At 51.3% G+C, this 59,430-nt stretch overlaps 1 protein-coding gene and 1 pseudogene across 1 annotated transcript; one reads left to right on the top strand and one right to left on the bottom strand.

Moving 5' to 3' along the window:
- Window positions 1–255: 255 nt before the first annotated feature.
- Window positions 256–21,106, bottom strand: LOC142456737 (nuclear distribution protein nudE homolog 1 pseudogene; annotated as a pseudogene).
- On the top strand, window positions 21,105–30,727 carry GABRD (gamma-aminobutyric acid type A receptor subunit delta). The gene is made up of 9 exons (XM_075538092.1): window positions 21,105–21,172; window positions 26,679–26,791; window positions 27,096–27,163; window positions 27,267–27,487; window positions 28,187–28,269; window positions 28,618–28,755; window positions 29,499–29,654; window positions 29,913–30,124; window positions 30,437–30,727. The coding sequence occupies exons 1-9, from the start codon at window positions 21,105–21,107 to the stop codon at window positions 30,725–30,727; spliced, it is 1,350 nt and encodes a 449-aa protein (XP_075394207.1).
- The last annotated feature ends 28,703 nt before the right edge of the window (window positions 30,728–59,430 follow it).

The raw sequence follows: 59,430 nt of genomic DNA on the forward strand, positions 1-59,430 counted from the left end.
ATTCTAGATTAGGGTACACCCTGGTCTCATCACCCACAGTTTAGAGCTTTTCCCAGAGGGGCCTCACCCTGTCTCTACCGTACGGCAACCCTGGGCAAGGTTGGGGCCCGCAGACAGCCTTGCATAGGGGGCCCTGGCAACAGCACAAAACTAGCTGTGGTGAGCATGGCCCTTGCCCCCTCATACTTTAAAATACAGTAACACTTTTAAAAAGCGAGTTTAGAAAAATGGAAGAGTGGTAACAACGAGAGAGCATCAGCCCCCGTGGTTCCTCTCCAGTGACATTGTGACTGCAACCTGAGCCGACGGCAGTGATGGCGAGCAAGTTTCTGCAGGCGACGTCCCAAATTCCAGGCGTTTCCCCAGCCCTTTGTCCCCCCAAAGGCACACTGGTGCTGCTGGCCTGCTGGTCGCTGCCATCCCTGTTCTTGCTCCCCCGTGCTGAGGCTGGGCCACCTGCTCGGTTTGGCGACTGATCATAGAAGGTGTTCCGGCAGGATACCAGTTTGAATTCCAGTGCCCCGACTTTCCGCAGGAGGTCTCCCATGATGCTGAGGGCCGATATTCGGGCTGCAGGTGTGAGCGTGTCCTGGCAGCTGAGTCTTCCAGACACACCCCCCCGTCTGAAGGTCCCCAGTGTGTTCAGGCTGGAACTGGGTCCCCAGTGGACAGCGCATGTGGAGGGCTGGGAGCTGGTGGCCTGGACCGCCGTGTCCGTCCTCTCAGCTCCGAGTGCACTGGGCAGGGGTGCCCAGGGCTTCTCCTGCTCCTGCTGCATGGCCAGTTTCCGCCGCAAAGCTCTGGCTTCTTCCTTCAGCCGCTGGACAAATTCCAGGAGATTCTCTTTCCCGTCAAGCTCATGCTCCCAAAAGTCATTTCTTTCCTTGGCTTGATTCAAGCGCTGCTCAAAGCCTTCCAGAGACATGCTTGTGGCTCACTTTGCTCTAAGTTCCAGCTCTCTGATGTATTTCTGCAATGGGTCTTGAATGGCTTTTGTCTGTGTGAGGCCAGCCTCCGTGGCTGAGATCCGCCACGTAGCCTTCAGAAGGCCGCAGCCAGGTCTTTCTGGTAGTTAACTGCTTCTTCCTCTTTCCGGAGACTCCATTGCAAGAAAGGAAGCAGCCCACTGCTCTTGATGCATGGTGTTGGGCTGGGTAGCAAGGACGCGTGGCAGCTGTGGTGCAGTGAGGTTCGAGGACGGGCCCATGCTTCCTTTTAAAACCTGTTTCTCAGCCCTGTCCACTGGAAAAGCTGTAGGGCGATGCTGTCCGACATGGTCGCCAGTGGTTTCATACGGCTTTCTTGTTGTTAGGCGCTGAGAGTCGGTTCTGACTCCTAGCGACCTTCTGTCCAACCGAGGGTAACGTGCGGTCCTCGCAACCATTTTGATGTCTGAGCGCCTGTGCGGTGGCCTCCGGAAAGAACTTACCTCCGAGGAGTCCAGCGTGGGGCCGTTTCAGTTGATTCAAATGAAGCAAAATGATAAATTCTAGTCCTCAGTTTCAGTCACCACATTTCAAGTGTCCCATAGCTCCGGGGGCTAGTGGCTACCGTGTGGGACAGCACAGATATGAAACATGTCCACCATTCCCTTATTGTACTGCACTGCTTTAGAGCAGCGGTTCTCAACCTGGGGGGGGGGTGTCTCAACCCCTTTTGGGGGTCGAACGACCCTTTCACAGGGGTCGCCTGATTTATCACAGGAGCAACATGACAGTGAAGAAGTAGCAACGGAAATAATGTTATGGCTGTGGGGTCCCCACCACCTGAGGACCGAAGAAGGTTGAGAACCGCTGGTCTAGAAGGAAACACCAGTCAGTAGAATGAGCACCCTCAGTCCCACGATGATTGTCCTTATGTGCCCCTCCCACTATAAGAAACTAGTTTATTGGAAAAGCCATTGCTCCCAGGTACAAGGCAGGAAACAGATACGATGGTCCTAGAACCTCTTACCGCACCAAGAGAGCAAGCAAATGATTAACAGCTCCGGGGATGTCCGCAATCACTGCGAATCGAAACCTGCTCCGTGGCACCCAACAGCAGCAGCAGCAACAACAACAACAACAGAGACTTGTATCAAAAGGGTCGTTAGCCAAGCTGAAGAGGTGCCCATTGGTCAAAGTTAGGACTTAAAAAAATCATTTATTGGAGGCTCTTACAGCTCTTATCACAATCTACGCATACATCCATCATGTCAAGCACATTTGTACCCAGAGTGGTCTGAGGAAGCAGATGGTAAGAGGGGCGTTTGAACTGGGTCACTGTCCGTCCCACTGGACTGAAGAGCCCGTCCAGGATAACGGGAGATGTGATGCGCAATGATAGCTCATTTAAAACTTGCACTAAGTAATAAATTGAGAAGATGGTGATTAGTACGATGATTCAAGTTTTCCAGAATTTGTCTATTTTAGGAGGGTGGGGTGATGTATGTAAGAGCAGTACTATTATCTAGTTCATAGGGTACCAACCTTATTTGGTCTACTATTCCTTAACAAGATTACTTCGCACCTCTTGGCAAGGAAAGACGTTTGTACTGTAGTCCATAATCCAGGATGGAGAGGTATCTGCTGTTCTAGCCTCTCTGGATCATTCTCGCACCCTAATCTTCCCTGGGGCTGGGGAGTGGGGGGGCTAGTATTGCCCTTTGGAAATACTTTGGAGAACATTCCTATGAGTGAAGCAGACTGCCTCATTTTTTTCCCTGAAGAGTGACTGGTGGATTTGAACTGCCAACCTATCAGTTAGCAACCAATACTTAACCCACTGTGCCACACCAGGGTTCCTTACTATGCAAATAGGGTATGTGGAATCAGCCAATAGTGGCCTTATGGGAATTAGTTGTTTCGTGGCCTGGCTGGGAGGACCATGCCTTGAAATTGGTAAGAACTAGTTTATGCATGTACAAGCAGCCAACCCAACAGAGTTAGGGAGAGAGGTGATGGGAGAAAGGGAGAATTGCTCAGAATAGGTATCAGAAGGGTCTAGAGCTATATTACTAAAGATGATTATGGCCCCGGTCCAAACAGTGGGAACCACAACTTGCTGCAGCTGCAGGGGTGCTTGCTGGCCCACACAGAGAGCTGAGCACCTTTAGATAAGGCTTGGTGGCAGAACAGGATGCCTCGGGCACTTGCTGGCAGAGCCAAGAGAGTTATATCAGGTGCCTAAAAAGGGCTTTATTACCGGAAACAGGGTGGAAGGCCTTGTTACCAGACGAGTATATTCCAGCATGGATTACTGCAAATGTATCTATGTAAAAATGTGGAAACCTTGTCATGGATCTCCCTCTTGACCCCATGTATAGCTGCTCCAGTTTTTACTATGTTCTGCTATTTTGTTTGTTTCATTGGGTCGTTGTTGTGGAGCCATTTGTTTGTCTTCTGCCTCTTTGTATGATTTTCTGTATGTGAAATCCAGCTCAGGCAAACCTACAGAGACAACAACAGGATCAATAGATCCAAAGGGACATAACCAGGGAGGCTGGCAGGAGATGAGGAGATAGCAGCAATGATCACAAGGAAGAAGAAATGTTCCGGAATTGATTGTAATGATGGTTGTGAAACTCCTATGAATGTATGAGATGTGAGTTGTGTGCTGGTAAACTTGTTAAAAAATAAATACGCTAATTAAAAAAAATCTAACCAACAGAATTCAAGAAAACTTAAAAAATAATACGTCATTTATCTGGGATTCGTACTAGGTATGCAAAGATGGTTTATTTTTTTCCCATCATCCATTTCAAAACATTTTCTTTCTTCTTAAACTCTTTGATATCAGCTCTCCCCTCCCTCTCACCTCTCCCCCTGGAACCCTTGTTTATTTATTTATGTAGCCATATCTTACACCATCCAATGTATCTGTTCACCTGCAATCCTGCTAACATTGCTAGCAGCTCCTCCCCCCCCCTTCTCTTCTCATACACCCAAGGAATCATTACTCCCACTACTGTTTCTGAAGGGTTTGCTATCTAGGCTTTCATGCATCAAACGCTCTTAATTATGCAAATGAATATACGCAGGTCTAACAAGCTGCATGAGGTAAAGCAAGGACCATGATAGTAAGGGGAGGAAATATTAAAGAACTAGAGGAAAGTTGTGTGCTTCATCAGTCGCACAGAATTTTTAGAGACCCAAACCAAAAGCCAGCAAAAAAGAGGAAGACTTTCCAAGAGCTAGCTTGCCACGGTAGTGTGACAGTGGGCTCAAACATAGCAACAAGTGTGAGGATGGCGCAGGACGAGTTGGAACAAACGGGGTTGTCTCTTTGACTTCAGATAGGCTGATTTGGTCGATCTGGGAAATCAGTCTATAGTTATACACTTATCACTGATAACTGTAAAATATGACTCTAGAACCATTTTAGGGATTGGTTATAGCATTTGCGTAACTGGAATCCTGTATTCAAGTTTAAAATGCTGAGCCCTAACTTTGCAGAGGGTTGCTGTAACAGTGAAAGTCCCAAATCCATTTTGAGGATTCACACAGATTCTGCCTCTGCCCTTGGATTCTTTCTGACCATTAGCCAACCATGGGAATAGCTCAGCCCGCCGACAGAAGGTGCATGAGAGTGAATGACTGCCTCTTACTTAGCCAGCCCAGGGAGAGAGAGTCTCTTTCTGAGGGACTTGCCCGAGTGTGTCCCAAATGGAAATGTGAGGGAGTGAGGTGGCACGGCCATGTGGCATACCCTGATTATCTTGGAAAGGAGCCTGAACCAATCTTGTAAGCTCTTCTGCCTAGCATAATACACATGTCACCGCACAGATGGTTTAGTATCAGAAAAACAGTCAATGTAATCCATCACAAAAACGAAACAAAGGACAAAGAATTATGATTATATCAATTGATGCAGAAAAGGCATTGGCTAAAATTTAACATTCATTCTTGATTAAGAAAAAATACACAATAATATAAGAATAGAAGGGAAATTCCCCAACCTAATAAAGGCCATACATGCAAAAACCAACAGCTAGCACCTCATTTAATGGAGAGAAATTAAAAGCATTCCACTCCTAACCAGAACTAGTCAGACATCCTACTTTTATTTTTTTAAGTAATGTTTTATTTATCCTGGGTTTCTTTCCTTTCTATGTAAGTTGGTAATTAGGCTTTCTATTTCTTTGAAGAACTGTACTGGGATTTGGATCAAATTTATAAAGGACTTTGGTAACATTGACATTTTCACCATATTTGGTCTTTCTATCCAGGAGCATGGGATATTATTCCACTTGGATCTCTTTTGCTTTCTGTACAAGAGCTTTACAGTTTTCTTTTTATAAGTCTTTTGTTTCTCTGATAAAATTTATTCCTAGATATTTTATCTTTGAGGTGTGTTTTGGTAAATGGTGATGTCCTTTTAATTTCCCTTTTGATGCCATCTTCTTTAATATATGCAAGAATCCAACTAATTTCTGTGTGTCAATCTTCCAGCTTGCTATGTAGCCAAGTTTTTCAATTAGTTCTAGTAATTTTTTAATTGCATCGTTGGGGTTTTCTATATATAGGATCTGCAAGTCGAGTGTTGTTTCCTCTGTGCTGCCGGGGATGCCTTTAATATCCTTTTGCGATCTTATAACTCTGGCTAGGATTTCCAGGATTATATTAAATAAGTGCTGATAAAGGGCAGTACTTTCTGGATCCTCCCAAGGGCTAAGACTTTCAGGACTGCATTACCGTATATACTCAAGTATAAGCTGACCTGAATATCAGCAGAGGCACCTAATTTTACCACAAAAAACTGCATAAGAAATGTGCCAAAAAACTCAGCTTATACACGAGTATATACAGTAAGTAAGAGTGCTGATAAAGGGCACGTCTGTGTGGTTCCCTCTCAAGGGGGAAATTTTCAATTTCTCTCCATTAAGTGAGATGCTAGCTATTGGTTTTGAATATACTTATTATGATGAGAAATTTCCTTTTTATTCCTATTCTGAATGTTGTTTTTTAAATCAAGAATGGGTGTTGAATTTTTAAAATGCCTTTTCTGCTACAATTGTTATAATCACATGGTTCTTATCCTTTGTTTTGTTTATATGGTGGAGAACACTGCTCGGGTTTCTAATATTAAACCATCCTTGCATAACTGATATGAATACCATTTGATCACAATGTATTTTTTTTGTACCTGTGTTGAATTCTGTTGCCTAGAATTTTGTTGAAAATTTCTGTGTCTATATTCATCAGGGATATTGGTATATAATTTTCAATTCTGGGGATATCTTTGCCTGGCTTAGATGTCATAGTTATATTGATTCATAAAATGAGTTTGGTAGTATATTGTTCTTTTCTATATTGTGAAGCGGTTCATGTAGGATGATGTCGACGCTTCTCTAAATGCTTGGTAGAATCCCACGGTAAAACGATCTGGTTCCTAGACCTTTGGATGATGGAAGGTTTTGTTTTGTTTCTACTAGATATGTTTTTCGTGTTCTAGGTCTGTCAGGATATTCTACATCACTCTGTATTAATGTAGGTAGATATGTGTTTCTAGATAATTATCCATTTTTCCTAGATTTCCAAATTGTTTGTATACAATTTTTCATAATGCTGCATGGTCTTCTTTTTAATCTCAGTTGTTTCTGTTGCAATGTCACCTGTCTCGTTTCTTATTCAGAGTATTTGCTTTTTCTCCTCTCTTTTTCTGCCAGTTGTTGACCAATTCTGTTAATCCTTTTGAAAAACCAACTTCTTGTCTTATTGATTTTTCGATAGTTTAAAATGTTTCTGATTCTTTATTTCTGCTCTTATCTTTATTATTTCTTTTCTTTTCGTTTTGCTGGTCTTCTTCCAGCTGTTGCAGTCGATGTGTTACTGCGCTAATTTTAATTCTTTCTTCCTTTTTGATGTTTGCATTTATTGCTATAAACTGTCCTCTGAGTACTTCCTTTGTACATGGCCTTTGCCATGTTCCAGGGATTTTGGTATGTTGTATTTTTGTTCTCAATTGCTTCAAGGAATTGTTTTTATTGTGTCCTTTATTTCTTCAACTGCCCAGTGGCTTTTAAGTAAAGTGTATTCTACATTTTTATTGTGATTACTTCATCTAGAATTTTAACACTTGCCAATTATATCTTCAAAATGGTGAATTTCTCTATATGTAAATACCTCAATAAATATTCATTTAAAATATATTTAAGGGGAAATTTTTTTAAAGAAGAGGTAGTCTGGGAAGTATTATGAGGGTGTATTAATGAATGCTGAAACCGGAAGGATAAAAGTAGTTTATTCATGTGAGACATTTGGGATGTGTGGTATTAGGATTGGGAGGACCAGCCCCCCACCACTACCCATGGGTTCCGCAAGCACAATTTTACGGTTGAGATGTATATATATTATATTAAGGTCATTGAGGGCATGAGTGATAGAAGAGACATTACAATAATTCAGTCAGACACATTTCATGGTAGCATGCTCACCTCAGCGCCGCATGGTGGTCCATGTGGAGAGAGGGGGAAGGGAAGGACAAGGGGAGGTGCGGGGAGGGGAAACAGGGGAGGTGCGGGAGGGGGAGAGACCAATGAGAGGGAGAGAGATCTCCATCATTAACCCAGGCCTATATACCTTTAGGGGCGTGCAAGCCCACTAATTACAGGTAAAGACTCCCATCACAGGGAGGGGTCGCACTATATGTTATACAGCAATGAGAGGGGGTGGTCTAGGGACATACACGCAATAGGAAGAGGAGGGACTGGGGGTATGCATGTGACAAGATGGGCGGATCCTAGAGTCAGGATGGCAGCCTAACTTTGGATGTCACAGAGCTGGTTTGACTTGTTCCCTGCCTCAAATGACAGAGACCATTATCGGTAGGGTGTGAACGCTGTAGTCTGGTGACTAATTGCCCTCAGCGAGGATGTCTGTAAGCATCTGACCTCCCCCCATAGGGGTGGAAAGCGCTTTCATTTATTTATTTTTAAAACTGCTTATTGCCAACTAGGTGAAGGCTTTCAGAGCAGGTGTTTTGCAGTCAGCCATTCAATGCTCTGAACTTTGTCCTCCAGTCAGTGCTGCCCACTGTGATCTTAAATGGTTGCTTATTCTGATATGGAAGTGAGTTAGTTTCAGAGAGAGGCCCTACCCACCTCTTTCTGATGGGTAAGCCTGGTCTTCTTTAGGATTCTGAGTCACATTTCCATGTTTGTCTCCCACTCTGTCCAGGATCTTCTAATGTGAACCTTTCCTGAGCGATTGATAATGGTCGTCAGGCACAGGGAACGAGGGTTCGAAAGGCCAGGTAAGGCTAGATTCTTGCTTGCTGCGAATTTTCCAGGAGGAACCTTTTTGGGGTGATGAGGACGCGTAACGTTCCGACTGCAGTGGTGGCGAGGTGAGACTGCACATGCCTTGAAACTCAAATTCTGTGCGGCTTATTGTTGGATAAATTGCATTGCCATACGATGAATTCAAAATTTAAAAAACAAACTAACATGTTTAGATTGCAGGTCATAACCCAATGGGATGGGGGTGACTTGACCTTGACCTGCCTCTCATGTTCCCCCCCTTCCCCGCTCTCCCCACAGTCATGCTGGCCTGCTCTTGCTTCTGTTAGCAGAAGCCACTTGTTCCTGTCCGGGGGTTTGGGGGTGGGGGGCTGGTGTCTCTTGGCTTTCCCTTCTCTGCCTGGAGCACAGATGTGGCTGGAATTTGGGTGATGGTTGTTGGTTGGTCCCCCCCCCCCCCACAAGACCCAAATAGTATTCAAGCCACTTCAAATGGTGCCTCACAGAAACGCCTTCCCTGACTCCCCGTGTCAAAAGTAGCCCCTGCTTTCAACACCCGCCTTGCTGAAGGGTTCATCTAGACTCTTAGTGACCGTGCAGGACAGCGTAAAACCACCCCATACGGGTCCCAAGGCTGTCCTTTTTTGTGAGTAGACGCCGCACCCTTCTCCCACCAAGCAACGGTATGTTTAAACCCCCGGCCTTTTCCCTGGCAGCCAAGAGCCGTCACCGTCCTGGCTCCTCGGCATGGTGCTGTGAGGTGCATCAAGTTGGTTCCGACCCAAACCTCAACGCAGCAGCTCTGAATTATCCGATCTTATTTATATTCCTTCATAGCATGTATAGCGTGGCCTCATATTTTGACCCTTCGCTCAATGGTCCCTCTCCTCCCTTCTGAAGGTTAAGTTCCATCGAGCCAGAGGCCTTCAATGTTCCCCTCGCACTCCACTGGGGCCCCACCATCCGGACCACTTGGCACAGACTGGGCACTCCGGACGTCTTTGGCAAATGAAAACTGATCTTTTCAGGAGTCTTTTATGAGGATGTGTAATAAATGGATTCAAATGGCAAGCAGAGACGATTCTAGCCAACTTGCTCCTATTTCTTGAACGACACTGCGTGGAGAAGCCACATGTAAGACCAGCCAGGAAACAGCCCAGGGCACCGTGGATGGATTCCTCATATGGAGAGCGACACCTGTCAAAGCCAGAGACCACCCCCGGAGCGGACTCACTCTGGGCCAGGGGCAAGAGCCATTTTTAAAAAAAAAATCATTTTATTGGGGGCTCTCACAGCTCTTGTAACATTCCATACATCCATTGTGGAAAGAGTCTCCCCACAGCAACCCTTCAGAGGAATATTCCTGTGAAGCCAGTCCCGTTTGCTCTAAAGTAGAATGTTTTTCTCACTTGATTGACAGCCCTTTTGTCAGGAAGGCTAATTTATGTTTAACATTTCCTATCATTGAAAGAACTCAGATTACTGCTTAAAAGAACCAAAGAACCTGGAAATGACAAGAATAGACTTCAGACATCTCCACGTTAAACAGGAGTAATTGTACTTGGCTGCCTATTTGCTTTAAGTGTGGAAAAATCATATACATATAATTTTTCTAAGTGGCCAAGTTTGTTGATTGGTTTTCAGGCCCTCGGTGACTAAAAACAGCAGCACAATTAAGCCCATTTCCAAGCGAACTGCGTTTGTCCGTTAGGAAGACAGCGGATCCCTGGCTGCTACCAGGATTTTGCATGTGATCCTTCCTGCCAAGTTTCTCGTGCGTGTCCAAACGAATGGACTCATCTGAGCAACACAGGATCCACAATCACATTTCTGAGCCCCGTCGAGTTCCCCCTACGTCCCCGCTAGTTTCTCTTTTGATGCTTGTTCCCAGGAAAAGTCTGGAAGCAGCCTCTCAAATCTTTTGAGCAGGGGTTTTCTAAATTTAGCGAGAGCAGGCTCCCCTCAGTTCCCCATGACTCACCTCTACCTCCCGAGGGCCACCCTGCTGCCACAGGGCTGTTGTGATGAATTCAGGCCAACTGGCTGCCCAACACTGGACTGGATGCCACCCCCTCTCCTCAGCTGCAAGCCCCCAGCAAAGTGACTGTCTAGAAGAAATAGTGCAAAAAAAGGCCGCAGGCGAATGGTCTGAATAGCAGAGCAGCCTTTTGTTGTTGTCCCCATGCTGTTAGGGCCTGGCCATCCAGGGGAGTCCAGAGCCAGCGACTCCCAGGGGTTAACGAAGGCACTGTGCTTCCACACTTTCCTGGGCCAAATGCCTGTGTGGCCTCGGCAGTACCATATGGGGAGAGTTTAACACCTTCCTGAACGACACCGAGAGGAAGGAGACAGCAGCCATTGTGTAACACCTAGCCCAGGGCAGCGAGTGGGTCTCACCGGACACAGCTTTGCGTGTCCGATGAGCATCAAGGGGAGGACTGGGAAGCTCCCACTACACCAGTGGTTCTCAATCTTCCTAAAGTCACAACCCTTTCATACAGTTCCTCGTGTTGTGGTAACCTTCCCAACCATAAAATTATTTTCGTTGCTACTTCATCACTGTCATTTTGCTACTGTTATGAATCAGGAGACCCCTGTGAAAGGGTTGTTCGACCCCCATAGGGGTCGTGACCCACAGGTTGAGAACCGATGCACGAGCCTGACAGGGAACTCACTTGCTAAAAGGGCCTGGAACCTGGACACTTACTGATTAAGGTCAAAGATTACATAAAGCTGTCAGTATGGAATTACACTTCAACACAAAAATAAGAACAAAAACAAAGCCATACAAAAACCCTTCCCTTGTGCACAAGCAAATGTGGTGAAGAAAGCTGATGGTGCCCGGCTATTACAAGATATAGCATCTGTGGTCATAAAGGCTTGAAGTTAAACAAGCGGCCATCTAGCAGAGAAGCAACAAGTCCACATGAAAGAAGCACACCAGCCTGTGCAATCACGAGGTGTCAACGAGATCAGGTATCAGCATTGGAAGACCCAAACCAAATGAATGCATTGATGCAAATGATGGGGGTCGGAGAGGAGACCCAAAGCCTATCTGTAGACAATTGGACATTCCCTCACAGAAGGGTCACAAGGAAGGAATGAGTCAGCCAGGCTGCAGCATAGCACCAACAGAACACACAACATTCCTCTAGTTCTTTAATGCTTTTGCTCCCACTATCATGACCCCCATTCTGCCTTACAAATCCGGCTAGACTGGAACATGTACACTGGTACAGATAAGAGCTCTCGGCACATGGAATCCAGGACAGAGAAGCAACTCAGGAACAGTAATGGGAGTAGCGATACCATGAGGGTAGGCGGAAGGTGGAGGGAGAAGGGAGAGAAATGAGGAACCAACTACAATGATTGACCTATAACCCCTGACTCCCACCCTAAGGGGGCCAACAATAGAAACATGGGTAAAGGGAGACAACGGACAGTGTAAGATATAAAACAATAATGATTTATAATTTATCAGGGGTCCATGAGGGAGGGAGGGCAAAGGAGGGAGGGGAAGAAGAGGAGCTAATGCCAAGGGGTCAGGCAGAAAGAAAATGCTTTGAAAATGATGATGGCAACAAATGTTCGAATATGTTTGATACAATTGATGTCTGGATTGTTATAAGGGCTGTCAGAGGCCCCAAGAAAATGATCTATTAATTAAAAAAATAAATCCTCCCCCCATAGCAACGTCACGATAAACAGAAGAGATGGAGATCATCAAGGATTCCCCTTCAGCTGGCTCCAAAATCAGTAACAAGAAGGGTAAAATCAATGCCATGGGAGCTACGGTCAATAGAATGACCGATCACATCAGGCATACGTGCTGCCAATGACCTCACTACAGTGTTAGAAAGCAGAGTGAGCCAGAGAAAGCCCTCGGGGCAGGGCGGGACCCCGCCTGGCACTGTGCTGGGCGGTGAGTCCTGGGCTGGAAGGTGGCAGGGAATGCAGCAATGCCATCACTAGAACGTTGGCGGGGCACCCCGCGGTGCGTTACGCCGCTGTGGGCGGTCATCCTGAGTTGGAGCCGATTTGAGGCAAGGCGAGAGGCCAGGTGACGAGGGAAACAAATCCAAAAACACTCAGGTAGGTGTCAGAATTTCAAGATGTGATTACATATCAAGAAACCAGCCCAGTCCAGTCCAACTCAAGCCCGTCAGTCGGTACTAGTCCACAAACCCCTCTTCAGACTCACGAAACCACCTGGCATGATGCCACATGCAGGAACGTCATAGGCCGGTGGGTGCAGAGTCAGGTGATCCCAGGTGGGAGGGAGCATGCCAGGGCCCCAGCAGCGCTCAGGGTCTCTCACAAGCAGGAAGCTGAAGTGGGAAGACGGAGGTTCTCCAGGCTCTCCTTGTGAGAAGGCCACACCCCTAAGGAGGCATCATCAGGTTATGATCTGATTGACAGGTTGGGTACCACCCCCACACTTTCCTACATCTTCACATTGACCTAAAATTATCCGACTACCACAGGCAACAAGCAACCCTAATGACCCATAGCATTCTCCAGAGAAGGAAGGTGGTCTTCGGATCTGCATGTTGGAGACTTGTTTTTTAATGACAACAAACATGTTATCGGCACGAAGGAGGCTGGGCCTCCCCAAATGAGATTTAAGTTGTGGCCTTCTGATCCCAAGGAAGCTCCTCTTCTGCGTTTTCCTCCTGGTTTTAGAAATGTGGAAAAACCAAATCAAACTCACTGCCCTTGAGTACATCCTGCAGCTAACTGAGCTCCACGGGGCTTCCTGGCTGTAGTCTTTATGGGGCACCACCGCCGAGAAGTGTTTGAAGCACTTTCAAGAACCAGCCTTCAAGAACCACCCACCTTTCAGTGAGAAGTCAAGTGCAAACTGCTTATATAACCAGGGACCTGAACCAAGCCAGATCTAGGGGGATCTGACTGCAATGAGCGTACCCAGTGGGAGTGGTACGGCTCAACTATCATCCAGACCCTCTCTGTATTCTCAAGGGGAGGAGGGAAGGTGTGTGGTTTCCATTTATAGGTGAGGAAACGGGCAGAGGTGGGGCTTGTCAGACCTGTCAGACCACAAGGTATTGGGGTAGAAGTCCCTGGGATGGGGCTGCTCCCTAATTGACTTTGTCTATTCTGGGATGTCCTGAGCTTCTTTGGGGTGGGTGGGGGGCACAATTGTAGGTGAAGAAGGGGATATAAGATTGAATAGGCACACACGCACATTTGTGGGGAGCCTGGTGCTAAACCATTGGTAGACAACCGGCTTCTGGGTCAGGTTTCGTGCATAGCAGGGCAGCTCCCTCGCTGCGATCTATTGAAAGTCAGCCTTCAACACATGTGTGGTTTTTTTGGTTTTGTATATTTAAAAAAATTAACAAAATAACAAGGAAACAACAAGTGACCGAAAATCGATAGCGAGGAGGGTGTAAGAGGCCTGGTAGGGCTTGATCAAGGTCAATGTAACTGAGAGGAATTACTGAAACCCAAATGAAAGCTGAACATGATAGTGGGACAAGAGGAAAGTAAAAGGAAATAGAGGAAAGAATTAGGAGGCAAAGGGCATTTATAGAGGTCTAAATACAGGCATGTACATATTAAATATATTTATATATGACAATGGGGAAATAAATCTATGTATATATATTTATACATTTAGTATTAAGGAAGCAGATGGACATTGGGCCTCTACTCAAGTATTCTCCAACACAAGAACACTTTGTTTTAATAATCCAGCACTCTGAGATGCTTACTTTCCTGACATGATCGCTGAAGACAAAATGGGTACATAAGCAAATGTGGTGAAGAAAGCTGATGGTGCCCGGCTATCAAAAGATGTAGCATCTGTGGTCTTAAAGGCTTGAAGGTAAGCAAGCAGCTATCTAGGGGAGAAGCAACAAAGCCCATATGGAAGAAGCACACCAACCTGTGTGATCATGAGGTGTCGATAGGATCAGGTATCAGGCATCAAAGACCCAGAACTAAAAGTCATGTCAATGTGAATGGGGCGGGAAGTGAGGAGTGGAAACCCAAAGCCCATCTGTAGGCAGTTGGATATCCCCTTACAGAAGGGTTGCAGGGAGGAGATGAGCCAGTCAGGGTGCAGTATAGCAATGATGAAACATACAGCTTTCCTCTAGTTTGTTAATGCTTCCTTCCCCCCACTACCATGACCCTAATTCTATCTTACAAATCTGGCTAGACCAGAGCATGTACATGGGTACAGATAAGAGCTAGAAACACAGGGAATCCAGGACAGATAAACCCCTCAGGACCAATATTGAGAGTAGCCATACCAGAAGGGTATGTAACCCTCTCCCAGGGGGATGGACAACAGAAAAGTGGATGAATGGAGACATCTGTCAGTGCAAGACATGAAAAAAATAATAATTTATAAATTATCAAGGGTTCATGAGGGAGAGAGGGGAAGAATGAGGAGCTGATACCCAGGGCTCAAGTAGAAAGCAAATGTTTTGAGAATGATGATGGCAACAAATGTACAAATGTGCTTGACACAATGGATGGATGTATGGATTGTGATAAGAGTTGTACGAGCTCCCAATAAAATGATTTATGAAATAAAAACAATAAAAGTAAAAGATAAAAACCAAACAAGACTGATTAGGTATCAACAGAAGGAGACTGACATTCAGAAATGGTGATAAGCCAATCTCCAAGAAGCCTGAAGATTCCCATTCTTCAGCTCCCAAACAGAGACCCCAGGTCAGGAGAGTACGGAACAGCATGGCACTTGCAGAGTCGGGGGGTGATGGACGTTTAGTGAATCCTCCGAGTCCTTTGGGAGAGGGGCTGCGGCTGGGAGCCCCCAGAATGATTGAAGCGGACTGAGTCTAACCCTGCTGCCTTAAGGAAGGACTCAAGGAGGAAGGACCATTGGGTATCATCAGACACTGGCTCCGTGGCCGGGAGGCCTGTCCTCTTAGCCCCGTTCTGCTCAACAGGGCCCCTCTCCAGCAGAAGCTCAGCCTTGACAACAGAGGGGAGCGTGCAGAAAAGACCAGGAGGGCCCGGTTCATTCTGGAGCAATGGAATCAAGGGCTCCAGGTGCCACGAGATGCATTTCATGGAGCCCACCAGCACCCATGTCTCCTTAGCTCTGGTTGGAGGGCAGGGGAGGACCAGGGTGGTTACGTGGTAGAACACTCACCTTCCATGCGGGAGACCCAGTTTGATTGCTGGCCAATGAGCGTCATGTGCAGGCACCCTCCTCTGTCACGGGCGACTTGTCCATTGCTAGAATGCCAAACAAGTTTCAGCAGAGCTCCCTGGCTAAATGGACTAAGAAGGAAGGCCTGGGAATCTCCTAAGAACATGCCAGCGAAAGCCCCATGGATCAGTGGTTCCGTTGGCAACAGGTCACAGGGACGGCGGCAGGCTGACCAGCAAGTGTTTCGTGGTGGTGTGTGTGGCTTCACCACGAGCCCAGCCGAGTTCCTAACAAGTGAATCCAGCTGCAGCCCTGCGATGGGTGCCTGGACCCCAAGCGGAGGGCTGAAACTGTTCTCTAAGATAGTACAGGAGACTGGCATTGTGTGGTTCCTCCATGCGGTGGTTACTTAATGTGGTGTCAATTTGAGGGTTAAGGGTGAAGGGGAGGAGTCTAGCCTGTCGATCATTGTATAGCCAATGAGGCCTCTGTGTGGGTATGGCCTTCTCCTGAGGATTCTGGGAACTCTGGTATTTCCTCCTTGGAGGCAGGAGACACTCTCTTGCTCTTTACTGATAAGGCTCACTCCCTGCGAGACATTTCTGAGGAGAAGCCACATGAAGCTACCCTGAGGCAGTCAGAGTTTCAGAGCTGAAGGACCCACGAGGAGACCCCTGCCAGTGCTGAGATGCATACAATGCCACTGGATCCACAAGACTTCCAACACGCTGATCTGTGATCTTCCTACATTTGGCATCATTGCATGTGTTTTGTGAATCTGAAGAGGACTTTATAGATTGGTATCAGACATATGGGCTCATATTGGACTTATGGACTTGATCTGGCCTGGACTGGGATGTTTTCTCAATATTCCATTGCTCTTGTATATAAACCTCTTTCTTATACACATATGAGTGTCTATGAATTTGTTTCTCTTGTCTACCTGGACTAACACACTCCATCACTCAGCATCTGCTATACAGTAATGTGCCCTGCTGGCACAATGCTTAAAAACTTGGGCTGAGAAAACCAAGAACTCAGCAGTTCAAACCCACCAGCCCCTTGGTGGGATCAAAATGTGTCAGTCTGCTTCTGTCGCGGGGACAGCCTTGGCAGCCCTGGGAGGCAGCTGGATGCTGGGGAAGAATTGACCTGGTAGCAGTTGGGTTTGGACTTATGGGGCACTATGAAGAGCCAGGCAGACCAGGTCCCTGTAACGTGCACTGATGTTTAAAGATCTTACCCTGCCTCCAATAGTGGGCCTTTTTCCAGCACAGCCTTCATGCACCCAGCGAGCCTGTGTTAGCAGCCGAGAAGGACCCCACCCAGGAAGAGCAAATGGCTTGTCCGGAAGCAGGTTCATACCCCAAGCAGACATGATGGCAGTTTTTTAGAACCCAGTCTGATGTGAAGGCAAACAATGTAACCAGCCCCCTCTTCTCATCCGCCTGCGGTGTTGAGCTGGAAGCTCCCAGAACCCTTTCCCCACCCTTCCCTGCTCCTGCCTACTGCCTCAGTGCCCCAGCTGCCCAAGGGCTTTGAGCCTCCGTCGGCACCATTGCACTTTCTTATGTTTTCAGAAGTTCACCTGCTATCAGGAGTCCAAGAGTAAGTAACTAGAAGCCCTAGGGTGGCTACACATTGGGCCGCTAAATGCAAGGTCAGTTGTTCAAAACTACCAACTGCTCCGTGGGAGAAAGATGAGGCTTTCTACTCCTGAAAAGAGTTATAGAACTTACAGTCTCAGAAACCCACGGGCTCTGTTCCACCCTGTCCTCCATGGTCATTATGAGTCAGCATCAACATGCCAGGACTGAGTCCATGGATGAGGCTAGCCCATGAGTGACGCTGCTCTGCACTGGCTACACCTGCTGCACAAGCAAGAAGGGTACTTTGAGGATGAATGTGCGCCTGACCCCAGCCTTGACGTGTTGTTTTTATGACCTCACATGCATGTAAAGTTGGGCATGGAATACGGACGACTGAAGAAGTGATGTATTTGAATGGTGGTGCTGGTGAGACTGTTGAAAGTACCACAGACCCACCAAGTACCAAGAATATTGAAAGTACTGAAAGGACAAGCCAATCTGTCTGGGAAGAAGTACAACCAGAATGTTTCTTAGAGGCAAGGGCGGCGAGACTTCCTCTCTTGTACTTGGCCATGCCATCAGGAAAGATCAGTCCCTGGAGAAGGACATCGTGCCTGGTCAAGCAGAGGGGCAGCACGGATGAGGAAGGCCCTAGGTGAGAGGGATGGATACGGTGGCCGCAACAATAGCCTTGAACATGAGCTTAACTGTGAGGAGGGTGTAGGCCGGACAGGGGTTTACTCTGTGGTAACCAGGGCCAACTCGGGGTCACCTAATAACAACAGCAGGAAGCAATGAGTAAACTCCGTGGTCAGTAATTGAGGGAAATGGCTGCAGAACTGTTTTCGCAGGAATTTACATAAAAAGAGTATTTGGAAAAGCTTGACTCTCTCGGCTACTCTGCTCTGTGGAGGATCGAGATGCCTTGCTGGTAAGCCAGGGTCAGTAGTGCCTGGGGTAAGCACGGTGCCCCAGGCCTGGCACCACGGGAGGCCCCGTGTTTGCCATGGACAATGGGTGGGGTACGATGCACACTCTCCTCTTCTCTTCAGGCCAACTGAGGCTTTCCAGGTGAGCAAAACTATCCTGGCTTTGCAGAAAGCTCTAGAATTTTGGAAGACCCTCTTGTTGGATCTCATTCCAGTAGACTTGGAAAGCAGAAAGGGTCTCACTCCTCCCCCTAGCCCGTCACACTGGGACTGTGACCTCATCCTCACACCTGTTGACAAGACTTTCTCTGGGAGGAAGCCCTGCTTATTGGTTGCTGAAACCTCAGCCACGGGCATCCCTGGGAGAGTATGGTGTGTGTGTGTGTGTGTGATGGTTAAGGGGTGACACCAAAATAACTGTCTATGGTTTTATGTATATCTAGCTTCCAATGAAATTTATTATTTTTAAATAAAAATGCCCTTGTAGTCCATTAGTTTTAGCAACAGACAAATCTTGTAAACCCATTTTACTTGTATCAATGGAGCTACAAGACTCTTTGCTAATTTACTTTTCGAACCTTGAAATGCACTCGCAGTGAGTTGAAAGAAATGAAGAAAAAACTCAAGCCTCTGAGTTGTCATATTGAAGGATTTCATGGGCAAAATATTGAACGAAGCAGGAAGCATCAAACGTGGAATACACAGAGTTACTGTATGGAGAAGAATTGGTTGGCTTTCTGTCATTTCACGAGGTGGCATCTGACCAAGAACTAACGGTATTGAAGGAAGAAGTCCCAGCTGCATGGAAGACATGACTGAAACAAAGTTCTAGGAAGTGATGGAATACCTATTGAAATATTTCAACAAATCATGCCGCATTGGCATTACAAGTAAGTCATCTCTCATGGATGCCAAGAAATTCAGAGAACCATTATCTCACCAATAGACTGAAAGAGAGCCATATTTGTGCCATTTCCAGAGAAAGGTAGTCCAATAGAATGCAGAAACCATTGAACAATAACATTAACATTATAGGCAAGCAAATGTTGCTGAATATTATTCAACAATGGTTGCAGGAGTACATTGACAGGGGCCTGCCAGAAATTCAAGCTGGCTTAAGAAGACGATGTGATGGTATGAGAGAAAGGAATTGGATCGTAGCTGACATCAGAGAATACCAGAAAGATGTTTCCTTGTGTTTTATTGACTATGAAAAAGTATTCGATTGTGCGGATCCTAACACACGATGGATACTGTTAAGAAGAATGGGAATTCATTGCTCTCATTCAGTACATAGCCCAAGAGGCAGTCAGTGAACAGAGCAAGGAACTAGAGGGAGGTTTAAGATCGAGAGACCTCTGCCTCATCTTTGCACCCTTTCATCATACGTATTCAATCTGCGTCCCCAGCCAAGGAGCCAAGAGGCTGGACTAGAAAACGAGGCGTCAGAATTGGAGGAAGGCTTAGGGACAGCCTGGGAGGTGCAGACAACAACGCTTGCTTGCTGAAAGTAAAAAGGAGTTGAAGCAGGTGCCAGTGAAAATGAAAGACGGTAGCCTTCAGTAGGACTTAGAACTCATTATAAAGAAAATCCAAATCCTCACAACTGGGGCAAAATGATTAACATAAAAAGGATGGAAGTTGTGAAGGATTTTTGTCTCGCTTGGAGCCTCAATCAGTGCTCACGGAAACAGCGGTCACGAGATCAAAGGACGCGCTGCGTGGGGGCAAATCCACGGCAGAAAACCTCTTTTGAGGGTTGGAGAGCAGGTACACCACTTGGAAGACTAAGGCGTGCCGGATCCCAGCCGTGATGTTGTCAATCACTTGGTCTGCACGTGAAAGTTGGCCCACGAGGGAGGAAGACGGGAAGAGGGGGTGCATTTGAATCGTGGGCTAGGCGAAAGCTATTGAAAGTACTACGGACTGCCAGACAGAGGAGTCTATCTTGAAGTACAGCCAGAGTGCTCCTTAGACTTGAGGACGGCGAGACTGTGTCTCACGTTTTCTGGACATGTTATCAGGAAAGGAGAGTCCTTTGAAAAGGACATCGTGCTTGGTGAGGGAGGGGCAGGGGAAACGAGGAGCCCCTTGGCCAGGTGGATTGACACCGTAGCGGCAATGGGCTTAAACATAACAGGTTGAGGGCGGCCCTGGGACTGGGCGGTGTTTCTTCTCTTGTAGGTGGGTGGCTATGTATTGGTGCCACCTCCAGGGCACCTAAGCCCAGCAGCAACAGGGCACACAGGTCAGAGCTGTCGTTGGCACTACTTCGTTACAAAGAGGCTGCTCGTATTGCTCCCTCCGGATCTCTGTATGCACCGCAAGCTTGGATGGTGTTTTACAAATGCCTGTGTTTTCATCGTTGCTGATTTTATCCAATTTTCTGGTGTTTTAGCTACCATATTGCGCTAAGTAATATTTGTGAACCTTTACTTGTAACTTTGCGAATGAAATAGTAACTCAAGACAAAAGAGAAAAATTAAAAAGGCTTCTGTTACTAATAATGTAACTAATAAGGTAATTTAATGTAGAAATGATTTTATGAACCAATTTTCTTATTACTCATAGAATCGGAGACAGTACATTTAACAATTTAATCATCATATTTACCACGTATCATTCTAGGATTAAAATTGATCATCATTCCTGCATATACTATATGATCTGGTATAGAAGAAGTAAGTGTGTGTGTTGGGGGTGAGTGACCCCACTGGGTGAGGTCACTCAGGCCTCCAGAGCACCTGGACCAAGGATCACATTTGTGGCCTGGGCGAGGGACCCATGTGAGGCGGGGTGGGCATGGGGAGGATGGAGGGAGGGTCTGGACGGTCGTTAAGCAGAGGAGTGGCGGGCAGAGCTGTCTAGTTCTGCGGAGAGGGTGGCAACTGGGGGCCGGCGGTCAGGACCAAGGGTAGGGGGTGCGGCCTGGCCGGCTTAGAGGATGTGTTGTTCCGGAGGAGCGACAGCTTGGGCGACTGCTCCGAATGTGGGAAGGTCGGTGGGCTGCGGGTGGCGGGGGTGAGGCCTGGCCCAGGGGCGGAGCTTGCGCCCGGGGGCGGGGCTTCCCCCTCGTGGGGGCGGGATCCGCGCTCCGCCGTCCCCCAGGCGCCAGAGCGTGTTCTCGCCTGCACCGCCCGCCAGTGCCGCCGCCGCCGCCGCCAAGCAACTTTGCCTGCGCGCGGTGGGCACGGACCCCGACGCCGCCGGCCGAGGCCATGGCCGCGCTGGCCTGGCTGCTGCCTCCGCTCCTGCTGCTGTGCGCCCAGCAGCACCGCGGCACCAGGTGAGCTAGCGCCCAGGGCGCGGGGTCCGCGCGGGAGGCAAGGCGGGGCGGGGAGTGTCTCCAGTCCGGGAGGCGACCTCGGGGTCCCTGCCCGCTCGAGACCGAGCAGTCGGGCGCCTCCAGGGTCCGGGCGCCAACATCGGGTACCCAGATCCCTACCTCGGACCTTCACCAAGGACCTTCACCTCTGTCACCCGCCGGGACTCTGGGCGCGCGGGACCCGGCGACCTAGGCGCTCGCCGCCTCTGCCTCCCCGAGTCGCTGTCCGCCGCCCCGGTCCTGAAGGCGGCCCCAGCCGCAGGCCAAGTACGTCGGAGCGGCTGGGCTACCGCTGCCCCTGCTCTCCCGGCCGCGGGGTGGGGGAACCGGGCGGTGTTTCTGCCCGGGGCCCTGGCCCCTGGCCCCGGCCCTTCCCCGACTGGTGCCCAGCTAGGCGCGGAGCCGAGCGCTCAGCGTGGCACGAGCTGGAGGCAGGAATGAGAACACGGGGGAGGCTGCTCCTTCTCGGATGGGAGCCGAGCTACACAAATGAGCTTCCAAGGCAGTCAGCGGGCTGGGATTAGACCCAGGAAAGCTTATCCGAACTGCCTGGCATGCCAAACCCATGGCCTTCGGCCTCCTTCGGGACATTTCAGGTGATGTAGACTGAGCCCCCAAGGAAGCAGACAGGCAGCTAGCCATGGAGAGAAGGGGACAGCCTGCCTCCCTGAGCTTCCCTGTCCCAGGCTAAACTTCCCCTTTCCCATTCCAGTGGCCAGCATGAACCTCGACTCCCCCTCCTCTCTGAGGATCTGGGATAGGTTCACAGGTGGACGCTGGTGCCCAGTTTCCAGTAAGGAGTCTGGCCTCCCACGAGAGCTGCCGAGACGAGGCAGGAGCCTGTTGGAAACTCTGTTCAGGAGCAACCCAAACCCAGAACAGTCAGCCGCCAGCTCCCCTGCGGTGTGGTGACCAAGTGGACAGCTAAGATGGCTAGGAATTGTAGTCACTGCACACCAGCCAGTGTTTCCACTGTAGAGATTCAGCCAGCACAGTGTGTGTGTGTGTGTGTGTGTGTGTTGTGGGGGAGGGGGGTGGTGGCTGGGTGCAACATTCTCCCTCTTGCCAGAGCCTGGCTGCAGACATGGCCCTTGGCCCTCTGGGCCCTTGGCTCATACAGTCTCTGAGTTTATGAGTGGCAACCCTGTCCTAAGAAGAGCTTGTCCCTTTTACCAACTCCCCTGGTCCCTTTCTCCTTGTCCTACTTCAAGGTCCCAGAAAGGACAAGGAGACTGAGGCAGGGGCTAGGTGTCAGTGCTCAGGGTGCTGGGGTTCACTGCTGGCTCAGATTCGGAAGGCTTATCGGAGACCCTGCAACCCCAGCCCTTGTGCAACCCCAAAGATGCAGCCTGAGGTTGGCACTAAAGCTCACCCGCTGTCAAGGACCTGCCCCAAACTCACAAGAGGTTGCTGATCCTACTACTGGTACCTATGCCTAAATTTCCTGCTCGCCCCGCACCAGGCACCCCCACCAACTCCACATGCGCACCACATCGCCTTTGGGCAATCTGAAAAATTCCAAATTCTGAACTCGGAATGTCTGGCTCCAGGGATGCTGAGCAGAGGGGTTGGGGGTAGTTGGAGGCCATAGTTAGTCACTGTGAGGGACATGCCACAGGGGAGGGGTTTCAGATGGCCATGGCACCCTCACAATCCCACCTCCTGCTCTGATTAGAACAGCTCCCAGCTTGTGACTTTTAAAGGCTATCATTTCCGATGATTCCTGCTGATGCATGTGTAATGCGCCCTGACCTGGGGCGGGGGCGGGACTAACCTTCAGTTCTTGACTTCAGCTGCCAGCTCCTTGGACGGCCTGTCTGGGGAACAATCCGGTGTGGTCAGTCAGCATACTGCTGCCCATTCTGGCCGTTGTCTCCCGTCAGCACGTGTCCCTCTACCGCAGGACCCAGGAAGAAGCTGCCCCTCTTCCCTCAGTCTCAGGGTCCTCCTCCCTGAAGTGGTCTTGCCTTGTGGTGGGGAAGACCATGAAACAGTTGAAAGCCCCCTTAGGAGCGAACTCTGGCCCCATCTCTGCCCTTACACCTCCGTCCAGATCCCCAGGAGCCCCGGTGGGACGGGCTTGATTGGGACTAAGATGGGATTGTGCTGTAAAATGAGGACACGCCGCCAGGACCACCTTCCTGCATGCACAATGGGCCTGGGCAATCTGCTTGTCTCCTCCAAGAAACTGCGCCTGAGGCCCCTGCCTCGAGCTGGCTGCACCCTGCTGCAGGCCCCACTTTGCCTTGGCAACCGAGATGCCAGAGTAGCTCCTGTAGCTCTTCTTGTACCTGTCAGGAATCCGTGGGCTATGTGTGGACTGAGGTAGGCTCCTGGTGGAGAGCGCTGACTCTTTGAGCTGCCTCCACCTTCCCTGCCTGCTCCCAGGGCTGGGCTTGTTCCTTGGCGGGGCCAGGAGAGGCAGGGAGGCCAGATGCCCACAGGGGCAGCCCACAGAAGAGGCCACGGTGTTTGATGTCTGCGGCCCAATCTGCCCCGTACGTTTGAATACCCGAAACCAAGTTTTTCTTTGCATCTATCGGAGGACGCTCCAATCCTAAATCAGTCCGTTCTCAACCCATCAGCTGAGACTCTGCCTGCTGCCAGACTCCCTGAATGAGGGGCCTGTCCCCCTGCCCTGTCGTAGATGCCCACCTTGCTCATTCTGAGCATCAGGAAGACAGGAGACCCTCCCAAATCCAGAGATGTGTACGCAGCACACCCCAACTCCAGCTAGGAACAGCGCCCCACTGTGCTACATAAGAGAAGCCCTCCTGGGAGGGAGAAACGTCCCTTCTCAGTGGACTCCCGTGGGCTGGAGGCAGTCAACTGCATTCAGATAGATGTTCAAGTGCCACCTCATGGTGGGGGTAGGGCCCAACACAGGTTTACCTTCACGCCCTCAGGCAGGCCAGAGACTGGGCAAAGGGGAAGGGGTATCAGCATTCACCCCCTCCTCCCTCGAGATGGCAAGAACCCAGCTGAGGAAAGACAGCATCCTGGCCACAGTGCCACCACAAGACGGCAGCTTGGCGACTCAAAAGGAAAGCCAACTCCGATCCCTTTGCACTTGACCTTGGGGGGTGACCTCATTTGCCTGTTTTAATTGTGCTACAATTGGAGCCAGTGCTCAATTAATTCCAGTTTATTCTTTGTTACCAAAGTGCCTGCCCAGTCCCCAGCCCTGTACCAGGCTCTCAGGGAGAGGGACCAGAGGAAGAAAGCATGTCTGTCCCCCTGGAAGGAAACATGGACCTGGCGGCCTTGTCCAGAGTCACTCCCCCCCTGGAGACCTGCCAAGGTGGCCCAACAGGGTTGACAAGCGGTTTCGAGATTTCATGAACTAGGGCGCCTTTGCCGGGTGACACATTAGTGCTTGACTGCTAACTGTAAAGGGTGTCCCACCCAGTAGTTTCAGAGAGACCCTGGTGGCCTTGTGGTTACTCTGTGGGCTGCTTACTGCAAGGTCAGTAGTTCCAAATCACCAGCTGCCCTGTGAGAGAAGGATGAGGCTTTCTACTCCCATAAAGAGATACCGTCTCAGAAACTCGCCGGGGCAGTTCTGCTCTGTCCTATGGGGCGGCTATGAGTTGGCAGTGACTCAATGGCAGTAAGTCTGGTGTCTTGGAGTGAATCCAAGGGAGAAAGGCCTGGCGATGGGCTTCTGGAAAGATGACAGCCCGGCAAACCCTGAGGGGCAGCTCCACTCTGCCACATGCCAGCAGGACAGGGGATGGGTGGGGTGGGAATCACACACAGGGCACTGTTAGCTCAAATTAAATCAAATCCTCTGCAGGGGCCAGCGTATCAAGTAGATGCAAGCGAGGCATCTCAGATCAAAAGATCAATGACCCCGGGAGCCCCTGCTCTGACTCTCTGACAGGGCTTTCAGAACCCCCAGAAAAGGCAAGTGTAAAGGGTGCATGACCAGGCGGTCTGAGCTAGGGGGGGGGCAAGAAGCTCATGTGTTCACTTGGGGCGCCATGACCTCTCCGACTGAGCAGCTGAACTCACTACCACCCCCGTTCAGCCTGCTTCTACCCCAGCACCCCTGCAAGGAGAAATGTCACCCAGCTGCCAGCTGCTTCCTGAACCCAGCAGACCTCTTGCCCCCATTCCCCACCCCCCTACCCATTCCTGCACCCTGAGTCTAGCTTCAGACCTTTCCTCCCCAAGTTGTGTCTGCCTCTCTCCACCCACAGCTCTCCCCAAGTATCAATCATCTTCCTGTCTCCACAGGGGCTCATGCTCTGATGCCCATCGCATCTTTTAGCCAGTGTCAAAGCTCCCTAGGGTGGAACTCATCCCACCACCCCATGTCCAGAGTTCTCAGGGTCTCCTCACTGCCCTTGGGCCCCGTTCACTGACTGGCTGCACGGCTCTTTGTGGATGAACGAATGAATGGATGGGTAGATGGATGAATGAGTGGAGAATTAGGAGCAAGTTTTGGGAGGATGTGGGCTGGGAGCTGAATCTCAAGGCCAGGCTTTGGTCACTCGGAGAAGTGATCAGAAGGGAAGAAGTGGGTAGGGAGGTGGGCCTGAGCAAAGGGGATGGAGGAGCAGGGCAGGGGGTGGGGGCGGGCTGAGCTGGTTCAGGAGCCCAGTGCCCCTTCCACGCAGCAGGGAGCCCCTCTGGGTTGCTGTGGACACTCCCAGCGACCCTGCCATGCAGCCCCGTGGCCTGAGCAGCCAAAACACACAGCCCCAGCTGCTCTGGAGTTGACCTAATCTCCCAGAAGCTCACAGCAGTGGAGGTCCTCCGAGGCCCGGGTCTTCCTGGTTGTTGCTGTTAGGAATCATTGGGTCCTTTCCGACCCATAGCGACCTTGTGCACCACCAGAAGGAAACACTGCCCGGGCATGCGCTGCCCTCACACTCGTCCCTCTGCCTGAGCCTATGGTTGCAGCCGTGGCATTACTCGATCTCCTTGAGGACCACCCTCTTTTATTCCTGCCCCTCCACTTTACTGCGCACGAAGTCCTTCTCCGGGGACTAGTCTCCTGACAACGTGTCCAAAGTATTATATAAGACAAAGTCTCCCCATCCTTGCCTCTAAGGAGCACTCTGGCCCTGCTTCTTGGTCCTCTTGGCAGTCTGTGGTCCTTTCACTCTTCTCCAGCTCCACGACTCAAACGCAGCAATTCTTCTCTGGGGACAGGACAAAGACAGGAGCCTGTACCCCATCCCAACCCTTGGCTGGCCTTCGTCCTGGCATGGAACTTGCCACACCCTCCCCTCCTCCTCTCCCTGCACTGCCTGGTTCTTCCCTGCAGAAGGAACCTTCCAAGGGAGCCACCCGGAGGCTGCCTGTCCGGTGGCCTCTGTTCCACTTTGGGTAGAGGCCCTGGGAGCTGAGCAGAAACAGTGGATGGAGCACGTGGACCCAATCTTGGGCTGCACCTTGGCTCGCCCATCCTTACTGTCCCCAGGAAGACTCCCAGCACCCTGTTTACCTGTGTCCCCAGAGCCATGAATGACATTGGTGACTATGTCGGTTCCAACTTGGAGATCTCCTGGCTTCCCAACCTGGATGGGCTGATGGAGGGCTACGCCCGGAACTTCCGGCCAGGCATCGGGGGTGAGTCAAGTGGGTGGCATTTGGCTGCAGGCCTGCGCCCTGTGGGCTCTGGACTGGGAGCAGAAGTGACTGCTGCAGGATGTCAGGCTGCCTGGCGGGTGGTCTCAGCCCTCAGCCTGGGGAGGCAGCATGGATATTGTATCCTCCCCCCGCCCCTGTCCCCAGGATGGTGCGTGGCTCACCCTGTGCGAGCTCCCCGTCTCCCTGGGCTCTGGGAGCACAGCCTGGCCTGGTTCCTAAGGTGGGTGTCCAGTTCCGTCCGATCCAGCCACTCAGGCCCTGCTGCATCTCCTCCTCCCCTTAGGGCCCCCTGTGAATGTGGCACTCGCCCTCGAGGTGGCCAGCATCGACCACATCTCAGAGGTGAACATGGTATGTGCCCCCGCTACTGCTCCCCACTCCCCGCTGTGGGCTCTGTGGGTGAGCCGAGAGCTGACCGCCCCTCTCCTGCCCCTTGGTCACCCTGTCCCCACAGGAGTACACCATGACCGTGTTCCTGCACCAGAGCTGGCGGGATGGTAGACTTTCCTACAGCCACACCAACGAGACGCTGGGCCTCGACAGCCGCTTCGTGGACCGGCTCTGGCTCCCGGACACCTTCATCGTCAACGCCAAGTCTGCATGGTTTCATGACGTCACTGTGGAGAACAAGCTCATCCGGCTGCAGCCTGACGGGGTGATCCTGTACAGCACGCGGTGAGCCGGCCCAGCCCCAGGGACACTCCTGTGCCCCACCCCGGGGGCAACCCTGTACCCCATCTCCAGAGACAAGCCTGTACCTCACTCCCAGGGACACTCTCATACCTCACCCCCAGGGAAAACCCTGTACCACACCCCAGTGAGCCCCAGTACCCCCACTGCCCACTGGGGTGGTCTTGTACCGGGAACCCCTCCCCCCCCACACACACCTGTGGTCCTGACTGAAGAAAGCCCAGGTGCAGCTGCAGGGAGCAGGGCGGGGTTGGGGGCACAGCATACTTTTATGCCCTCTGAATGTTGGTACCTGAGGCTGCCAACTGCAGGGTGACAGACGTGGCCACTTGGCCTTCAGGGCTTTTTCACGCGGAATCCACGGCCGGCATGAACACAGCAGCTGCTTTCCCACAGACCCAGATGTCCATCTCCTTGGGAAAGAGGGCGGGGGGGGGCATGGTGGACCTGCCCCTCGGCTGTCATTCGGTGGAAGAGCCTGCAGGGACATGTCTGGGGGCAGGGCAAGTGCTCCTGATACCCAGGCCCCAAAGACAGGCTCCTGGATGCTCATCGGGGTTCCCCCCGGGGGCCACAGCAGGCAGCTCAAAATGCTGGCGGTCCCTTAGGGTTAGAGCAGGGTGTCAGGCCTCTTGGGGGCAGTGAAGGGGTTGCTGCAGCTAGCCATCTCCCTTGTCTGGACAGGATCACCTCCACAGTGGCCTGTGACATGGACCTGGCCAAGTACCCCATGGATGAGCAGGAGTGCATGCTAGACCTGGAGAGCTGTGAGTCCAGCCCGGCCCACCAGCTGGGGCTCCATCTGAGGGGGCCAAGCTGGGAGCCTGTGACTGGCACCGGGGATGGGGCACACGTGGTGGCCAGGCTGTGTGGGCAGCTAGCTGTCTGGTTAAGCATCTCTGGAAGGCCTGCCCGGCTCGGGAGCTGTGGGCACAGGGTATGGATCCCAGATCTGGGTTGGGGTCAGTGTTGGTGTTGTGGCAGGACCAGGTATGGTGGCAGTCCCTGGGGAGATCACCGGGCTGTGGGACCCTCTCCACTCTCGCCAGCACTGCTGTTCAGGGCCCGGGGGTGTGGGTCCTCTGCCTGCTGCCCACCTGTGGGTTGTCCCACAGACGGCTACTCCTCTGAGGATATTGTCTACTACTGGTCGGAGAACCAGGAGCAGATCCACGGGCTGGACAAGCTCCAACTGGCCCAGTTTACCATCACCAGCTTCCGCTTCACCACGGAGTTGATGAACTTCAAGTCTGGTGAGGTCCCAAGGGTGCGACTGCCAGGCACAGAGGAAGAGCTTGGGAGAGGCCTCAGAGTGGGGGGGATCCAGTTGTCACTGTCATACTCCTGGGTCCCTGCTGTTCCCCCAGAGTTACTTGTACCCTGGGTTGTGGGGGGGGGCACCCAGAGGGCTCAGGAGTTAAGCCTCCCTGGTTTCCTGGCTGATTCCTCCTTCCTGTTGGCCATGTTTCAGAGTGGCCGAGTCCAGTCCCAGCTCCATCCTCAGGGCTTGGCTCTGTGGCACTGGTGTGGTTGTGGGGGTGGGGGCAGATAAAGAAGTAGCAGGCCTTCCTCTGCTGGGGCCCTCAGGCCAGGCCTGCACCCTGGACACTGAAACCCTGCAATCATCTTGTATCCCCCTCACTGCGGGACCTAGGGCAAGGCCAAGGCAAGGGTCACCTGACCCATCAAGCTGAGTAGGGGAGGGGGAAGGTAGACGCAAAGTGGGTCCCAGTGCCCCCCATTCCTGTGGCATGTGGTGCAGAGGGAAGAAGAGGTGCTGAGTGAGGGGCAGGACGGGTGCCAGGTCCTGACAGGGGTGGCGGGGAGAGGGCAGGTGTCAGATCCCAATAGTGGGGAAAACATCAGACCTCCCTCTGACAGGGGCCGGGGACTGGTCAGATCCCTGGTCCTGATTGGGGAAGGCAGCAAGACCAATTGGGGGTGGGGAGCAGATACATGCCATCCTGACTAGCCCCTGCCCGACCCCGACCCCCAGCTGGGCAGTTCCCGAGGCTCAGCCTACGCTTCCACCTGCGAAGGAACCGGGGCGTCTACATCATTCAGTCGTACATGCCCTCTGTCCTGCTGGTCGCCATGTCCTGGGTCTCCTTCTGGATCAGCCAGGCTGCAGTGCCCGCCAGGGTGTCTCTAGGTACGGGGCCTTGGCACAGCTCACCTTTCAGGAAGGTGGGGGGACAGAGCTCTGGGTCAGGGAGAACAGGGTGCTGAGGGAGAGGGACAGGGTGCTGAGGGAGTGGGAGAACAGGTGGGTGGGGGGTGGGAACCAGGAGCAAAGCTTGCCACTGGAGGCTGGGAGCTCCCTCTCCTGCCATCCCTTGGCGGGTCGTGGCCCACCCTGCAGGGGAGAGAGGAAGGCAGGGGTGTCCACTGAAGGGCCAGCCCTGTGCAGGCATCACCACAGTGCTGACGATGACCACGCTGATGGTCAGCGCCCGCTCCTCCCTGCCGCGGGCCTCCGCCATCAAAGCCCTGGACGTGTACTTCTGGATCTGCTACGTGTTTGTGTTCGCTGCGCTGGTGGAGTACGCCTTTGCGCACTTCAACGCCGACTACCGGAAGAAGCAGAAGGCCAAGGTCAAGGTCAAGGAGCAGAGGGCAGAGGTGAGGCCAGGCCGGGCTGCCCTCGCTTGTGGTCATCATGGCTGAAGACGGACCCTTGTCTGGTCCACCTGGTGGGTGGCGGGTGGTAGCATTACTGGGGGGGGGCCACATACTTTTTCCTGGGTTCAACCCAGGATGCTTTTGCCAATGGAGGTCCTCAGGGAGTGCTTCTCAGTGTGTGTGTGTGTGTGTGTGTGTGTGTGTGTGTGTGTGTGTGTGTGTTCTCCATGGATGCAGGTCTTGAGTGGGAGACCTGCCCCCAAGGCCAGGGCTTGTGACAGGCTCAGCCCGGCCTCCCCCTGCCCCTCACAGATCGACGTCAAGAATGCCATCGTGTTGTTCTCCCTGTCTGCGGCCGGCGTCAACCAGGAGCTCGCCCTCTCCAACAGGCTGGGCCGCGCCCCGGGGAACCTGATGGGTTCCTACCGCTCTGCAGAGGTGGAGGCGGGGGAGACCCGGAGGCAGGAGGGGTCCCGCTCAGGTGGCGTACGGGCGCTCTTCAAGCCCATTGACGCAGACACCATCGACATCTACGCCCGAGCCGTGTTCCCAGCAGCCTTTGCAGCGGTCAACATCATCTACTGGGCCGCCTACACCATGTGAGGGGGCTTGTCTGGGAAAAGGATGTGCGACCTCCTTTGAACCCGCATTTCAAAGTGGGGTGACAGCAGACCACAGGCAGGTGGTGAGCCGTGGTCCCCCCGGGTCCCCAGGCTTGGTCCCTGGCTCCCACCCCACCATGAAGACCAGCTTCCCCCATAGAGGACCCTTGTGCAGATGGAGCCGGCGGGATGGGACTACGCGCTTCCTGACTTGGCCGCGTGGGGTGGGCCCCCAGCCGCCAGGGCTAGCGAGGACTGTGGACTCAGACCACGACTGCTCCTTGCTGCCGCCGTGGACAGAATGGTGGAGAGGGGCAGCCTGTGCCCAGGGCTCTTGGGTCCCTGCCTGAAATAAATCACTCTCCATCCCACAAGGGCATGGGGGTCTCTCCCCTATGCCTGGCGCCCCTGCCCAGCCCCTCGGAGGGCTCTAGTCCCCAGCCTGGCAGACTGGCAATGTGTAAGCAGAGGCAACCCATGGATGTCCCGAGGTGGGACGCAGCCAGTGCCCCTGGTGCAGCAGGGAGCTGAGGGTCCTAAGCGAAGGAGGCCGGAGCTGGGACCGACAGGACTCCACATAGAGTGTCTCCGTCTCCCGGGGCTGCCAGACCTGAATTCCACACACTGGAATCAGAGCCTGAATTTGTTCTTTCGTGGATCTGGAGGAAGGGCCCTTCCGTGTCTCCCCAGCTTCCTTGGCTTACAGATGCACCATCACATGGCTGGCTTCCCTCTGTCTGTTTCTGTCTCCTCTCTTCACAAGCACACCCCTCCCGTGGGACAAGGGCCCGCCTTGGTCAGTCTGACTGCCTGTTCATCTCACCTGTGACATCCTGGTTCCAAGCAGGGCTAGGGGCAACGCTATGGGGGCAGGAATTTCAGGGGGACACAGGTCAGCCGAGAGGAGCACATTGTCTCCTGTAAATAGCCTTCGATGGGCCCACTTCTCAGGTGATGGCCAAGTTCAGACATGTGCCCTATCCCCTCATACACAGGGCAGAGGTAGGGCTGGCTGACCTAGAGCCCACCACCCTTCCTGTCACCCTGTGGCTGCTGGAGCCAGAGTCAGGGCAAGTCCGGAAGCCCCTGGCATCTGCTGGGCCACTCTCTGTCCCGAGGACAAGCCCGTGTCCAGAGAGCTGGGTGGGCGGCCCGTCTCCAGCTCTGGATAAGGTTCCGATTTCCAGCACCGCGGTCAATGTGCTCTGAGAGGCAGCAGGCAGCAGCTTAGAGCAGCAGCCAAGCAGGCTGGATTATCTCATCTAGGCTCCCAGGCCCCAGGGACCCCCTTCCAGAGGAGCCCCCCTTCCCCAAAACACAAGTCTGGGAAGCTTGGTGTTGACTTTATGGGAATCAGGAAAAGCCTGGCCGGGCCGTCTACCCCTAGGCCAACTGTTCACTGTTAGCAACCATCAGGTTCAAGGGCCAGGGTGGCAAGTCACTGAGGGTGACTCAGAGAGATAAAGCCACCACTGATACTGATGTCCTGCAGGGTAGGGACACCGCTTACATCCTGAGAAGAGGAGGACATGACCCTGGGCCCACACTGTGCCAAGCCTCCAGCTCCACCCTGTGTCCCCCGAGCCCCTTCAAGACCCCTTCCGTGAGCCAGGCCTTCTGCCTCCCGCTCTGAAGGAGGAGGAGGGGCGGCCCAGGGACTTCAGGCCTGGTGCAGGCAGACCTCAGCTAGCGAGGGAGCAGGTGGCCAGAAGCAGGAGGGCCGGATCTGGGTCAGCTGGGCCTCAGGCCACCTCCAGAAGGTGGGGAGGACAGCGGCCAAGGCCACCCCATTGGAGAGGGGCCCTGGGTGGTGGAGGCACCATGCCCACACTGTTGGCTGAGCCAGGGTGCTGCCTGAGCATGGGGACATCACCTGTACCATGTGCCCAAAGGCACCCCGCCTCTCTCCTCCTCCTCCTCAACTCCAACTCCCTTTGGCTGTCCTCAAGAGCAGGTGTAGCCAAGCCCCATCTAGCTACCTGGCAGGGCCAAGACAGCCCACACCCTCTCCCACTGCTGGGGGACCAAGCACCCTTGAGGCCTGAGCAATGCAGGGCAGCCCCACTCCCGGGATGTTCCATGGGGCCTGGACCCAGAGCTTCGGCTGGCCTGGGCCGACCTCCCTGCGGCTGGGACCCTGCCCCCAGCCCTGTGCCTGGCTGCTTGCATTGCCCTCTTTCTGCTGCCGCAAGCCCACGAGGAGCTATTTAAAGCGGTCTCTGTGGTTGCCTGGGCCAGCGCAGCGAGGCGCAGCCCACCCCCAGAACCTGCGCCTTGCATCTCGCTCCCCGCTCGCTCCGGGCTCCGCTGCTATTTCTGCCCACGTGTTACAGGGCCGGTAGCGAGCAGGGAAGGCTGGTGCTTTTTAAACACTGAGTTCTATTTCTGTAATGATGATCTGAGCAGATTAAAAGCCGTACCGGAGTTTGCAGCTGAGCTGGCCCGCCGGGGAGGGGGCACCGGCGTTCCCTATGGCGGGAGGTGTTGGGGGCAGAGGTCAGGGTCAGCAGTTCACTCCTGTGTGGGGAGGTGGGGAGGGCTTGGCCAAGGCTGGGGTGTGTGTTGACACTAGACTTGTCGGTGTGTCCCCAAGTGTGGAGCCAGCTCCTCCCCAGATCTGGAGGTGGTAGATGGGGGCCTGAAGGCTCGCCCCTTCTCCTGTAGCCCTGTTCTCTTAGGAATAGCGTGAGCACTAGGCATCTCGCTGCCCTGCCCGACCCTTCAAAGTCAGGCTTCCGGCACCTCCCAACCAGAACCTACCCCCTGTGGGTGTCTTTCTTAGAGTCCCCATTAAAGCAGAGTCTAAGACACACTGAGGAGTCCCTGGGGAAGTGCAAACAGTTCAATACTTGGTGATTACCAAGGGTTGGCGGCTTGAGCCCAGCCAGCGGTGCCTTGGAATAAAGACCTGGTGATCTCGTCCCTCAAACACAGTCACGGAAAACCCAAAGGCTCACAGTTGAATTCTGACGCACATGTGGTGTCCTAAGGGGCAATCAATGGGATGGCAACCGATGGGCGTCACCCCTTGTTTCCCAGTGGGAAATGAGTCATGATGGCTCGGGGGTCGAACTCTCACCTTCCCGGCAACTGAGCCTTTCTCCCGAGGCCATCTTCCTCTGCGAGCGACACTAAGATTTGTTGAACTTGACGGCAACCCACGAGCCTCCATTGACAGCTAGGCGGGGGCTGTGTTGAAGCACATGGAGGAGACTTGGACCTGCATCTCCCTGGGGTAAGGTGAGAATCCACGAAACCACCCCTGTCCCGTGTCTCAGGATAACCAAGGTCAACTAGCCCCACCAGACTATGCCTGCTGGTCGACCGCACTCAGAGCTTGAGGCTTGTTGGGACTTTACTGCAAAACCTGAGGGGTCGGTCAATCAGGTCCCCGGCACCCTGTCATCACCTGGCACAAGCAGAGCCCCTAGAGCAGGGACGGCAAAGTCTGTACCTGGAGTGTCAGTTGTGGGGACAGCGGCTCATTATTGCCTCCAGGGTGGTAAGGGCTTGGGGTGCTTGCTCTGCAAGAAGGTGCCGCCTGGGCCCCCCAGGGGCGGCGGTACCCTGTTCAAAGGGCTCAGCACAAGGAGCTGGATTTGTCCCAGTGAGAGGAAGCCTGGTGGCTGGTCTCATGCCAGACTTCATTCCTGTTCGCCAGCCTGAGTGGCCAAGGACAGAAGCAGGCCGGCCTCCAGTGGCGGGGTCACCCAGGGGCCCTCTCTAATGGGCACTGATAGGAATCAGAGATGTGCACCCTTGATGTCTGCTCGCAGTGTTCCCCACATATCTCCTCTCCACCCCAGATTCTGCTCCTTCTGGGTCCCTGAGCAACTGGTCAAGCTGCTTGCTATGGTCCAGGGGTCTCTGCTCCCTGCCTCCAAAATGGGAAACCAACCAGACTGCTTAGGTTGCTGGCCGGGAGAGAAACTTCCATCTCCGCTTGTCTGAGGGTCTTAGTGCTGCTGCACCAGCAACACTACAGGCAGGCGTCTATAAAGAATAGGCATTTTCTCCCTGTTCAAGAGGTTGCAAGTTCAAATTCAGGGCACCAGCAGCTCCAGGGGAAGGGTCTCTCGCTGTCAGCTGTTGCGGGAGATCTTGAGACTTTCAGCTCCTACAGCCCTGGCTTTTCACTTTCTTGGCAATTTAAATGTGACATCCGGCTCTCCTCCTCCTCCTGTTTGTGCTCGCTGCTCTCGTGTCCCTCATCGCTTCATAGAACTCAGAGGTCATTAGGTTAAGACCCACCCTACACGATATGGCCTCATTGACATAACCAAGAAGACTCAGTTCCCAAGTGGGATTCCATCCACAGGTAGAAGGGTTAGAATCCCATTACTTAACTTGGGGGGATACAATCTAGTCTCTAGCACCACAGCTCCTAAAATTTCCCTTGCACAAAACTGTGCTGTGGAAACAACCTATTATCACCTTCAATAGCCTTGAGCTGGGTTAAGGAATGTTCTCCTGTCTCAAGCAAGCCCTAGATTTGAGCTGCGGGAGTGGTGGTCCTGCAAGGAGAGCGTTGGCAGAAGCATCTAGGCCTCCTTTGCTGGTACTCCTTGACCCTCCGGGCTTGCTGGCTGCTGGTCCCACACGAGCCGCTGGTATTTCCGTGGCTTCTTGGATGGCTGCTACCCCCGCCCAATTCTGACTTGGTAGAACTGGAGACCCTCCGCTCACAATGGGCAGGTTGGGTTGCAGAGTCACGTGATGCCCCCGCGGTCACACACAACTCTGCTTCTGCTAGGGCCCTGCTGATTTTCACGCAGTGTAGGCTACGGGGCCTCCACCAGCATCCTAGGACGCTCTCCAACGGACAATACACACAGCCTCTACCTCCACCACGCACATCTCCAACACAGCGGCATCTGCCCGTCCCAGGGCACAAGTGGCTGAGTGGCTTGAACTGCCACCTGGACCTACTACAGAGCACTTTCCTGTCCTGGGCCCCCGAGGCCCTTGATGGATAGATCAAAGCGGCATTCTCAAATGTGGCATTTGTTGCCTCCCAAACGCAAAGACACCCACCCAGGGCTGCATCAGGGTGCCATAATTTTCCCTTTACCTAAGGGGCAACTGCGCCAGAAGGAACCCAAAAGACATGGGTGACGTGGCGGAACCCTGGATCGTCAGAGCAGCAAGAGTCTTACCAAGACATATTGGTTACTTGCTGCTTTCGCTGCACCAGATTCAGTTAGCATGATGCCGCCCATAAGATGAGCCCATGTGATAGTCTTTCCAGGTGCAGATGGAAAGAGACGTGGAGACATGAGAGTTAACGTAGCCCCAGGACAAGAGCGTGACGTGCTGAGGGTAGCCTGCCATGTAAATGCCAGCGAGATTCAGTCATTTATTTTCCCGGTGGAGACTGAACATAGCACATTCTCCAGAACAGTCTGCGTGCCAAGTGGCAGAGATGGTATTCGTTGTTCCGGTGAATGTAGCTGAGTTGTTCCAGACAATATTAGCTACTTTCCGTTTCTAATACTCATTGCAATGCCTACATCGAGCTCATGGACAATAGCAATGATTGTAGGGTTTATTGAGGATGCTAACAGCTTGCAACACAAGTGAGCGATGTTCAGGATTCGGCTGTTCAAGATGTATTACAAAGTTCTCTCAGGGCTGCTCCTAAAATCCCCAAGGGCATGCCATTCTGTTCAACAGGAAGGCTCAAGCCTTGTGGCTTAAGCAAACCCAATTCCCTGAATTAAGTGCCCAGAGGCACCCCCACTCCAAGAAGTTACAATCCAGCACTCAGCTCCACTTCTGTGGGTCACAGAGCTCCCACATGAGGTGCCCAGAGGCACCTCTGTCCACAGGCCAGCCTCCTGCCCCAAAGCACTCTGTTTTACTTGTCCCTGGGCTGGGAAGTCCACCACTCTGTTTCTGCTGCTCTTCCTCTGATATCAAAGCTGTCTTTGGATCCAGATGGCTCACTGCACAGGGACCTCAGGGTCCAGAGGATACACGCCACTCCTGGCTCTTGCTCTTCCCCTCTCCTACTTCAGAGGGACCAGCAGGATGGAATTTCATGGAATCGTGCTCACAATGACTCACAGGTGAATCCTCTCAGCATCTCCCCCCACCTTTTTACCCAGATCCATGGAGGAAAGGGTTGTTTGGTGGGAGATAGAGATGTGGGGGAGAAAGGCCACATTACATAACTCGCTGCCGGCACAGAGGCGTTTGGAATTGCTTGTTGTTATAGCCAGTTAGCCCACTGACACGCATCGCATCTGTGCAGCAGCAGCGACAACATGGCCTGGCCGTGGGCCGTCCTCGAAATTGTAATGTTTGAGCCCTTCATTGCAGCCAGGGTGCCAGTCCGTCCGTCTGGTCAAGGGTCTTCCCCCTTTTCGATGTCCCTGTACTTTACCAAGTTCATGTCCTTCTCAAGGACCTGGTCCCACCTGATACCATGCTCAAAGTGTGTAAGACCAAGCCTCACTATGCTAGCTTCAAAGGTAGCGGTTCTCAACCTGTGGGTCACGACCCCTGTGATTTACTGTCTGGCAGAAGTCGGAGCTGTTCCTTAATGGTGACTTGCCCTTTTCTGCTACTGTGTCTCTTACTCCCAAACCCGTGAAGACAATGAGAGGATTCTGGAAGTCGATAAGTAAACCCATCTCACTGTGAAATGACTAGAGGATGGGTCCAAGTCCCACTCTCTACTCCCCCGCCTCCCCCCAAAAACCCCACAATAAACACAAGGCCACGAGTCCACTCCGACTCAGAGTGACCCTACAGGACAGAGTGAAACTGCCCCCACGGGGTTTCTGAGACTGCCACTCTTTTTAAAAATCATTTTACTGGGGACTCTTACAGCTCTCATCACAATCCATCCATCCATTGTGTCAAGCACATTTGTACATATGTTGCCATCATTCTTTTCAAAACATTTTCTTTCTACTTGAGCCCTTGGTATCAGCTCCTCTTTTTTTCTCCTCCCTCCCTCCCCCTTCCCCCCTCATGAACCCTTAATGAATTATAAATGATTATTATTTTCATATCTTACATCATTCATTGTTAGTCACCCTGCTTGGGGTTGGGAGGGGGGCGGTTTAATATGACGACAATTCTTGTGGTTGGTTCCCCCTTGGAACTGTAACTTTTTAATTTTATTTTTAATCATTTTATTGGGGGCTCATACAACTCTTATCACAATCCATACATCCATCCATTGTGTCAAGAACATATTACATTTGTTGCCATCATCATTCTCAAAACATTTGCCTTCTACTTGAGCCCTTAATATCTGCTGTTCATTTCCCCCTCCCTCCCCACTCCCCCCCACCTCATGAACCCTTCATCATTCATAAATTATTATTATTTTGTCATATATTACACTGTCCAATGTGTTCCCCCCCCCGCCTTCTCTGCTGTCCCTCCCCCAGGGAGGAGGCTATACGTAGATTCCTGTAATCAGTTCCCCCTTTCTACCCCACATTCTCCCCACCTTCCAGGCATCGCCACTCTCACCACTGGTCCTGGAGGAGTCATCTGTCCTGGATTCCCTGTGTTTCCAGTTGCTATCTGTACCTATGAACATCCTCTGGACTAGCCAGATTTGTAAGGTAGAATTGGGATCATGACAGTGGGGGGGATGAAGTATTTAAGAACTAGAGAAAAGTTATATGATTCATCGTTGCTACCTTGCACCCTGCCTAGTTCATCTCTTCCCCACAACCCTCCAGTAAGGGGTGTCCGGTTGGCTACCGATGGGCTTTGAGTCTCCACTCTGCACTCACCCACATTTTCAATGATATGAATTTTTGTTCCTTGAAGCTTGATACCTGATCCCTTCGACAGTTCGTGGTCACACAGGCTGGTGTGTTTCTTCCATGTGGGCTTTGTTACTTCTGAGCTAGATGGCCACTTGTTAATCTTCGAGCCTTTAAGACCCCAGATGCTATATCTCTTGATAGCTGGGCACCATCAGTTTTCTTCACCACATTTGCTTATGCACATGTTTGTCTTCATCGATCGTATCAGGGAGGTGGGCACTCATTGATATGATGTTTAGTTCTTTGATGTCTGATAACTGGTCCCTTCTGTACCTTGTGGTCAGACAGGCTGGTTTGCTTCTTCCATGTGGGCTTTGATGCTTCTCAGCTAGATAGCCACTTGTTTATCTTCAAATCTTTAAGACCCCAGATGCTGTATCTTTTGATAGCTGGTCACCATTAGCTTTCTTCACCACATTTGCTTATGCACCTGCTTTGTCTTCAGTGATCGTGTCAGGAAGGTGGGGGGGGGGGGACCGTAACTCTTTACAGGAGTGGAAAGTGGTTTTTCTCCCTCAGAGTGGCTGGTGGCTTTGAACTGCTGACCTTTGTGGTTAGCAGCCCAGGGGGTAACACACTACTTTAACTGTGAGACAGACGATCTGGGACTCCCTTGGTCCCTTGGACTCCATACACCACTATGCCCACGGAGGCCACCACCACATTCTCAGTCCCTTGGTACCACTGCCAACTCAGATCCAATGACCCAAAGTCCTGGGGAAATTGTGAGTGTTCTCCTTTCTTGGGGTGCTGTCACTCTGATTAAGGGTACAGTGAAAGGGCTTTTTGGGGGGGATATTTATTGTATCTATTGTGGTGGTGTAGAATCCCTCTTTAAGGAGACCGAGTCTCCTTTTCAATCAAAGGCTCTGGGATGGAGAATAGCTCAGATATGGAAATAAAATAAGGAGACACGACTTTCTATGGTGACCATTGGCTGAGCCACCCGCTTCTCAGACACTTGGTGACTTCTGGTCACATGAGGCAGGGAACACGCTAGGTCATCCACCCTAGCCCAGGACACTCTGTCTAGGGCCAGCACTGCAAATTCCTACGGGTCCAGACACCTGATTCCCTTCCCACCCTTCTTCCCAGGACTACAACTCTAACCACCTTGCCTCGGAAGGGCTGGACTACCCCGTAGCTCTCCTGTTTCAGACCTCCCGTCATTCTACTTTGGACACTGAATCAGAATGACGGAAGAAGAATCGAGGCATTTGCATGATGGTGCTGTCGAGGAAACAAAAATATTGCAAGTACTCCGGACTGCCAAAAGAACAACCAAATCTGCCTGGGAAGAAGACGTGCGGCCAGGATGCTCCTTGGGAGCAAGGACGGAGAGACTTGTCTCGCAGCCTTTGAATGCACTGCCAGGGGAGACCAGTCCCTGGGGAGGGATGTCACGTCTGGTACAGTAGCGAAGCAGTGAAGAAGAGGCCGGCCCTCGACAAGACAGTTTGACACGGCGGCTGCATTGACGGGCACAAACTTAACAATGGTGAGGCGGGACCGGGCAGTGCTTTGTTCTGTTGTAGAGGGCTGCAGGGAGTCGGAGACACCATGGCAGCATCTGACAACATCGCGACCCTTCCTTCTACTCACATGGGCCTGTACAGCCAACCGCCCGAGGGTCTGTGCAAGGCTGGCATCCCCTCACTTGCACCTCTCCTGTGGCCGTAGGGAAAACCTTAGTTACCCCAAACTAAAGCAACCACCCCCGGGGGCCTGGAAGGGACAGAAATGTGTTTTCTCACAGTTCAGGAGGCTAGAGATGTGAATGGAATCTGCCGGCTGTAGAAGCTTCTAGTAGGTGCTGGCACCTCGTGGCATTCTTGGTCTTGTGGATGCATCTCTCCATGGGGTCTCTCTTTCCCTGTGTGTCTCTATCTCAGTGGCTCTCAACCTTCCTCTGGCCGCCACCCTTTAACACAGTTCCTCATGTGGTCGTGACCCCGCAACTATAACATTATTTTCGTTGCTACTTCATCACTGTCATTTTGCTACTGTTAGGAATCGGGCAACCCCTGTGAAAGGGTCGGTCGACCCCCAAAAGGGTCATGACCCACAGGTTGAGAACTGCTGTTCTTTTAAAAGATTTTTTTAAAGTGTGTTTTTCTAAGATTTTTAAAATATAAATAAGACACAACTCAGAAAGAACAGGTTGAGGATTCACCCTATTTTTGGTGTGACCTCATTAATATTCCACAAGGAAACTCCACTTTCGAAACAGGGTCATACTCACAGATACTAGAGCAAGGCTTCAACATAACTTTGCTTGAGGTGGGGCTGGGGGCCAGGTAGGGGAGACACGAGTCCGTCCAGAAGAGCGTGTGGTCTGGACCCTCGTAGGGGGCTTCTAAGCTGGTGGGGGTTCCTGTATCGCCTTCTGGAGGTCCTTCTCCCTGAGCCTCTGGCCCACTTCCTCAGACGCTCCCAAAGAAATCCCAGCCTTTCCACCAGCGGCTCTAAGTGCCAAAGTCATCGGAAGTGTACCAGAGAGAGTTCGGTCCTCCTTCTAAGTGAGCCCTCTGCTGCGAAGAAGCTCCCCCCTGGCCCTGCGTGGCACAAAGGGTTAGGGGTTCAATGACTCACCCAAAGGCTGGCAGTTCAAATCTACTCCAAGGGACCTCGGAAGAAAGACCCATGACCTGCTTCTGAGGACCGCAGTCATGAAACCCCCACGGAGCCCAGTCCTACTCCGAAATCCATGGGTCCCCATGTGTCCTAGTCACCTCCACGGCAGCTGGGTCCAGCTTTATATTCTTAAAAAAAAGAAAAAAACAAAGCAAAGAAAAAAGATACTTTATTTATTTTTCCCAACAGTGTTCTCGTCTTCTGTCTTTGTTACCCAGTGTCAAACCTTCCCATGTACACGCATGATTGACAATAACGTGGCACAGGTCAAAGACACCTCAGTCCCCAAAGTAACACCCTCAGCTTTTCAATACTCTAAAGAGGTCTTTTGTAAGGTTTTATTTTTATTAATTCTCTAAAGAGGTCTCGTGCAGCAAATTTACCTAATATGACACGTCTTTTAAAAAATTGTTACTGGCACAGAATTGATGCATCCTACAATTCAATCATTCGATCGTTCAATCATATCAAGGTGCAGTCACCACCACATCCATCTTAGAGCACCTCCCCCACCCAAGCTTTACCTTCTACCACTCTCTGGCATCCAGTATCCTAGATCTGTTCCCACCCAAGGTCTGGGTTCCTGCCAGTACATGACCAGCAAGACATGCCATTCTTCTGGTGAGTGAGCTGTTTCTTCCTGTAGTGGATGCTCTGTGAGGAGGCCCAGCCCCAGTTATTGGGCTAGGTGCCCTGGGGAGAAGGAGGGCAAGGCTCTGCGAATCAACATCACCTGCAAGGTACCCACTCAAGGTGAAGTGTCACCAAGGGCTCCCGAGAGGGAAACCCTCTCCTCTTTGCAACACTTACTGCCATGGAGTGCATGAGCTCTGACTCATAGAAGCCCTGTAGAATAGGACAGAGCTGCCCATGTGGGCTTCCGAGACCATCACTGTCTGTAGGAGTAGAACGCCTCACCTTTCTCCCCTAAAAGCAGCTGGGTGGTTTTGAACTGCTGACCTTGTAGTTAGCAGCCCAAAGTGTAACCACCAGGCTCCTCTACATCACCTGGGCCCCTCCCTCCTCTAACAAGGGGAGGAGAATATGAGGGGAGTGATTCCGGGAAATTGGAGTGAAGGAGGAGGAGCAATGGGAGGGAGTAATCGACAAATTCAGTGCCTTTGAATTGGTTGCCTTTGTGAACAACTGTGTCCCTAACTCCCTGGAGACCGCTAGGAAGATCCATGTAGAACGCATGTCCGGATTGTCCTAGGGATGGGCCTAAGGCACATCTTAGCCATTCCCATCTGAGTTAGTCTGGGTAGACGAGAGAAACAAGTCCACAGAAAGTCATATGTACATAAGAGAGAGTTTTATATAAAAGGTAAGTGTACATTCAGAAAGCATCCCAATCCAGTGCTGCCCAAGCCCATATGTCCGACACCGATCTACAAAGTCCTCCTCAAACTCGCAAAACACACGCAATGACGCTGACTGCAGGAGGAAAGCCGAATCAGTGAGTGTGTAAGCATCTCAGTGCTTTCAGGGGTCTCCACATGGCTGCTCCAGCACCCAGGACTGCATCAGGGTAGGTCCATGTGGCTTCTCCTCAGGGATGTCTCACAGGAAGTGAGCCTTGCCAGCTGAAGCAGGGAACTCACTGAGGCAGCTGCACCCTGGTCTGACCATCAGAGAACAAGAGATCCAAGAACAAGAAAGGCGAGGCTGACGGTGCCATTTATCTCTCCGCCCTTCAATTAATCCCACATGTGTTCATCGGCCAGGTAGGCACGGTCAACCCTAACTGCCACACCATCCTCCGGTGGTTGAAGGCTGCCCCCAGGGATGTTAAGTCTTCATGTTCAGGCTGCCCTGCCCTTGGGCTGAACAAGTTCCGTGGTGTAAGAGGAAGTCTTAAGTCAGAATAACATGGAGATACGGGGGACATTTGGGACAAGACCCAGCAATTTGTCCACCACACGTAAAATTAGGGGGTATGGCACAGGATGCTACCAGCACCCGTTACTAGGAGGTAGGGATTTATAGTAGAATAAAGGTGATCTTTTAAGGAAAAAAATAATGGATTTCCCCCCCTTTCCTTTGCATATATTCAACTATCACTTGTCCTTAGTTGACAGGTCAGAGAATATGAGGGCCTATCTTAGTCCAGATTGACTAGAGAAACAAATTTATACACATGCATATGTGGATAAGAAAGAGGCTTATATACAAGAGCAATTGACAATTGAGAAAACATCCCAGCCCAGTCCAAATCATGTCCATAAGTCCAATATTAGCACATATGTCTGATACCAATCTATAAAGCCCTCTTGAGACTCACGGAACACATGCAATGATGCTGAATGCAGGACGATCACAGGCCAGTGGGTGGGAACTCTTGTGGATCCAGTGGCATTGTGAGCATCTCAGCGCTGGCAGGGGTCTCCATGTGGTTCCTTCAGCTCCGAAACTCTGACTGCCTCAGGGTAGCTTCATGTGGCTTCTCCTCAGAAATGTCTCGCAGGGACTGAGCCTACATTCTGCCTCCAGTGAGCTATGCATCTCCTTAGCGCCTCCAAACGAGGGCATCACACTGCGATCTGGCTGACAGGACGAACTCCACCCCATTCACTCTTAATCAATCCTCTCAAATTGACAACAGACTATGTAACTACCACCGGGCCTTTTAAAATTTCATGGGGAAAAAAAATCCCACTGGAAACCCCCTCACGTTGGCTAGGAGTTTGAACTTTAGAAGAAGATTGCCTAGTTTGTATCTCATCGTTAGTGTTCACATTACTTACTCTCTTTGGGCCTCAATATCCCAATCCCACAAATGGGGATAAGTATGGTACCTTCCTCACAGGGCTCTGTGGACATTAATGAGTGTAATAATTACTTCTCAACGTTCCATCAGGGTTATTTCTTGTCATTAGTTGTCCCAAGGCGTCCACTTACCGGAGGTGGGCGTCAATTAGACTTGGTAGAGAAGAAATGCTAAAGAGAGAACATGATCAGTAATTAGCTTGGAATATTCAGGAGAACATGTGTAGCAAGATCATAATTGTGCGAAATGCCCTACTTAAATTTTTCTAAATCCTCTGTGGCATTATCAAACACATTTTTCCTCTCACAGCTTGGGAGGCTAGAAGTGTGCATTCAGAGCACCAGCTCACAGCAAGACTCTGTGGGCTCTGGAGGAAGCGCCTTGATTGAAGGCCCCTTCAATCCCTATGCCGTATTCGTCTCACTTGCTTTGTGAAATTGTGCTTTGGGTGAAAGTTTACAGAGCCAATTGGCCTTCGTAAAAATTTCCGGATTATTTTGCGCTCCCCTTTAACCTACACAAGACAGTTTCAGGAGACTCGGGTGAGAGATTTACTTCATGGATTTGTGTGGCTCGTAGGCTCTGAGGTTGTTATCAGAGGGAAAAACCAGATTTGACCTCGAGATGGCCCAAGTCCACCCCGGCCAGGGCAGGGGATGGTGGGAGGAAGAAATAAGTAACAAGATGGCCGGGTGGAGGTAGGGACCTTATGTCCCTTCCTGATGGCGCCATCTTTTACGAACTCTGTCCCGGGATGTCATGCTACAGAATGCAGCAAGGGCGACAGGTGGCGGCTTTTCGCTCTTCTTGTTGTTCACGGCAGCCCTCAGTACATCAGTAACAGCAGCAGAAAACATCGCCCCATCCTGCACGCTCCTCACATCTGACCTTGTGCTTGAGCCCGTTGTTGCGACCACCGTGTCGACCCATCTCCATGAGGTCCTTGCTGCCCCTCTACTTTACCAAGCATGATGTCCTTCTCCAGGGACTGGTTCCTGACGACATGTCCAAAGTCTCTAAGACCAAGTCTTGCCATCCTTAGAGGACGCTGGCTCTACTTCTTCGAGACAGATTGCTTTGTCCTTTAGCAGTCCATGGTACTTTCAATATTCATTCAAATGCACCGACTCTTCTTCGCTTCCTCATCGAAGGCTCACCTTTCCCACACATAGGAGGCGATTGAACTTATCATGGCGTGGGCCAGGCGCACTCTTCTGCTCAAATGAACATCTTTTCTTGTCAATACTCTAAAGAGGTCTCCTACAGCAGAATTGCAGAATAAACTCTTATGTTGATCTCTTGACTGCCCCCACGAGCACGGATTGTGAATCCCAGCGAGATAAAATCCTTGACTACTTCGACCTTTTCTCCATTTATCATGATAGTACCTGTTGGTCCAGTTGTGGGGATTTGGGTCTTCTTTACATTGAGATTTAATTCGTACCAAGGACTATGATCTTTGATCTTCACCGGCAAGTGCTTCAAGTCTTCCTCACTTTCAGCAAGCAAGGTGGTGTCCTCTGCACACTGCATATTGTTAATAAGACTCCCCAATCCTTATGCTGTACTCTTCTTCAGGTACGCCAGCTACTCTGATTATTTGCATACCATCAGCAGACAGATTGAATCAGTCTGGTGAGGGGCTACAACCCCGAGGCACACTCTCCCTGATTTTAAGCCACGCCAGAGTCCCTTGTTCTGTTTACATAACTGCCTCTTGATCCCTGTACAAGTTCCGCAGGAGCACAGTGCAGCGTTCTGAAATTCCTCTTCTTCACCAGGTTATATCCGTAGTTTAGGATCCACGCAGTCGAATGCCTTGGCATAATCAAGCGGATGAGGCCGTTAAAAGGACCGTGACATAGGTCAGGCACGTCTTAGTCTTCAAAGTGATCTCTTGGCTTTTTGTTGCTGGCGTTTTGCTATGTTTTTGTTTGGTTTGTTTTCCCTTGTGGTTTTCTTGGTGTCATTGGTCCTCGGCTTCCCTGCTGTTTTGAGTGCTGTTTGCAGCATATTGTTTCCCGGGGTCGTGTCCTGTCTGATGGTCTCAGGTCTGGCTGCTCCTGGAGTTTTAGCTCCGTCCTTATTAATCTGATTATTATTTTTGTGTGGGAAACAGAAGACTGGGAAGAGCGTGGATGCAGATGAATTCTTTATTCTCATATTTTAAGAAGCCTGACAGACCAGGATTCTAGGGTGGAGGGAGGCCTTCACACTTGTGAGTTAGAGAGGAGTCCCAATCCCTTTCTCATAATTAATATCGATTCCCACAATATTTCCCCATCATAGTGCTGCCTTAAGGTGACCTCTTACAAGCACGAACTGGTTACTATCTGGGCGGCAGCTTTATCTACAGAAGCCAACATGTTGCAATTGGTCTCCCTGCTCAGGGAACAGTCACGCCCTCTGACCTGTCCCCAGCACTGGCGCTAGGTTACCCTAACCTTTAGGGTTAGGGTACAAGCCACTTTGTTATGCACTTGATTACCTGTAATTAGGGGGGCTTGCATACCCCGAAAATATATAAGCTGTTGTTGGAAATATTATCTCTCTCTGCACGGATCTGGCTCCAGAAGTCATGGCGGAGGTGAGCACCCAAAAACATTCGTCTGTCTTTTAATTTCTTCCCTTCAATTACACAACCGTCCCTTTGGCTCTTCTGGATGTGCGGCTGGACTCCTCATTTTTTAAATGCTGGTCTTGTTTTCACGGATCCCTTCGGTTTTTCCTTGTCTGGAAATACCTTTCTTTCTTCTTCGTGTTTGTAGGATAATTTTGCTGGATCTATGATCCTTGGTGGGCAATTTTTTTATTCTCTTAGAATTTTATATATTTCACTTCCCTGTCTCCTTGCTGCATAGTTTCTTCTGCGAACTCTGAGCTTATCCTTACTGGTTTCCTTTCCAGCTCACTGCTCCTTTTACGCTAGCGGTCCTTGGGCGTCTCTGCTTTTCCTTTACACTGGAGAGTTTGACCATACTCACCATGTTTTCTTTTGAGAGCTATCTTATTTGGCGTTCTGTCAGCTTGAATTGTTATTTTCTCCCCCTCTGGAGGAGAAAGACTGAGCTTTCTATTCCTGTAAACAGTTACAGTCTCAGAAATCCACAGTGGGGTCACTATGAGTCAGCAGTGAGTTTTAAAAAAAATTTTCTTTGTAGATTTGTTTCTTCTTGTTCTGGGATCCTGATGAGACTTAACTTGCTTATTGTTTCTCTCTCTCTCTCTCTCTCTCTCTCTCTCTCTCTCTCTCTCTCTTGATAGTATCCCACGTCATTCTCAGGCTCTCTTCTTTTTAAAAAATTTTTGTTGTTGTTAATTGTTTCTCTCATTGATTGACGTCTGCATGATTGTCTTTGAGTTCACTGATTCAATTTTCCTATTCTTCCATTCTATTCCTCAAGCCTTTGACAATGTTGCCTAATTCTGTTAACTCATTGTTTGTCTTCTGAGAATTCTATTAGTTTAAGGATTTTAGTTTCTCAATTTCTTCCATTGTTCTCAGAAGTGTTCCTCACATCCCTTGAAAGAGCTGAACATCATGTGTCTGATTTCTTATTCAGAGTACTCCATTGAGTTTGGGTGAGTTTCTGTGGCTGGTGTTTATTTTCTTGATTTTTTTGTTGCTTTACTGTGGTTGACTGTTGTTTCCTGGGCAACGGGACACAGCTATTAGTGGAATGTACGTGCTGGGCTGTGACGAAGTATTTGGCTCTGTCTAGTGATGTGACAGGGGCCTAGCAGGAGCTGCGGAATATATTGTGGTAAAATGGAGAAAAGGGGAAAGAGATGGGTAAATGGAGGAAGTCGGAGTGGGAGGAAAATGAGCGAGAATAAAATAAAGGTATTGATATCTCTAATAAGTGGTTGTCTAGATAGGCCAACAAACTTGCTAAAATAACAGGGAAATGTTTTTTAGGAGGGGTAATAAAAATTCATAAGTTCAACGGAAACATATTTTACAAGGGTAAAGAGAAAGAGCAGAAAGAGATCATGGGCGGATGTGCAGGGAGATGAGAGACAAAAGCGACAAAAGCATGACCTGGGTGTGGGTGCTGATTTATGTTGCTATGGCAACATGAGCGAAGGCCTGTCAGTGCACTCAGAGGGGAAGGGGGAGGAGGTCCTTGTTTGGGTGAGTGTGCCAGAATCCAAAGAACTGACTTTTTTCCTGGGGGGAATGCGCAGTCTGAGGAGGGCGAGGATACATCAGAATAGGTCCCCGAGAAAGGAAGTAGACGAGAACTCCAAGAATATAATCAGAGTATTGTAATAGGACAAAAGTATTGAGTCAGTCTGGACTAGAGAAAGGAATCCATGGACACGCGTATGTGTATAAGAAAGAGGTGTATATACAAGAGCAATTGAACATTCAGGACACATCCCAGCCCAGTCCAGTCCAAGGCCATAAGTCTGATATTAGCCTGTATGCCTGATACCAATCTATAAAATCCTCTTCAGACTCACAAAACACATACAATGAAGCCAAATGCAGGACGATCATAAACCAGTGGGTAGAAAGTCTTTGGGTTCAGTGGCGTTGTAAACATCTCAGCACTAGCAGGGGTCTCTCTGTGGCTTCTCCGGCTTCGAGGTCTGGTTGTGTGCATGTGGCTTGTCTTCTGCAATGTCTCATAGGGAGTAGCAGAGAGAGAGGTGTCTTCCGCCTCCAAGGAGGAAGTACCAGATTTCCCAGAATTCTCAGATGAAGGCCATGCCCACACAGAAGTCTCATTGGCTATCTCCAGATTGACAGCCTAGACTCCACCCCTACACTCTTCATCCTTAAATTGACACCAGATTAGGTGACGACCACAATTACAAAAACTGAGGAGAAAAGATATAGAGTAGAAAACAAAAATGGCTCGTGGCTAGTGATTTCTGCTCTTGGGTAGTGTGATCTTGTGTACCTCTGTGCTGCATGGGGAGGTAGGCCGAGGGGGGCAGGGTGTGGCAGGGGGACCAGAGTTTGCTATTATTATCTACACGGTCAAATGCCTTCACGTTGCCAATAAATCCCAGATAAACATCTTTCTGATAGTCTTTGCCTTCAGTCAAGAGACATCTGATATCAGCATTGATAATCCTCGTCCTACATCGACTGAATCTAGCTCAAAATGTTGGCAATATCTTGTCAATGTACTGATGGAGCTATTATCCCAAATATCAGGTCTAGTGCCCTGAAGACATCAAGCTCAGTGGAGTGTCACTCTTAGAGCCACCAACAAAAACGCTCTTGATTAGGAACCCAGGCTAGTGGAGCAGCCAACAGTAGCAGAGGCAGTTTGCTAGGTACTTGGCTCATCTCATGTTACAAGCAGCATTGACACCTTTTTGCTAACAATATCAATCATGTACTACATGGGAATAGGCTATAATTTTCAAGGTACATGACAGACCACAAGAACATCACAGGACACGGTGAACATATAAAATAAATGCATAATTAATCATCTTGACATCTACTTTCCAGATGACTAATCCTGAATTAAATGAAAAAGACTGTGCAGCATCAGGATTGGAGGGAGACTCGTTAATAACTGGAGATCTGCGGATGACACAATGTTGCTTGCTGAAAATGAGGAAAATTGGAGCACTTACTGAAGAAAGATTGCCGCCTTCCACATGGATTACAACTCAGTGTAAGGAAAACCAAAATCCTCATAATTCAACTAGTAGATCATATCATGACAAATGGAGAAAAGATTGAAGTTGGATCCACCATCAACATTCACGGAAGCAGCAGTCAAGAGATCAAATGACACATTGCATCAGTCAAATATGCGGCACAAGACCTCTGTAGAGTGTATAAAAGCATGGATGTTACTTTGAGGACTGAAGTGCACCTCATCAAAGCCTTCTACGCCTGTGAAGGGTGGACACTGAATGAGGAAGGTCTTATTGATGTATCTGAATGTGGGTGCTTCACAAGGGTATTGAAAGTACCGGGGACTGGACATCCTCTTACTGAAGGGTCACAAGGAAGAGACGAACCAGTCAGGGTGCAGTACAGCACCGATGAAACATACAGCTTTCCACGAGTTCTTTAATGCTTCCTCCCGCCACTATCGTGACCCCAATTGTACCTTAAAAATCTGGCTAGACCAGAGCATGTACTCGGGTACAGTTAAGAGCTGGAAACAGGGAATCCAGGACAGATAAACCCCTCAGGACCAATAATGAGAGTAGCCGTACCAAGAGGGCAAGAGGAAGGTGGGAGAAAGAGGGAACTGATCACAATCATCTACATATATCCCCCTCCCAAAAGGGAAGACAACAGAAAAGTGGGTGAAGGAAGACATCGGTCAGTGTAAGACAGGAACAAAAAAGATAAATTATTGAGATTCATGAGGGAGGGGGGAGTAGGGAGGGAGGGGGGAAATGAGGAGCTGATACCAAGGCTTCAAGTAGAAAGAAAAATTTTGAAAATGCTGATGGCAACAAATGCACAAATGTGCTTGACACAATGGATGGAGGTATGGATTGTGATAAGAGCTGTAAGACACCCCCCACCCCAATAAAATGATTAAAAAGAAAGAAAGTACCACGGCTTCCCAGAGACCAAACCAGTCTGTCTTGGAGAAAGTGCCATCCGAATGCTCCTTAGAAGCCAGGATGGAGAGACTCTCTCACTTTGGACTAGTATCCGGAGAGACCGGTCCCTGGAGGAGGACATCGCGCTTGGTCAAGTGGAGGGCCGGTGAAAAAGAGGGCCCTGGACAAGCTGGACGGACACAGTGGCTGCGACAATGGGCTCGCACATGGGAACAGGTGTGAGGACGGAGCCGGCTGGGCAGTGTTTTTTCTGTTGTCCACAGGGTCACTATGAGCTGGAACTCACTAGATGGCACATAACGACAACAACTCTTACCAAACCTTAGTGGATAACGGGGAAACCAAAGGATCACGTCAACCTCGTGGCACCGTGCTGTTCAGCCATCAGTGATGTCCAAATCGTTTCACCGTCACCCACAGTAAGCTTGGATGCGTTCTTTTTTCCCCTTTTAGTTTCCTTGAGCTAATCTTCACATAGCATACACCTCCACAGTTAAACCACTTCTAAAACGACTTGTGCATCCATCATCACCATCAGCTCTAATGCTCCCTTCCCCCACAACCCCCCCCCCCCCCGCTGTCATCTCCCCCCCCCCCCTGCCATTCATCAACCTTTGGAGAGGTACAATAAACCAATAAACGACTCCCACGTCTCACAAAGAACCTGAGGCTGAGCCAGGGGAGGTCTCATGATGGGAAGGCCTCCCCGCTGGCTGGCTCGGATCCTGACCCAAAGCATCGTGGATTCTCTCCAGCTCTTCCTCCACCCAGCCCTTCAACTCCGCCCTGAACAAGAGGCAGACCTGCAGGCGCTTCCACCCAGAGCCCTGGGCTCACCACTCCATGGCAACCACTGGAACCTTTGCTGTCCTAGCCTCCTTTCCCAGCTCCCGAAGACTCAGCTGCAGATCCTGGAGCCAGTCCCCACCGGCATGGTGGGGCAGGGCTGGGAGCTTCATCTGGAGGCAGTGCTTGGACCGGTCCCAGGAGAACTTTGAGAGCAGCGCTCAGGGATCTCAGGGGTGCGTGGCAGAGAGGCAGACAGGTGACTGTAGTGGTGTCCTGGGTGGCTGTTGTGGACTCTAGAAGGTCAGGGGTCTCAGAGCCACAAGAGATGACCAGAAGGTGGGCACGAGGCTCATTGTCCAGGAGACAAAATGAGGCCCTTCCTAAAACCAGCTTTTCAACCCCAGCCGCTAAGCAGGGTCAGCAGGAGGAAGTGCTGCCGAGGCGGTGGCCAGGACCCTGCCCACAGAAGCCTCCTGACCCTTGGTGGCAATCTCATGGTCACGTTCCCCTGGAAGGGGAAGCTGAGGTGTCTTTCAGAGAGTTGCACAACCCGGCCACCATTTCTGAGGGCCTAGAGCTTCCCACTGGGCGGACCCTGCGCCTCCATCTGCTGGTTCACTGGGTCCAGCCCAGCCCAGCGGGGGAGCCACCTCCTTCTGTGCTGTAGTGCTGCTCCTACCCAACCTGACCATGAGTGGGAGTTTGGACTGTGTGCACATAGGCGCATGAATGCATGCACATGTGTGTGCTTGCAAGCATAGGAATAGATTGCATCTATGCATGCGTCATGTGCATGTGTATGCATGCAGGTCAGCATACATGCTATGTGTGGCTTGTATTAGTGTATTGTGTGTGTTACATGTGGTGTACCTAGGTGTGTGTGGGTAGGCGTGTGTGCTGCATGTACCTGGGTGTGCATGTCAGGGATCAAGATGCCACTCACCAGGGACTCAGCAGGCCCTTGGGCCTCATAGGGTTTCATCCAGGTTCAAGGAAGGGGGCAGTTGAAGGCAGAATTACCAGGGTCAGGGACCAAGAGAGAGCCTCCAGGCTGATTCCCCCACCTCCCGGCCAGATGGGGGCATTGAGTGGGAAATGGGGATGAGGGCACCCAGGGAGGGAGGGAGTCCAAACCTGTGTTTTATAGATGAGCAAACCCCAAACCTGAAGAGGTTCATTAAAGTGTCAGGCAGGGGTGGAGGCTGGGGTGGGCTCCTGGTGCGGATGACTCCATAGTCCTCCCACTTCCCACGACCTCCCTCCTCAGAGGCTGCACAGCCGCAGCCTGAGTGTCTCCTCTGTTGTCACCCTGGGACACCACCCCCAGGACGCGGTGCTGTTTGCCTTTGCACCTATTCTACCAACGACGTAACAGCTGCAGGCTCACCAGAAAGCATCTCACCAGTTTGCTTTCTAGGAGGTGGGCTCCCTAAGCCCTGCCAGGGCAGTGGCTTAAATGACCTTTGGCTGTTTCCTGCTCTGGCAGCCAGAATTATGGGACAGCCGTCTCATCCCTTACGTAGACCATAAAACAGTGCCAGGCCTCTCGGGGCACCCTCCCAGAGAAAGAGAACAAGGCAAGCCTGGTCCCAGCTAGATGGTGGCATGGGGCCTGAGGTGGTCCCCTCAAAGAAGTGTGGACGGGACACGGGAAGGGAGGCTGGTGAACCAGGCCAGGACCTTCCAGCTCCACCATGCTGTGTCCCTATTAGCTGCAGGCCTGTCATTGCTGTGTCTACATCCCTGAAGCTCCAGTCCAAGGATGGCTGACCAGGCTTGGCATGATGATGTGGTCTTCCAGCGGCATCTCAGCCCAGGTCAGCCTGCACGGGGTACTTGTCATGCCAGGGATCCAAGGGCTTTAAAGTGGGAGCAGCCCTGGGGAGCATTGCCTCGGGGGGAGATTCCAGCTAGGAGCAGCGCAGACTGGGCTCCGTGGGCACCCACAGGCCTGAGCATGTCATAAGACCATTGTGTTTGGAGACTTGCAGTGACCTCTAGGCTCAGCTGTCTGACCCTGGACCAGGCATTCATGTCCTGACCTTCAGGGTCCTAATCCACAGAATAGGGTCTGGGGAGGGGTCCTGGGGTGCATGGGGTGGGTGGACAGTTCTGTGCCAGCAGAGTGGCCTGAGCGGCACTGTCCTCCCCTGTGGGCTCCAGGGGGAAGCACCAGCAGAAGCGCCTAGCACGGCACCCCCTCAGTGTCTTCACTGCCCCATGCCCAGCTCCTGCCCCAGCCTAGCCTCCCCTCAACCCAGGCTGGGCAATGCCACCTCCTGACCCCCTGCCTCTGCTTGGTGTGCTTTGCCTAGCATCTCCTGTAGTGCACAGAGCCTGAATGAGAACACACTGCATCTACACACACAGAGAACTGGCACACAGATATCTGGATATCCACAGACACAAACAGACACACACAGGCACCATAATACACGCACATGGCTATAGGCACACCAGACACTCAGGTGCTCCCAATGCATGAGCATTCGCCGAAAAACACATCAGGCACACCCACAGATACACCCACAAATACTCACAGACAGCCACATGCACACAGCTGTACACACACACACTCACACAGAGTTACCCATATGTGCACGCACACACAGTCTGAACGGTGGCAGGGCTGCCCGGGACAGAGCTGGTGCAGCCCTTGGGTGAGCTGGTGCAGCCCTCTGGGCATGGAGGGGGGCTTGGAGCTGGTGCATCCGGGTGAGGAGGTGATCACCAGGCAGTTGGAGAGGGTCCCGGCTTTGTGGGCAGCGCCCGGGCAAAGCACCTCCAGAAGTCCTCACAGCTACACCGGGAGCTGCCACCTGCTGATGGCTGGAGTCAGCGAGAGGAGCCCTTGCTCTGCCAGTGTCCCCCCGGCGCCCTCTACTGGGGAAGCTCAGCACCGTACTGGTCGTCATCCAGAACCACAGGCCACTGAAGCATCAGTGGACAAAGGCTCCCCACTGCGCGCAGACGGACTCCATCACTGGGCCCCTTTATCGTGAGTGATGAGTCTGGTTGGGAGGGATCTCACCAAGTCTCCAAATATGAAATGGTGCACTTGACACTGAGAGGTAATAATTTGCTAACTGCCAGTCAGTGGGTTCTGACTCAGAGTGGCCCTATATAGGAATTTCCAGGCTTTATGAATCTTTGTGGGCGCTGACAGGCTCATGTTTTCCCCTGGGAGCAACTGGTGGGTAGCAGTTGTGTTGGTTGGATAGTTTTATGTCAACTGGACACTTTCGGATCAGGGTGGGGGCTACCTGGGTCTGAAGAGCAGCGGTCCTCAAACCTTTTAAACCGGGGGCCAGTTCACTGTACCTCAGACTTGTTGGAGGGCTGGACTATAGTTTTTTTAAAAAGCTATGAACAACTTCCTATGCACAATGCACATATCTTATTTTGAAGTAAAAAAACAAAGGGGGGGAAAACACCTGGTGGGCCGGATAAATGTCATCGGCGGGCCGCATGTGGCCTGCTGAAGAGGGAATTACGGACTAGCATCAAACTTACGGACTTGAGTTAGACTGGGATGCCTTCTTGGTAAATAATTATTTCTTGATAGAAAGCTCTTTCTTGTACAGAGCTGAGTGTCATAGGCTTGATTTCTCCAGACAACTGGGCCTGACACAACAGCCGTCCAGTGCTTATCCAATAGTGCCCCCAGGACTCCTTTTTTTGCCCCTTCAAATTCTCGTGCTATTTTGTGCCTTCATCCTTTTGATCAGGACTCCTTATTTTAAAAAAGAAACTGGAATGTAGTCTTTCAGCGTTTCAGAGACTAGAAATCTGAATGTAGGGTGCCACCTCTTGGGAAGGCTTCCTGTCTCAGGTGACCCTGGGGAAAGGTCCTTTTCTACTTTCAACATCTGTGGGCCTCCTTAAGTGTCATGTAAACATTCACAACACAGAGACACCCATCCAAACACAAGGACACACACACACACAGATAAGCCAGAAAGTATTGCCACTAGGATTCCAGTTTATATCTGTAAGGGTTGATTCCAAACAAAATGTGTTTGAACATGTGTCTGGGGGTCAGGGAATGACTATAGATAAGTGTGTGCTTTAAAACACTTGTCTTTGTCTCCTTAGCATGCCTTAGGGGAACAAAGGTCCTATAGATTGTTATAAGGGCTGCGACAAGCCCCCCAATAAAACAATTTTTTTTAAAAGTCCAATCAACACAGTCTCTCCCCAGAGGAACTGCTGAGCCGATTCAATTCCAGGCAGAGGCCGCTCGGAGGTGATGGTGATCGACTTTGGGGGGATCTCACAGGAGTAATCATGATCAATGTTCTCACAAGACACAGAGTGATTGTGGTAGTTACATAATCTGTTGTCAATTTGAGACTTAAGAGTGAAGGGATGGAGTTTAGCTTGTCAATCAGGTCGCAGCTTGATGACTCATTTGGAGGCGCTGAGGCGATAAAAAGCTCACTGGAGGCGGGACACAGGCTCACTCCCTGCAAGACATTTCTGCAGACAAGACACATGGAGCTACACTAGAGCCTGGAGCTGAAGGAGCCACGTGGAGACTCCTGTCAGCACTGAGATGCCTCTACCACCACTGGATCTACAAGACTTTCCACCCACTGACCTGTGATCTTCCTGCATTCAGCGTCATTGTGTGTGTTTCATGAGGCTGAAGCAGACTTTATAGATTGGTATGGGACATATGGGTTAATATCAGACTTATGGACTTGATCTGAACTGGGCTGGGATGTTTTCTCAATATTCAATTGCTCTTTTATATAAAGCTCTTTCTCACACACATAGGAGTGTCTATGAGTTTGTTTCTCTAGTCTACCCAGACTGACACAGTGATCACCAGGACTTACTAGGAAGAAGTTAGAAGAAACAATTTAAAAACTATGTTGGTGAAAAAAGCCAGGAAACTGCAGTAAGGAATGTTTCCTATCAAGACACTGCTCCTGCTGATTCTCCTAAGAGACAAAGAAGTCCATTTACCAGAACACTCTGGTCTTGCCCCTTCAGACTACTTTTTGTTCCCCAAACTCAATGAGACACCATTTGACACGCACCCCAGCCCCCCAGGATGTCATTCTGACACAGTGTATATCAAAGAACGCAGACTTCTCTGGAGGGGGCTAGACAGAGCGATGGAAATCCCACGTTCGGAGGAGGTTAGACCTAGAAAGAGGGTGAGTTGAGAAACAGTAGCTTTGCATTTTGATCTTTTTGCTAAATCAAGAGATCTATGATTCTGTAACAATGCTTTTTGACTGGCCCTCATACGACATGGGTATGGATACATGGACACAGACACACAGAATACACATAGACGGACAGATCTACATGGACACAGTCAAGTGTTATGACAAAACAGACACATAGTCATGTGCACACATGCAGACAGAGTGACATGCCCGGAGGCACAGGCCACTTCTCCCCCGCTCCCCCCCTCTATCTACCTAGGAAGACCTAGCTGAGCTGGGATGGGCTGGGATGGAGGGGACCTTTCTGATGTTTCCCTGGCTACAGCACTGGCCCTTCTTAGGATGAAGATCAGACTCCCAGAAGCTTCTACAGCCTCGCCCCATGCACCCTGCTGCAGAACATCCCATTCCCTGGGGCCACAGGGTCTTTGCACGGCCTCCCCAGGTGCTTCTGTCCTCTTTCACCTCACAGTGTACGCCCTCTACCCCACATTCAGTCCCTTCCTGGGCGTCTGGTCCAGCCAGCCCTGGGAAGACCCTGTTCTCTCCTTCACCCACTCAGGAGCACTGCCGCTGGGGTAGGTTCCAGGAGGGGTGTCTTACAACTCACTGCTGTGTCTGCAGCCCAATGCTTGATACACACAGACCCTCCAGCACATAGATACACAGACACATGAGCACACAGACGTACACGCACGCGTACATGCACACATAGACACTCCAACGCACACACAGATACATACAAACACATGCATAGGCAGACACATGAACAGAGGGATATACCCAGATACACACAGACACTCCACACACAGATACACATGGCAGACACATGCACACACACGCACAGACCCACGGGCACGCACACATAGAAATATAGACACATATACAAAAACACACACGCAACGGTGAAGGTCAGCTTGCTGGGAAGAGCTGTTGGTTGGGTCACCTGGGCGGAGCTGGCCCATCCACTGCATGAGCAGACACGACTTCCTCAGCTGTAGGAGGGAACAAGGAAGGCGGTGGTGACCTGTCCTGGGTATGTCCGGGTCGTGATAAACACTAGCTGAATGAATGAATGAGTACAGTGAATGTGTGCTACATAGACTCATAGCTTATCCAGATCCACGGATGGATGTATGGATTGTGATCAGAGCTGTACGAGCCCCCAATAAAGTTATTAGAACTAACTAAATAAAATGTATCAAGATTAAAAAAGAGCCATTTTAAAAAATAGAAGGGAAACATCTGCCGCCTGACCTTCCCAGATAACAGCCACATGTGTCAAAGGCCTGTTGGCAGAAGTCTCCCAACACTCAGGGCAGCCCACACCTGGGGATGACACATCACTGCCGCCCCTCTTGCCCCCAGCACCCAGTCTTCCTGGATCTGAGCTGCCCCGGGAAGGCCCCAAGCCTCAGTGAGGAAGACAGTTCTGGAAATTTGGCACTGGGCTCATCCCCACGGGGCTGTCTGCTGAGTCACCTGGTACATAAATACCACTGCGGCACCCTCTCATCTCAAGGATCTCCAAGTCTTTTGAAAGGATTCTCACCTGGCAGTTCACAAAAGAAAATCAGAGGGTGAGCCCCACACGCCCCCTCCCTGGGGGGTGGGGGTGCTGGGAGGTCCTGGGCTCCTGCCCTGCCTGTGGCCCTGCTGCCTCTGCTACCAGCAAGCTGTCTCATGGTGGACTTGGGTGTCTTCCAGGCCTGGGGTGAGGGGCGTGGGGCCTGGGGCTGGGGTGGGGGGCTTCGCACTTCTCCACACCTGTCTGTGCTGGCGAGGTTTTGCTAGAGGGGTTTGCACTTTCGGAATCAGTTAAAACACAGCCCACGCCTCAATCTGGAACCGGACCTGTGTTCTGCTGTCATTATGACATAAGTAGAAGAGGTCTTCGTGGAGAATTTGGGAACTACAGAACCCACCCGGACCGGCCCAGGGCGCAGCTGCCAGGCCCGCGCCCCTTTCCAGGATCCCTTTCGTTCTCCCAGGAGGCCCTGGGCCAGCCCTCCACATGTCATTACTCCGCAGATGCAGACGGGATCTGGGCTCAGGTGGCCAGGGCTCCCCAGCCCTCCCGGGAAGGGGAGGGAGGGGAGAGGAGAGGAGAGGAGAAGAGAGAAAGGGCAGTGGAGGGACCAGATGCTCCCCAGGACCCTGCCGGGCAGAGGCTGAGGGCGGGCTTGGGCGGGGCAGGGTTTCTGGGCCAGGTTTCAGGAGTACCCTGTCCCTCCACCGACCTTCTTGAGTGGGCGCCTGGTCACAACGGTGTTCCCTTTGGGTGGAGGACGGCTTTTCTCCCTGTCTGAGGCTCGAGGTCACTTCCAGGGCCTCCTTACCTCCTCCTTCATTTGCTCCTTCATTCCACCTTTACCTACTCCTTCATTCTACTGAGAGTCAGATGCCAGGGGAGACCCGGACAGGGGTGCGGGGCCAAGGCGGAAACACCCTTCAAGACACTGAACCCTGGCATCTCTGGTCTGAACACCTGCCTGTCAGTGCGCACCTCCCCCCTAAGGGTGAGGGCTGCAGGCAGGGGCCTGTCCCACTCTAGCCCTGAACCCCCAGGAAGTTGGGGATCAGAACTTTGTAGGCCTGGTGGGGCCTAAGAGAGAGGACCACTGAGGCCAGCCCCTGCCTCCAAGAGATAGGATAGAGAGAGGGCACCCCTTACTGAAGGGTTGCAGGGAGGAGATGAACCAGTTAGGGTGCAGGGTAGCAACGATGAAACATATAACTTTCCTCTAGTTCTAAAATGCTCTCCCCCTCCTCCCCACTATCATGATCCCAATTCTACCTTACAAATCTGGCTAGTCCAGAGGATGTACATTGGTACAGATAGCAACTGGAAACACGGGGAATCCAGGACAGATGATTCCTTCAGGACCAGTGATGAGAGTGGTGATGCCTGGAGGGTGGAGAGAATGTGGGATAGAAAGCGGGGAACTGATTACAAGAATCTACATATAGCCTCCTCCCTGGGGGA

The sequence above is a fragment of the Tenrec ecaudatus genome, chromosome 1 (assembly GCF_050624435.1).
Source record: "Tenrec ecaudatus isolate mTenEca1 chromosome 1, mTenEca1.hap1, whole genome shotgun sequence".
In the NCBI taxonomy this organism is placed as follows: Eukaryota; Metazoa; Chordata; class Mammalia; order Afrosoricida; family Tenrecidae; genus Tenrec; species Tenrec ecaudatus.

Excerpts from the sequence above, each read along its gene's own strand:
- GABRD (XM_075538092.1), top strand. The coding sequence starts at position 21,105 with ATGGCCGCGCTGGCCTGGCTGCTGCCTCCGCTCCTGCTGCTGTGCGCC. Across the intron at positions 21,173-26,678 it reads CAGCAGCACCGCGGCACCAG|AGCCATGAATGACATTGGTG; the intron begins GTGAGCTAGCGC and ends CTGTGTCCCCAG. Across the intron at positions 27,164-27,266 it reads ACATCTCAGAGGTGAACATG|GAGTACACCATGACCGTGTT; the intron begins GTATGTGCCCCC and ends CTGTCCCCACAG.